This window comes from Leptodactylus fuscus, chromosome 9 (genome assembly GCF_031893055.1).
Source record: "Leptodactylus fuscus isolate aLepFus1 chromosome 9, aLepFus1.hap2, whole genome shotgun sequence".
NCBI classification, from domain to species: domain Eukaryota; kingdom Metazoa; phylum Chordata; class Amphibia; order Anura; family Leptodactylidae; genus Leptodactylus; species Leptodactylus fuscus.
In genome coordinates, this window is record NC_134273.1 from 23,520,568 (window position 1) to 23,592,656 (window position 72,089).

Genomic DNA, 72,089 nt, shown 5'->3' on the forward strand with positions numbered 1-72,089 from the left:
ACCCCATGGAGTGCAATGTGATCTGAGCTGCATTATAATCCTTCTACATTCTTTTAGTATTTGGCCACTTCTTGTGAAAAAAAAAAACATCTTTTGCATAATCATTAACTTACTCTTATCAAAAATGTCAACTTTACTTTAAACATTAACACTGAGCACACAATATGCCCATAGATTAAAAGGTATTTTAGAAAATCCATCATGCAAATTTCAAAAATGACAAAAACCTAATCTTTCCCTGAAAAAGTAATAAAATAATAAATCATTGACTCTAGAAATACCTAAAAACATACCTCTGAGCCACACTCCTAGTTGGCTGCCATCTCAACCAACACCTGACCTTGGAAAAATGAATCCCTAGATGGCCCTGCCTATCTAGGTCCCTTTGAAACAACATGTCCCTGGTCTCAATATGACACGTCTATAAATATATCCTGGCTTTCAAGTCCCCAGTTAAAACCAGAATATTGTTGTTGAAGAACCCTGGAGATTGTATACTCATCAGCTTCCTTATGTAATTACATGCTATGTACGTAATATAACCTTTATATAGTCATATCAATTTCCTTGTAACTCTATAACCTATATGGTTTAAGAATTAAGCACACATAGTTAATTTATAACTTTTTGATTTCAAAAAATTTCTTAAAATTTCACAATCAGAATCACTTATGATCTGAAATTTTATGGTGAGATATGTTGTTTCTCGGATTTCCATAATTTTTCTTTGGGTCATCAAATCCTTAAAAATACCTCAGGAAAGCTCAGTCATTCATAAGGAGAAGTCTTTTTTTAGAATTTCTAACTTCTGTTATTTTTTTAACTTCTCTTTTGTGTTTAGATTATTAGGATATAGCTTAAAGATGTGATATAACAAGTATGACGTTGTGCCATATTGTTGTACCATAACGTTTTACATGCTCTGTGAACCAAAGCATTGGTCGTTCTGTAAACTAGACTTCGTAAGCAAGAACTATGGTACCTGTCGTATTTGGAGTACCAAGTTTTTATATTGCACATATATTCCTATCCTGTTTGCTCTACTATTCTACTATTCTCAGATTTGTCTTCCTCTATTTTCGGCTATAAGTCCCATGGTACCTCAGCAAAGCATCGCATAAGCAGCTAGAGCTGGTACCACCTCTGCCTGCTGTTTGGTAATGTAGTTATCTTTTTCTTCATATTTCCCTTATACATTTAGGAGATCACAAATACATAGTCAGGGAGTCTCTCGCACTCTCATCGTCATTACACCTATGTGACAGGAGCATATGTAAAAATTGGCTGTAACTGTTTGAATTTGTGTCCAGCCTTCCAGTGTAGATCTATTGTGGAACAGTCCATTCAGTTTCATCATACAGGAAGTGAGATTGTGACACTTGTAGAGGACAGGAAGTTGTGTAAGATCCAGCAGGTCAGTACGAGATCACATGACCCAACTTAAAAGAATGATCTCACAAATTAAGATACAAAGGGATAACAAAAACAGTAATAAAAACACTGTATAAAAATTGTAGGAAGGTGTGAAAAAAGCTGCAAAGTAGGGATATTTTCAAAAAAGAAGTGTGAATAGTTTTTCCAGATCTGTACAATAGAAGTCTATAGAGAAGGGAGAGAGGGGAAGAGGAGAAACAGGAGCAGAGAGATATCTGCACTGTAGAAAGACCGTTTTCTTTCACAACACAACAGAGTTATCAGGAATAAAATCCAGCCTTCTCCTGAGGCCCAGTTTACATCTGCCTTCGGTAATCTGTTCAGGAAATCCACATGGAGACTCCCCTGAATGGACTACCAAATGCATTGCCAAGCGGTGAGCAGTTCAAGCACACTGACCCCATAGACTATAATGGGCTCTGTGTGCTTTCCGCGCGGTCTGAATGAGTCATGCGGAGAGGAAAGTAGATCGTGAAGTACTTTTCTGTCAGCGTGTTCCGTGTGGACACCATACAGAAAGCACACGGACCCCATTACAGTCTATCTGGTCTCTGTGCTTTCACTGCACACAGCTTGCCAATGCGTTCGGCATTCCATTTGGGGGGGTCCCCATGCGGACTCCTTGAATGGATTACTGAACGCAGATGTGAACCAGGCCTCACAGAAGTGATTCACTTAATGGTGTAGGTGGCCCCAAGTGTGAATCTAAAGGATCTGCAAGAGACAGACAGACAAACAGAGAGAATCCCCTTCCCTTCCTGACACTGCTTGTGTGCACAGTAGAGACTGAAATGACTCAAGTAGTAAGATAAGATTAGAAGTAAATGCAGAAGTAATAGTTACAGACACAGACACTTTTGTTTAGTGCAAAGTTTGTTCCCTTTCCTGCACTATTGATTTAGAAAAAAATAAAATTTTACTTTACATTTTAAGGGCTAGTTCACACGGAGACATGGAGGCGGATTTTGACAGCGGAATTCAAGTCATAATCCTCCTCCATATAATGCTAGTCTATGTAGAGGGCTAGCTCTTTTTTTTCGCTGGCGTTTTTTAACTTCAGGTGGAAGCCGTGGCGCGCTGAATATGGCTTAGTGGAACTTAACCATCCACCCCACAATCCAGACCTGGCTCCCATCCAGTACATTCTCTTTCGTAAGGGCTCGTTCACATCTGCGGCCCGGTCTCTGTACTTGGGTTTCCGTTTCCTGCCTAAAACACAGGCAGGATACGGAAACCTGCAGGAGACTTTCTCACCCATTCATTTGAATGGGTGAGAAAGCTGTCCGGCCGTGCGCGGCGGTGAGCGTTTTGCGCTCTCCGCTGCGAAACCGGGTTTTATAATCCGGACACAGAGTCGGACATGCACTACTCTGTGTCCGGATAAAAAAATCCGGTTTCGCGGCGGAGAGCCTAAAACGCTCACCGCCGCGCACGGCCGGACCCGGTCTATGGTTTCCGTCTTCTGGCATGCAGAAGACGGAAATCATAGAACGGAGACCCCAGACGCAGGTGTGAACCCAGCGTAACCTGAAAAAATTTCTGTTGGCAACGATTTCTTGATGCAGCTAAGGTGGCGATAATAGGGTTCTGGCAGGAGCAAGAAGTCTCCTTCTACTCTGAGGGCATCCAATCACTGGAGGCGAAGTGGAATAAGTACGCTGAAGTCAAGAGGGATTACATTGAAAAGTATAAAGTTCAATTTTCTCAGAAAATGATGGTTTCCTATTGAGCACCTCTCATATGTTTGTGTCTAGTAAAAAGCAGCACAATCATGAACATTTCTGGCTCAAAATGTTGCAACTATTTTTAGCCTATACGGTTTATATGGAAAAGGATCACGGCTTAGATTGAAATGTGATGTCTACAAAAACTTTTGCTGATAGCTTAGGCCCGGTTCCCATCAGCGTTCGGGTTTCCATTCGGGGAGTCCGCTTGGGGACCCCTGAACGGAAACCTATATGCATTAAAAAGCGGTTACCTAAGGAAACCACATGGACCCCATAGACTATAATGAGGACCCCATTATAGTCTATGGGGTGCGTGTGTTTCCCAGTAACCGCTTTTTAATGTGTATAGGTTTCCATTCCGAGGGATCCCCAAGCAGACTCCCCTAACGCTGATGTGAATGGGACCTTACTCTGTATCTCTGAAAACAAAAACATCAGGTAGTTGAAACCCAATTGTCCAGTCCTTATTTTCCCAACATCTACCTTCTGGGAAGAGTACGGACAGCCCAATAGACATTACCTTGGATTCAGCTGACTTACATCTAATGTGTATGGCCAGCTTTACTCCACATTTGTGAGTTTTTACATCACTTTTGAGGATCCCTACTTTGACATTTTCGTATTTTCATGCTAGACAGAGACAAAGATCCACTGTCACATATAATGCAAAAATTTTAACCAAATGACACCTTTCTACAAAGAAATATGCAAATTATAACAACATGTTAGATTTGTCATAGTCATATTATTCATGGAGTAAACTGAATTTATCAAGAGGCGCTGTGAATACAATGTGGCATATTGTGGAATACAGCACATAGAATAACAGTAAATGCAAAAGTCGGATACAATTCTAATCCATTCAAGCACCAGCATTAATATATGCCCCTGGGGGTTGTGGCCGTCTCGCAGAGCCTTATTATTTATGCATTTATATGCTTTGGCTACCTTCTGTATTTGTCTCTTACATGGGCTGTCATGTTTTCTTTCACGCTGATTTTGTTTGGTCATATTTTTCTGTGTTTGTTATAGGATTCAGGGCCAGTCAGCCGGATCCCAGTGTCTGCTGATATGTCCTAGGCTTTGTATTTGCTCCCATTACAATGTATTTCTGTCTCCTTTCCAAATGCCGGCATAATTCATCCTTAATCAAGGTAAATGGCAGTGAATGCGCAGTGTTTCATTATATTAGTAGAGTTTAATAGATGAGAGCTTTTGTTACTTACTGGTTCTTGAAGTGGTTACACAAGACAATTTTCAGCACGTCTTAACTATAAGACAAGCAATTAGTATCGCCTGACTGCTCCGGTGTCCTGTTATCCAACCAGAAGCCAGGACTGAAAATTGTCTCCGCAATGAATGGAAGCGCAACAGAAAAACAGATCAGTAAATACACGGCTCGGTTTGTGGAATTCAGGATCCTATTCATCAAATTTATATATAGGAACACCACTATAGGAGCATGAGGCATGGCATTCCTTTGGAACGTTCTTTCTATGCCAGATGGTTGAAAACACCAAAGAAATTGGATGTTGCTAACCAAAAGGATAAAACATTTGGATGTAGTGCATGGTGGGTAAAAAAATTACAGTTATGAGAAAAGCAAAGTCCATCTTCTGAATTCTATAATTTTACATATCCGGATATAATAAATATCTGGTCCTTCAAAGGTCTTAAAATAGGTAAATACCTTAGATAAATGACAACAGATTCCACCATTTCATTACTCAGTTGACAAAAGTGAAGCCAAAATGGAAATGCCATGTGTGAAAAAATAAGTACACCCCATGCATTGATAACTTACTGAACCATCTTTAGTAGCAATAACTTCAAATATTGGTTTTCTGTTTGACTTTGTCAGTCTCTCCCATCATTTTGGAGGAATTTTGGCCAATGTTGCTTGAATTCATTAAGCTTTGTGGGCTTTCATTTCTGCACGAGTCCCATCACAGCATTTCAATTGGTTTGTTGTCTGGGTCATTGCAACACCTTGATTCTGTTTCACAGATAATGAACCGTCACTCGGTGGTTATGTTGGTGCCTGGAAATGGCCTCTCACCGCCATATAAGTATAACAAAAGAAATTTCCGGCACTCAATGAGTATGCTTCCAAAAGTGAATATTTATTATGACAAAAACGTTTCGGTCTAGAAGACCTTCGTCAGTTTGTTGGTAGGAGATATGATTAACAGGAAGCCAAATGTGGATATGTGGGAAATCCACACCTTCATTCCTGGATTTCCCACATATCCACATTTGGCTTCCTGTTACTCATCTCCTACCGACAAACTGATGAAGGTCTTCTAGACCGAAACGTTTTTGTCATAATAAATATTCACTTTTGGAAGCATACTCATTGAGTGCCGGAAATTTCTTTTGATTCTGTTTCAACCATTCTGTTATAGGTTTGCTGGTGGGCCTGGGATCATTGTCCTGCTGCATGACCTATTTTTGGCCAAGCTTTAGGTGTTGGATACATGGTCTTCCATTTGACTCTAACATACAGAGAAGTTCATGGTCTACTACTCAATGACTGCAGGGTGGCCATGTCCTGATGCCCAAATCATTACCACAGTGCTTGAGAGTTGGTATGATGTGCCTATAGTTATATGATGTGTTCGGTTTGCGTCAAAAGTGATGCTTTAGATTATTCTTAATGTCTCCACATTGTCCAAAGCATCTTGTTCCAGACATCTTGTTCTAGAAGCTCCTGTAGTTTCTTCAGACGCAACTTTGCAAACCTAAGCTGTGCTGCTATGTTCTTTTAATAAAGAGGAGTTTTTTTGTCCTGGTAACCCTTCCAAGCAAGCCAGTCTTTTTCTAATTCAACAGCCATGCACCTGAACATTTAATATGCTAACTGAGGTCTGTAGCATCTGAGATATAGCTCCAGGATTTCCTTTGCACTCTTTTTTTTTTTTTTTTTTTAAACTCTTTTCTACTCCTGGGAAGCTTGTCAGCTGTCATGAATGTTTTACACTTGCGAATAATCTTTCTCACAATAGCATTATGAACTTATAAACTTGGACATGGCCTTATAACCCTTTAGAGACTGATGGACAGCAACAATTGCTTCTCTAAGATCATTGCTGATGTCTTTTCTCCTTGGCATTGTGTTGGAGGAGACAACAAGCGGGAGAATTTCTTAAAATGTTTGTTGCTTGTTCTTTGTTGTTTTTGGTTTACAATTCTTTCTCCAGGACTTCCTTTGTACTCTTCTTTTTTTTTTTTTTTTTTTTTTTTTTTTTTTACACTTTTCTACTTCTGGGAATTTTGACAGCTGTCATGAATGTTTTACACTTGCGAATAATCTTTCTCACAGTAGAATTATGAACTTATAAACTTGTACATGGTCTTATAACCCTTCAGAGACTGATGGACAGCAACAATTGCTTCTCTAAGATCATTGCTGATGTCTTTCCTCCTTGGCATTGTGTTGGAGGAGACAACAAGCGGGACAGTTTCTTAAAATTTTTGTTGCTTGTTCTTTGGTGTTTTTTTGGATTAAAATTCTTTCTCCCAAATTTCCATATATGAGAGTGTGCGTCAGTGTCTGGCATATTTTTGACGTTACTTTCTTAGCTAGTATGTGAGAGGTTGAACATTTTCAATAAAGGTAGGTGGATAAAGGCATTACACTTACAAATGAATGCTGACTATATGTTTCAGGTCTTTCTTTTATGTATACATGTCAATATTATTTTCATGTTGCTATAACAGCATTTGGTTGTAAAATGGAAAGTTAGACAAAGCTGTCCCTATAAAAACTAACCGTAAAGCGACTTCACGTAGACAAGCAGTTCATGGTCACTATGAACTTTTCTATCGTTATTACAAAAAAATGCATAATAAAAATGAAAAATATTTATGTAAAACAATTTGTGTATGAGACCCTTTAAACAGTACAATAATCCTTGGAAGCCGTACAACCCCATTAAATAAATCAGACGTAACATTTGTGGCTTCACAATTAACTCACTGGAACTGCTATTAATTTTAATGGTATTACAGAAGAACTAACTGGAAAGCCATTAACAAATAAAAGTCAGTAAATAAACACATAGAGAACGGCTACTTTTAATTTTCTAATTTAATTTTTTTTATCACCTCTTCTAATTTTATAATGAAGACAGAAAAAATTCATACTAATCCTAAAGCTGCTTATTTTTTTGCGATTTTACTAGAATGTGTGAAAAGGGCAGTGTTTTTCTTGCATCATAATGTATTTTGGATTATTAGGATAAATCTCTCTCATCTGTTGTAGGATGCAAGTGATGAATTTTAACAGCACCGTCTGTCTGTGTTCACTTTAATGTAAAGAAAAAAAAAATGAGCATGCAGAACCAACATGATGGAAGAAAGCTTTCATATATATTTTTTATATTACAGTGAATACAGACAGAAAATAAAAAAAAAGTTTCCAAAAATATTTAAAAAATTTAAAAAGGCTAAACATTTTAATCACCCCTGTCCCTAGATCACATATAAATATAAACATTAATACATTAGGCATCCCTAAGTCCAAAAGTTCCCAAACGATTAAAATATAAAAACATTTGTCGCATACGGTAAAAGCCTCAGCAGGAAAAAAAAAATCAAAATGGCTCGATTAGCAATTTTTCACCAATTTGTCTCCTAAAAAAAATGGGATCAAAACATCATACATTCATCAACATGGTGTCATTAAAAACTACGTATTGTTCTGCAAAAAAAACAGACATCTTCACAACTCCGTCCACTGAAATATATATTTAAAAAAAGTTACACGTGGTGGAATATGGTGATTCAAAGATTTTTTTTTCTTCAAAATTTAGAACATTTGAAAAGTTATTAAGGCTAAGGCCCCAAGCTGTGGAAACGCAGCTTGTTTTGTTACAGATTTTTTACCATTTTTTTTTTAGCCAAATCTAGGAGTGGCTACAAAAGGAATGGAAAATATATAGAAAGTTCTAATACTTCTACCTGTTGCTCAATCCACTCCTGGCTTTGGCTTTAAAAAAAAAACGCAGCAAAATCTGCAATAAAATAAGCAATGTTTCCGCAATGTGGGGCCTCAATCTAAAACATGAAAAAAAAGATATAACTTTGGTGTCACCGTTATCATACCGAACCAGAGAATAAAGCTAACATAGCGTTTTTAATACACAGTGAAAGCCATAAAAGCAAAAACCCATAAGAAAATAAAATTTAAAAAAAAAAAAAAAAAAAACCACAACCTCTCTCGTCAACTCATCTATGGTTCCTTTCTACCCTCCACTTTGCTAAATGTATTTTCTCTATTCTATTTGTTCTGACCCAAAACTTGTTCCTTCCCCTTCTCAACCCCCCTTTTTTTGAGATATCATTATCCTAACTTATCTTTTCCTGCACATTGTACAGAATAATAAATAGTACCATTTTAAGTACAACTTGTCTTGCAAAAATCAAGCCCTCATATGACTAAGTCACCTAAAACTTGAAAAACGTCACCTAAAACTTGAAAAAATTATGGCTTTTGGAATGAGGGAGTAAAAAAACGAAAACACAAAAATGAAAAATGTCTTTGTTACGTTTCGGTTACCGTTTGTTGTTTTCATCCTAAGCCTAGATTCACATGATGGAGTTCCACCGGATTTACCGGCCTCACCGTTATGTCGGGAGAGGGATTTATATTGCAAATGGCTTCAGTTTGCAGTGTGAGAAGTCTGCCATTAGTTTAGGTCCTGTTCTTCACCTCCCATGCACATGCATTGTTTATTGAGAAACGTGGTATTGCCTCCAATATGAACCCTTTCCTGCTATCATTCAAAGCCAGCTACAGCTGCAAAATTATGGCTCTATCTTTATCTACAAACACAACTATCCTGTATGTCGTATACATGCAGTCTGGAAGTACATGTGCCATCCAATCTATGCACAATGTGTTGGCATCACATTTGTGGATTAGGAGGAAATACAACAGTCCCCACACATGTGATGCTGCAGACAGTAATAACAGTAAGGTCAAGACAATGTGCCCTGCATGCCTAGGACCCACAGGATAGTTGTGGCTGCAGATGGAACCAGCATATCATAGCTGACTTTAAAAGGGGTTCAGGAAAGGACATTGTGCATTCCAAAGAGGAAGAGAGCGGCGCTTGTGACCATGAAAACAATGCCCCACTCCCATTTCTATTTCAATGTCAAGCAGTGGACAGCAAGTTGGATGGAAGGGCCATGTTATAAGCACCAGTTCATATAACAGTGACCATTTAATGCCATTTCAGGGTTCTTTTTGGTCCATATATGAGTTATTTTGCTCTGGGTTAGCAGTAAAAGCAAATGAAAGATAGACCTTTAACGATCACTTACCAATGATTGATAAATTATTCAACTTTTTGGAAACTGTAGTGAATGGATGTGACAGATCTGCCAGAGATGATCCTATCCTGTATATTATATGATTTAAGGACAGAGACCTTTCTCCTTTTCTTCTCATTGTTTGTCCCATTGTTTGATTATTTTCACGTTTCTACTTCCCCAGTTGTAAAACATTGCGGAATATATTGGCACGATATACATATAGATTATACTTTCTATTATTAATAGTGTTATATTGAGAGTTCTACACATTCCTCCTTCTAGCCTCTTACAAGTATGGACTATAAACCTTTCCAATATCCACAATTTCCTCTTGTAAGTCTTCATGTAAATATGTAAAGTCTTGAAAATAAAAAAAAACAAACGAACATAATACAATCATAACAATTAAAAGAGAGCGTCAAATAATAAGGATATTTGACAGGATTCACCACTAATTGATTTCCAAGTCAACTGCAGTTAATGCAAATTTCACTTTACGATACAGCAATATGAGAGTTCCATTAGATTAGGACTCTGGTGCCATCTGCTGTCACACCTATTGTATGGAACCGTTGTATTAGGACGCGTTTCACAAGTATTATGGGTAAGGAATACAAATAGGACCTCGTTGCAGAAAAAAAAAGGAATTTACTCTTAGTGCCACCCATTAGAAGGAAGTTCCCGATAGATTATACCTGGTTTTCAATAAAACCTAGGGGCATTCGATGAATGCGCTGTATCCTTTTTACTGTCAACAGCACATCTGACAGTAACCTGTTTTCATGGGTCTCGTATTATAAACTGAAATCTATTTAAGCATCTATGAAAACGACCCAAGAATTGCCATAATCTGCATGTTGTATTAAGGCTTCTATCGTGTGAATAGACCCATTAATGTCTATGGAGTCATGTGCAGCCCGTTAATACAATAACTAGCACATAGCCGGAGAAACCTGTTGTGGGAATGACCTGTGTGTATCCTCCCCTGAGTCTCCAATTATTATACTCTGGGGTCTGAAAAATACATGTTTGTGGAAGTGTATAATAGCACAAACAAAGGAGATTTCTGAGGACCTCAGAAGAAGACTTGTCGATGCTCATCAGGCTGGAAAGGGTTACAAAACTATCAAAAAAATTTTTTATTAATAATTGACCAGGTCTGATATTTTTTATTCGTCTTGTTTGATTTGTCTCTCCTTACGTTAGGACTTGACTGAAGATCAAACGTATGCGTAAATCTAGAAAACTCTGAGGATTCACAAACTTCAAGCACCACTGTATATCTCCATTATGTCATCAGTATCCTTCTGGCATCTCATAGACCACAAGGTTGTAGGTTAATCTGCATAAGGATAAAACCAAAAATCTCTCTAAAAAGAGATTATTGGGGGCAAAGATACATATGTTTGGAACGCTTAGGGCCCGTGCACACGGAGTTAACGCACATTTTAGCATAATACACGTGTATAGAATACACATGTAAAAATAACACTCCCATTGACTTCAATGAAATTTTTTACATGTGTAAAAAAACGCGTAAAAAAAAAAAAAAGAGGCGTGTTTGACACGTTTTTCACACGTAAAAAATTTCATTGAAGTCAATGGGAGTGTTATTTTTACATTTTTTATTCTATACACGTGTATTATGCTAAAATGTGCTCGCGTTAACTCCGTGTTCAAGGGCCCTAAGATACTTCCCTGCACAGCTTTGGTTTTACCTAAGTGGTGATTTGGGAGAATTCATTAAAGGATTTATATACACAATTTGTTTTTTGCCTAGGAATTGTAAAACTACTATTTTTGGCAACAAAAATTTATAAAAATGACCACAAAACAACCCATGTTATGCAGTGAGGAGAACAGGGGCTATTGGGATCACCATTCTAGTAGAAGTGCCAAAATCAAGTTGATATGTCCCTTAAAGACAAAGTCTACATTTTTTTTTAGATTTCTTAACTGCAATTCTTAATTTAATCTTTCTGCTGTTTTGTGTCTAAAGCTGCTATACAGGTACAGGTTGCTCCAGGGTAACAGAAAACCAAAACGTTTACAGGTGCAGCCAACTTTAACCTAAAACCTAAATAAATGTGTAGCTGTAGAGGGATCAATAATATAACTCAGATATGGCACCGGTTCCTTAATAGCGACCACTGATTGGATTCAGTGGTCACATGGGACAAACGACATCTGGCAAAGAGAAAATGACACAAGACCAAATGGACACCGGCAGCAAATAACAGAGCTCCGGGACACACGCTGGGTTACACCTTTCTCAGCCTCTACAGAGGTTTGGCCAGTTTTCCCAGTATGTGCCCTGGGGCTGGAGATATCGGTGCCGTTAGTTTCGATACCAATATCTCCTCACTGTCAGAAGGGCGTTCCTCCCAGCCAAGCATCATCCCTAGGCTATTAGGAACACCCCACCCCTCCACAATTTTTGTCCACAGACTTGTACTGGGGGGTGTTCCTCACAGCTTAGCGTCATTGCTGGGTGTTAAGGAACGCCCCCTCTGGCAGTACAGGGGGAGGGGGGGGAGCTCCTCACAGCTCAGCGATGAACCTAGGCTGGTAGGAATGCTTTTCTGACAGTGCAGACATATCGGTGCCAAAATTAATGGTACCGCTATTTCCAGTCCCAGGGAACATAACGGGAAAGCCGACAGTGCGCTGAATGCATGAGGACATGAGATACAAGATACAAAGATACAAGTTACAATAGATTCTTTGTGGTTTGCATGTATTGCTTTTCGTTGTCCAAATCATCAACTGTACAACAGTGATGGAACAGAGAAATCAGTGGAAACAGTTGCAGCTTTCTGTCCTGCTTGGAGCAGCTTTAAAAAAGCTAAGTATAAAGTGAGTGTGTGAGCTTGCGAGTGTGGTTTGTTCCTAAGTGTGGTTTGGTCTAAGTGTGACTTAAGATTAAGTGACTTTAGATTCGGGGACTTTACAAGGAAAACTCTATTTGAATTTACTTGTTTTGCTGTAATATTCCCTATCAGTTAAGATGAACTCCATATTTACCAATGCTGTCCAGTGTGCATCTTGCAACATGTATGCTCTGCTTGAACAGCCGCTTGAGGGGGCATACTGTTGTGAAAGATGCAAGCACATTGCATCATGGATCTAAATGGGCAAATTGAAACACTGAGATCCATTGATAACTTGGAAAGGAGTTTGTTGCTCACAGAGTAGCAACTCGCTGGGGCAAGTGCAGAGGAGGATGGTAGCATGGAGGTGCAGGAACTTGAGGCAACTAGCTGGGTGACAGTTAGAAAGCAGCGGGGTAGAGGAAAGAGTGCCAGGGAGGTTAGTCCTAGGCAGTGGAAGAGTAGGGAAGATAAATCTATGAAATGTATGTATACGAATGCCCAAAGCCTCACTAACAAGATGGAGGAACTAGAAGTGATGATGTTGGAAGAAAATTTCAACATGGTGGGGTTAAGTGAGACATGGCTGGACTCTAGCTATGACTGGGCTGTAAATATACAAGGTTACAGTTTAGAAAGGAGCGTACAAATAAAGGGGGTTTGCTTATACGTAAAATCAGGCCTTAAGCCAGTCCTGCGTGAGGACCTCTGGAAGGAAAATGAATATGTGGAGTCCTTATGGGTGGAAACTCAGACAACAAAAAATAAAAAAATAGTGATAGGGGTTTGTTATAAATCTCCAAATATAACGGAAGAAGCTGAAACTATACTAATAAAACAAATAGATGAGGCCGCAAAGCAGAATAAAGTCATTATTATGGGGGATTTCAACTACCCTGATATCAACTGGGAGGCAGAAACCTGCAGATCCAACAAAGGGAACAGGTTCTTGTCAGTAATAAAAGACAATTACCTATCGCAACTAGTGCAGGACCCAACAAGAGGCGAGGCACTTTTAGACCGAATTTTAACAAATTAACCTGATACACTGTCAAAAGTGGAGGTTGGGGAACATCTGGGTAATAGTGACCATAACATAATAAGTTTTCTTGTACACATTAAGATGTTCATTAGAGGAGGTACAAAAACACTAAACTTCAGGAAGGCCAATATTAACCAGCTGAGAAGGTCAGCAGCGTAAACTGGGAAATGTCCTCAACGTGATGGAAACACAAACTAAATGGGACGTCTTCAAAAATATACTAAATAAGAGCACTAGAAAACACATACCCTGTGGGAATAAGCGGGCCAGAAATTATACAAAACCAATATGGCTAACTAAAACAGTACAGAAAGCAATGAGGGATAAAAAGGAAGCAGTGCTAAAACAAGAAAGTAGTGACACAGCATTAAAAAACTATAAGGAGAAAAATAAATTGTGCAAAAGACAAATAAAAGAGGCGAAGATTGAGGCTGAGAGAAACATTGCCAAGGAAAGTAAAAGTAATCCAAAATTATTCTTCAATTACATAAATAATAAGAGAATAAAAACTGACAATGTGGGCACTCTCAAAAATAATCTGGGTGTAATGGTGGAGGAGGATAAGGAAAAAGCACAAGTATTAAATGCCTTCTTCTCTACACCTCCCACTGTTTAAAGTGATCCCTCCACCCCCATGTTCTCTTCATTACACACACAAGCCCAAAACCCAATACACAGTAACAATCAAAGGACAGATCTCAATAAAGAAGCAAGAGAAAGAATAAAGAAAACGTGTTAATAAAGTATATTACAAAATTTATTAATGGCACAAATACTGCCAGAAAAACAAAAGTTGTTTAAGATAGCTTTAAGCCACATTCCTAACCCATTGATGTTCCATTTGACTCTGCCTTTTACTGTGTACCCCAACACATTATAATGTCTCCTTACTGTCCCCCATACAGTATAATGCCTTATCAGCGGTCCCTACAATAAGAGGCCCTCTTAGTGGTTCCAACTAGGGATGAGCGAGTAGGTATTCAATCGAATAGTCAAATATTGAGGTCTACTCAAATCGAATTTTCGAATATTTCACTACTCGCTCATCTCTACTGTATACGTATTTTTTTTTTGAATGCCTACATTGTCCTAGTTCCTGTCCCACCTCCCCTGCATAGTTATTGGTGTAAAAAAAAGCGTCGGGGAAGGTGGGAGGGGAGTAGAATTTTTACTGCGTTTACCACGTGGTATTCGACTAAGTATGAGTATTTCAAATACCGTAGTATTTGATCGAATACCTACTCAACCGAATATTACTCGCTCATCTCTATTTCTAGCACAATATGAGGCCCATTTAATGGCCTCACACTGTATATTGTCCCCTTAATGATCCCAACACAAACACTTTTACGCCCTCTTGTGGCAAGACCCAGTGTTTAATCAGCAATCCAACATTTCCATCTGGGCGCATTATTTTTCTTGGCAATGAATGTGTTAATGTGCTGTTGTGCTAATAAGATTTGCCGTCTTGCTTGGTTTGTGATTGTCCTCTTTCTTGAAGGAAAATATCACAAGTAATGGCATCATCCCACCCGCACTACAAGATACTTTGGGATTTCCTACTCTACAGAGTGACATCAATGGGAGTCAGAGCTAGCTCATCTCACCAATGGCATGTGTTGATATGTCTTTATGATGTGTTAGAAGATGGAATAAAACCATATTGTCATGAGACAGCGCTGCTATAAGATAAAGGCCTTGTAGTGCTGCAGACCTGTGTTCAGATCCAGCCAAGGACAATATCTTCAAGGAGTTTGTATTGTTCCCCCATGTTTTAAGGTTTCCTTCAGGCACTCCAGTTTCCTCCCACAATCCAAAGCCATACTTGTGGAAAACTTAGATCCCTATATGGGATAGTGTTGACAATATCTGTAAAGCAGGATGATGGATCTATAAATAAATAAATATAGGAATTTATGTGATACCCATAAAAAGTTACAAATGAGGGTACTCCAGTGATGGGTGCTCTTCTAAAAAGGATATGTGATGGGGCACATCATGAGGTGAGAGCTGACAATCTACTTATACCTGTTATAGACATTGCAAGGCTAGCTTTCTCCTATGTATACAGCAGGGGGCGCTGTTGACTAAGCTAATTTTTCCTTTTTGCAGCAGCGCTTTATATGGATTGGGATATTTTTGATGTCAAGAATGAATCAGGTTTACTTTTTTTTTTTATAAAAAATCAAAACACTTGATCGTTTTCAGCAGTTGATACATTTCTGAAGGCTGCATATTTATGTACAAAAGGACACATATGGATAAAATTTCAGGAAGGGGGGGGGAGGGTTATGTGAATTCGTACGCATTCTAAGCTGCTGTCCGGTCTCTCCAACATACAGATTTTCAGTGGGACATTTGGTGCACATTATTAAATACACTACATTAGGAGTGTTACAGGTGAACATACCTTGGATTTGATATTCCCTATTAAGAGTTTGGTATCTCTATCCTGTCAGTGGTCAGTATGTGGGGGCAGGTTTTGCACCTTTTCTGACCGCATGGGAATGTTCCTGTGTTAGTTGGGGGTGGTAGTGAGCTGCTCACAACCATATTCCTGAGGTTTGGTGGCTGTCTGTAGCACAGAATAGGGGGATCTGGAAATATGGATGTTAGCCGGTTGTCTTTTTGCATTAGTGGATGTAATTTGCGTGTGATTCCTCTCAGCGTCTCCAGGTGGGGGTTATATGTGACAACCAGGGGCACCCGATTGTTTTTCTGTTTGTTATTGTATTTTAATAAGTCCGATCTTGGTATTCTGGTGGCCCTGGTGATTTGGTTATCAATTGTTCTTGGATGGTAACCCTGCCTCAAAAATGTGTTTTTGAGGCCTCCAAGGTGTTCGTCTCTATCTGCAGGGTTTGAACATATGCGATGGTATCTGATGGCCTGGCTGTATACAATAGAGTTCTTTATGTGTTTAGGGTGAAAGCTATCCCATCTTAGGTAGGTTGGTCGGTCAATCGGCTTCCGATACAGTGAGGTCTCAATTTTGTTGTCCTGTATCTTGATGACTGCGTCCAGGAAGTTTATTTCAGAGAAGGATTAATTGAGCGTCAGGTTGATGGTGGGATGGAACTGGTTGAATTGTTCATGGAAGGTTTTCAGCTGTTGTTCAGACCCAGTCCAAATGATTAGGATATCATCAATGAAGCGATAGTAGGCCAGAAGTCCTGGTGGTGCAGGTGGATAGAAAGTCACTCTCAAGCTTAGCCATGAAGAGATTAGCGTACTGTGGCGCCATTTACTCCCCATTGTGGTGCAGGTCTGCTGTAAATAGATGCAGTCACCAAAAGAGAAGTAATTGTGGGTGAGGATGAATTTTGTGAGTTTCACCACGGATTCAGCTTAGTGAAGGATACAGCCAGCTACCTTCAAGACACCACAGACATATTAAATAAACTATCCACTATAGGTCTCCTTTCAGATGGAACCATCCTGGCCACCATGGATGTAGAATCCTTGTATTCCAACATCCCACACCAGGACAGTGTAAACACCTGCCAGTTTTTTATGGAAAAGCGAGGTATGAACGCTGAATCGGCTTCCTTTTCTGGGGCGGTCCTCATGTGAGCCAGTATTTTTGTAGCACTTAATGGTTTTTGCAATTGCACTTGTAGACACTTTCAAAGTTTTCCCAATTTTTTTGGACTGACTGACCTTTATTTCTTAAAGTAATGATGGTCACTCGTTTTTCTTTACTTAGCTGCTTTTTTCTTGCCATAATACAAATTCTAACAGTCTATTCAGTAGGACTATCAGCTGTGTATCCACCTGACTTCTGCACAACACAACTGATGGTCCCAACCCCATTTATAAGGCAAGAAATCCCGCTTATTAAACCTGACAGGGCACACCTGTGAAGTGAAAACCATTTCCGGTGACTACCTCTTGGAGCTCATCAAGAGAATGCCAAGAGTGTGCAAAGCGGTAATCAAAGCAAAAGAACCTAGAATATAAGACATATTTTCAGTTGTTTCACACTTTTTTGTTAAGTATATAATTCCACACGTGTTACTTCATAGTTTTGATGCCTTCAGTGTGAATCTACAATTGTCATAGTCATGAAAATACAGAAAACTCTTTGAATGAGAAGGTGTGTCCAAACTTTTGTATTGTACTGTATATGTGTGTGTTTAATTTGTGAATACAACCCTGAAAGGAGGAGATTATGCTCCAGCCCCATCTCTACCTCAGCAGCTGACTCATCACACTCGGATTAACTTTCTGAGGAGTATTATTCGTTCTCCTCTGTAACTCTAACACTCACAGAAACACTCCAAGAAAACTGGAAGAAAATGCAGATTCCCCGGACTTATATTAGTGGAACCCTGGCTGTATCTATACTGTTTATAGTAGGATTTTGGTAAGTTATTTCTGCATTATAATTCCACATTTTATATATTTATTGTTATTCACGTATTTTTTAAATCTGATATGCTTATTTTATGCATTATTCTGAAATCATTGAGTTACATAACAAAAGACAGATATTTTTAATACATATAGTTTACGCAGGATACGAATGCACGTCCTGTGTGCGGGGCTTAGTCACATTGGGGTCAGCATTCTTGTCCTGTAAACAGGCAGGATCTGCAGTGGGATCCGGCAGTAGTATACAGCCCGACTCATGCTACAACAGCCAGAACCAGGCATAACACTGATCCTGCATGTTGAACCCCTACAATGTCATAGTCAATACTGACAGTGGCTTCTTAGCAACATTTTCAAGGGATGTTGGTGTTCTTATTGGGCAGTCCCGGGGTTTGATCAGTGATCCCGAGTCAACTCCACCTCTGCCTTTCTACATACCTTGTAGTGGCATCTGTATAAGCTCACAGACTCCAATATACTGCAATACATGTGTATACCTATTGAACCAGTGATCAGAAAATCCAATTTTCCCATATAATAAAAAACCTGTACATATTTGGCATCTCCACATCCATAAAATCCCCAATAATAAAACTTAAAAACTATTTAACCCACACAATGAACAAAGTAAAAAAAAAAATTAAGAAAGCCACAGGAAATAATGATTTTTCTTCATCTTGCCTTCCAAAGTGTACAAAAGAAGTGATCAAAAAGTTAGAAGACCCCCCAAAATGGTACCAATGAAAAGCAATATATTATATTATATTGTTCCTTATATTATTCCTTTTATTAAACGGGTTTCCCATCTCACTGTTTCAGTGGTCTGCCCGCTGTCTCTTCTTTTCACTTCCTATATCCCCCCCCCCCCCCTCGCTCTTGCTGAACTATGAGGTATCACAATATTTATGCAACTCAGATAATATTCACATGATTGTAGAGATTGGACTTAGTGTTATCTATGTGTTTACATAGAGAGATAACAGACACAGCTTTATCAGCAAACTGCAATTAACTGAACTGATTGTCCTGCTGTCACAGCAGTGAGTGAGTGACATCACTTGTCCGATATCACAGGTCTATGGTTATGGTAACACAGTGTAAAAAATGGGAGGAATAAGTTCACATAGCAGACAAACAAAGCAGCATTTCTAAAGTAATATATTTAGGAAAAGTCTTCAATTTACATAAACTACCAGTATAGCTAGGATCCTTGAGATGGGACAATATATATTCTTTATATTATAGTATTATATCATTCCATATAGTATATTATATATTCCTTAAAATAGTAATTATGTATAAACACAAATAGTAATTGGCCTTGTGCTCGGTAACCAGTGCTCAAATATCAAAAGAACCATCTTGCCAGGGCAAACATCTCAGGTTCAAGGGATAAGAGCTACATCTGTATCAAACCCTATCTTCCCATTCATAGCTCCTGTCCTGATAAGGACAGTCCCAATCTCTGACCCTGTGACTATCCCTGTAAGATAATTCTATTCAAAGATCTCAATTCCAATGCGTTTCATGTTCCCCCATTAACAGAGAGTATTCATTATGGGACCTGGATATGGGACAGAAAGTAAAACACACTAAGTCCATATTCATATATACAAACATTAGTGTAAATAACAAACCACAAAAACACCGATGTATCAGTTACTTACCTCCTAGTTCATGCCTCAGTGGAGGATTCTTAAATGACATTAGCATCTGAGGATGAGCGGCGTCAAAGCATATACCTAACCACCCTGCTGTGACCCAACCTGCCACAACCCATAACATGCCTACAACCCCACCCCCTCCCCAAGCTGAAACATCATTCCTTAAACAACGACAGACACAAGTGGGGTTGGATTAATTGGCCACAGCAGTCATTTTATTACATAAAATTAACAAACAGTATAAAACATGCCAAATTATATTAACGCTCCTTCTTTAAATAACTAAATAAATAGTTAATTAGCAAGATTAATTATCCTAATTAATCAGAACAATACCCAATGAGGGGGAGGTCCTTGGAGCTCCAAAAGTCTGGCCGCCAATCTGTCCACCACGCCAAATTACCCCTAACCGCAAGCACTGGCTCAGGAGCACCATACCACACAGAATGGCAGTTAACAAATATAAACCACTCCTCGGGATTCCAGCCCAGTTGGAGTCCAAACACCAGCCAGACTAAAACCGCAATTAAGCACAGGGGAACTCGACCACCAAGTCTTCCCCACCACCGTAAATTTCCACCAACTCCAAGGACCCCCACCTCGCCACACTGCTGCGATGAAGAAAAAGGGGGGGGGGGGGGAACCACAATCCTCATCTACAAGGAAAGAGGGGGAAGGCGGGACAACCTTCCTTCCTGTGGCGATACTGACCGCAGGGAGGAAGCACCGTGGGCTAAATAGCCTCCCTTAGCAACTTGCGCCCCTGGATACCGGCCTACTCCACCTCATGCCCAGTCATAGCAGCCTCTGTCTACCACTGCACACTGCTCTGGCCTTACTATCCCAGGGGATTTGCTCACGATCAGGCCTTAAAGGGGTTGTCAAGGCAAAAAATGTTTGTACTGATAGGTGCTGATAATGGGTTAATAAATGTAACCATATACTTTTTAGTGTGTTTTGAGTGATTTCTGGGTTTCTCAGGGAGCTCCTGGTTTCTCCTGCTTTTGTTTACGTTCTTCTGCTTCCTGTTATGTAATTTCCTTACTAACTCCTCTCACCTCTCCCCCCCCCCCTCCTTCCTCACTCTCCTCCTCCCATACACCCCCTCTCAGTCTCTAGGTATCCTGTCCTTCCCTACCTACTCAGCTCAACCCTGTTTTTGCTACTACAAGTGCTTTGACGCTATTATTTATCGGAGTATCTTATTAACCCCTTCCCGACATGCGCCGTAATAGTACGGCGCTGCCGGGAAGGGCTTCCCGCAAACCGCCGTACTATTACTGCGGCTGCATGGTGCGCACACAGAACCTGTGTGCGCACCATGCGCTGCGGGTGTCAGCCGTATGTTACGGCTGACAATGCCCCGAAACACCCGCGATCGGAACCGGGTCCGATCGCGGGTGTTAACCCCTGAGATACCGGCGGTCAACATGACCGCCGGCATCTCCGGGGTTACAGTGTAACATGGTGGCGATCGGCACCCCCCGCGCCGGTTCCGGGGGGTGCCGGTGTTCGTAGGGGGCAGCCCGGGGTCTGCTCAGTGACCCGGGGTCTGCCCCATCACTTACCCCCTCCTCGTACCTGGTTGATCCTGCCGTAAATGAAGCTGTCAGCCTGTGCGTCTACACAGGCTGACAGCTTCCTATACAATGCAATACACGTGTAACACGTGTATTGCAGCGTATATATATTGAAGCAGTGATCAGCCGATCACTGCTTCAATCCCCCATGGGGACAGAAAAAAAAAAGTAAAAAAAAAAGTAAAAATAAAAAAGTTTAAATAAGTGTAAAATAAATTAGAAATAAATAAAGCCCCAAAAATCCCTTTTTCCCCATATAAAATGTTTTATTATGTAAAATAAAGAAAAAGAGAAAAAAAAACATTACATATTTGGTATCACCGCGTCTGTAATAACCTGAACAATAAAATTAAAACATTATTTAACCTGAACGGTGAACGGCGTATAAATAAAAACGTAGAAAACCACGCAAAATAATGATTATTCACCACCTTTCCCTTACAAAATGTTCAATAAAAAGTAATCAAATAGTCAGATGAAAACCAAAATGGTACCAATAAAAAGAAGAGGTCTTCCTGCAAAAAATAAGCCCTCAACCAGCTCTGTCTAGCGAAAAATAAAAACGAAATGCCTTTCAGAAGATGGCGATGCAAAGATAATCGATTTTTTTCCCTGAATTGAATTTTATTCTGCACAAATAGCAACGCATTAAAAAATCATATAAATGAGGTATCGCCGTAACCGTACCGACCCGCAGAATAAAGGTAACATGTTACTTATGCTGTACTCTGCACGGGGAAAAAAAATAAATGCTAAAAAGCAATGCCAGAATTGATGTTTCCTTTTACATCCCACTCAGAAAGAGTTAATAAAATGTAGTCAATAAGTGACAGGCCCCAAAATGGTGGCATTGAGAAGTACATCTAATACCGCAAACAACAAGCCCTCATATGGCCACATTGCCAGAAAATAAAAATAAAAATCTGAATGTGAAGACAAAAACCCCAAAAGTCGCCAAATCATTAGGACATAAGTGGCTGCGACTAGAAGGAAATGTGTAAGCTGTGCGAGCGTTTTCAGGGGACACCCCATATTTAGAGCTTATGAGAGATAATACACCAGCGCTCATCCCCCAGAATGCCCCTCTTCCCCATCCGTGTCATAGGACCTAGTGGGAAAATAGAATGGGATTTGGTGTACCCAATTTACTCTGCACAGCTTACACATTCACTTCGGGGTTACTATTGCTCACTACATCACTTGAAAAATTCTTTGAGGGGTGCGGTTTTCAAAATGGGGTCACTTTCTAGAGGTTTCCACTGTTTTGACTCCTCAAGGGCTTTGTAAATGCGACATGGTTCCTGAAACTGATCTCAGCCAGATCTGCCCTCTAAAAGCTCCTTGGCGCGCCTTCCCTTCTGCGTCTCGCTGAGCATCCATATATTAGTTTACACCCACAAGTGGGGTACTATGGTAGTCGGGAGAACTTGCCTAACAAATTGTGGGATGCGGTTTCTCCTTTAACCCTTTGTGAATGTGCAAATTCTAGGGCTAAATGAAAATATTAGTAAAATAAAATCAAATTTGAAAATTTCACCTCCATTTTGTATTAATTCCTGTTAAGCACTTATAGGGTTAAATTACTAGGTATATGTTGTTTTGGCGTATTTAAGGGGGCAGTTTTGAAAATGGGGTGATTTATGGGGGGGGGTTAATACAAGGGTCTTTCAAAACCCCTTCATAACTGGATTAGTCCCTTAAAAAATGGATTTTGGAAATTTCTTGAAAATTTTGAATATTGTTGTTTCACTTGTAAACCTTTTAATGTCCGTAAAAAAATAAAAGGGTGACTAAAGTTTGATGCCGACATAAAGCAGAGATCTGGGACATGAGATTTAGGATATAATTTCGGTGGGATGACTATCTGTATGCAATGCACATCATTTCAAACTTTATAAAATGCATATTTTTCAAAATTTCCACCAACTTTCCGATTTTTTCATAATTAAACACAAAACATATCAACCAAAATTTACCACTAACATGAAGTATAATGTGTTATGAAAAAACAATCTTAAAATCACTTTGGTAAGTTAAAGCGTTCCAAAGTTATTGCCACATAAAGTGACACGTCAGTTTTGAAAAATCGAGCTTGGTCAGGAAGTCAAAAAGTGCCATCGGCAGGAAGGGGTTAAAAGTGAAGTTTTATCTTTTTTCATTTTTAGGCCTAGCCTTTCTATGAAAAGTCAATAAGAGGAATTACATAAGTATTTTGTTCCTCATACATCAATATAACAAAACAAACAATGTTGTGGGGTCCTCTGGTAGTCAGGAGAACAAATTGTGTGATGCGTTTTCTTGTTTAACCCATTGCTAATGTGTAAATTATAGAGCTGAATAAAAATCTTAATAAAAGAAATTGAAACGTGTAAATTTCACCTCCATTTTTATTTTAATTCCTGTTAAATGGTTCTAGGGTTAAGTTACTTGTGCATCATAACTAGAAATGGATGAAGATTTGTTTCCTTTTGGGTTTTGATGGTTCAGTCCAAAGATAGTCCAAAGAAACCAGAGTTTTTAAACTTAAAACATAGTGGGTGGAATTCATCATTCCCTCAATGTCCGTTTTCTGGTGAAGAGGGATGGTATTGGGCATACATTTGACAGAAGGCCCTTTCTTGCGTCAAAAATACGCACCCACCTCGTATGAATGTTGATGGAGAGAGTCAGCCAAGATAAGGACGCCAAGGCCCAAAACATTTATTATAACTCTGGGGTAAATTAGAACGGAAATCTACACCAGTTCCCCTTTCTAGTTCTCAAAGGCAAACGCAGCTGAAGAAATGCATGAGAAAATCCTACCACTTTCCTTTACACTTTTTAACATTTAAAATGCTCCAAAAATTTGCCTGTTTTGTGAGAAGTTGCTTTCTCCAGTCTTGTTTCATACTTACGTAGTGACTATATTGGAAAAGGCAATGGTTTTGCACAGAAAATAGCCCATTTTGTGGACTTGTGACAAATTATCCCTGTATGAGGGTATGAAGAGAACCTAGATTCCCTGTATGGGAGCAGGTGCCGCAACACAAAGCGTTGGTGAAGTGACAATTTACAGAATTTCAAGAAAAATTTGTGGTGCACTGTCAGTCCATGCCAGACAGCTGACAAAACTGGAATAGATTTTCTGATGAGAACAATACTTAGAAGCCAGAAGAAAACTTGGATTGTCCTGCCCAACATGTATTGCTGCCCTCAGCAAGATATTCTTGGCAGAGTGATGAGTGTACTTGGTCTGCTACCTAGAGAACCAGGTCTTTCCTGCCTGTTATCTCTTTATGGGTGGAAATGAGATAGTAAAATAATGGTGGAGTGAGAATTTAGAATTTTAAGAAAAACAAGTGTCAGTCTCCTCCCCGACTGTAAACTATCAAAGGACTCCACTCTGCATCCAAAGGAAGGTTTTCCTCACCTTGTCCAATATATGAATCCCAGGTACTCCACCATCATGACCCAGTCTCTGTTCTTGTTCAGATTTCCTGACAGTTCCTGGTAATGCGCAATCACCCACAATGTCATGCGTGCAGCCAATCAGCAGCCAGCCCGCCCTGTGATGTCACAGCCCTATAAATTCCCTCCGCCATCTTGGATTCAGTCATTTTCCCGTGTTGTTAGTGCAGGGAGAGACGTCAGCAGGCGCTAGGGATAGTGATAGAAAAGACTTGAAAACTGATATTTTGCTCAATCGAGTTCAGGGAAAGAGAATTAAAAGTGTAGAGAAAGTATAGGGAGGAATTTATACAGAATAGTGAAACAGAACAGGGTTTATTTGGGGTGTCTGTAGCCTGGGTAATAGGAACAATCCTACTACTCCTTGCTGCACTGACTGCCATTATACTGCTGCTCATTGCGGGTTTGCAATAGATCATAAATGTGTAACTCAAATTATTGGGTTCTTATCAGTCCTTGTACTGTGCAGTTATATGTTGTAAAGCCTTTTCTTGATGTTTATTAGTGGGGAAAAAATAAGTGGCTTATTAGCCATGGTGTGTTGAAAGGAGACAATTACAGCCCTTTTTTGCCCTGTGTTAATTTCCTTTTCAGTTACCTATTTGATCTAACAGTATTTTAGACAGAGAAGCAACAGGCCCTGTACTAGGGAGGGCCACAGTCCTAAATATTTCTGGTGCAGGCACAGGTCACAGCAGAGTAAGGGGGCGAGGAAGCAGGCGTCATTTCCAGAGGCCTGAGCTCCCAGTGTCAGCTAGCGGTTGTGTATTGACCAGCAACGCAGCGGTTCTAGAATGGTTGATTCGGTCATCCACTTCATCCCAAGTCACATCAGAAACCCCAGCCAAGAGTCGGTGGGTTCATCAGACACAACCCTTAATTGGCATGGCCCGGGAGCAGGCCCTGCGTACTCATCTGTTCTCCACCTGTCTCTGTCCTTTTCTGTTGCCTCAGCCAGAGAAGTAATCAATGCTGTTGTCTCAGATCCACTATACAGCAAGGACGAGCTACTAGAGGACAGTCAGCAGCTAGTGCCAAGATCTGGAGGAGAAATCTATTGCTTCCTTCGGTAGGCAGAGAAGTAGTGATGAGGAGAGTGGCGTGGGAGCTGGTGTTGCAAGCGGTCAGGCTCCTGGCTCAGAGACCAATAAGGAGGACGTCAATGACGTGCAGACAGTACTCAATTATGATGTAGCTGACGAAGGGGCTTCATCATCATCGGGAGAAGAGAGTGGCAGCTTGCGCATGAGACAGCGGCGGAGCCAACAAGTCAGCAGCATGGCCAGGAGTCATCTGGGTGGTAGCAGTGGGAAGTTGGGAACAAAACATTCCCGGGGTAGACCACCCACTTCGCAGGAGCCTACCTGTCCGGAAAGCAGTGGTGCAGGGGTTCACAAAGGCAGTGGTAGTATAAGTCAGTCAGTGTGGAGTGTTGGGGATAAAATCACCTACTTGGCAGTGTTCCAGTTTTTTGTTCCTCGCCAGGGGAGTTGAACATGGCCATATGTCAAAAATGGGGGCAGAAGGTAAAGCATGGCCAGGGTGACAATGTTGGCACCCGAGCCTTGCATCAACATATGCAGCATCACCATAAAGTGTCCTGGAAGAACTGTGGCTCCAGTGTGGTGGTCCAGCCTGCCGCAGCAACCGCTGCATCACCCAGTGGCACGCACCCCATTTCAGGCAGTCAAGGCTCCAGAAATTAGCTGTTTTAATACGATTCAATTCAGATCGAATTGTTTTGTAAAATGTGGCGAACCAGCCAAATCTAATTTTTTTTTAAATTCGCTCATCTCTAATTATCAGCAGTCTCAGAAAGTATTATCGTTAAGCTATAACCCATCCTCTCTAGTTTCGGCAGCAGTTTCACAGATTATCATGACTGAAATACAACTCGGCATTCCCAATTTTAGCAGCAGTCTCATAACATATCATCACTGAGGCCAAGTTCACATCAGTCCAGGGCTTCCCATTATTTGGGTCCACCTGTTACCCATGTCCACCGTTTTCATATTAAAAGTGGTGGAAGGAAAAGTCTTCCACACAGCCCTTTTCCTATATCTGATCTCTGCCAGTTTCTGCGATGAAGATACCGGCGCGGATGTGAATTTGGCCCGAGCTGTTATCCAGCTCCTTTATTCTCTGCAGCAGTCTCAAAGCTGCTTATATTAAGGCTAAGTTCACATGACGTTTTTTTGGTCACGGTTTTGGCATTGTCAAAACCGGACCGGAAAACGCATGAAGCGTTTCCTGAGGCGTTTTTTTTTTTTTGCCATTTGAAGCATTTCCTGAAGTATTTTTTGAGACGTTTTTCGTGGAGTTTCCTGATCCGTTTCCTTTTGGGATGTGGTGATGAATTATATTAAAAAAACGCCTGGCGTTTCCTGATCAGATTTTTGCCATTCCCGCTTCAGGTTCCACTTCAGGTTTCTGACCACAAAACCGCGATCAGGAAAAACCATCTCACATTGATTTGCTTTGAAGCCGCAAGCTGGAGAACGCTTGTGGCTTCAAAAAGAATTGACAACTCGTTTCTTTTTTGCCGCTAGCAGAAAAAAACACTAGCGGCAAAGACTCAGAAACGTTTCACATACTTTGAATGGTGAGGTGTTTTTTGGTTCAGGGTTTGGAGAAAGATTTCTGCCAAAACCCTGACCAAAAAAACTCAGTGTGAACTTAGCCTTATACTATAAGTTGGACAGCTTCAGGGAAAGGTGTGGCGCTCTGACTTACTCATAATGAAATGCTAGAAAAGAACAAGAGTTCTTTCCTGTTGTAGCCATCTAAGTACACACAAGTAAAGTGATAAAATATTCAAAACCATGCCAAGTTTCTGGCTGCATGTCAAGTCAATAGTAAATCCCCGCCTCTAATCTGGCGTGTCCGCTCCTGCCTGGAGTTTTGGCGATATGTTGCGATACAAGCTATACAAGTGTTGGTATGGACTCTTATATAAAAGAGATTGGTGAAGAACTAGGTCAGCCAAGGCATGTAGCATTTTTTTTTCCTAAGAACAACACATTGATGGACCCAATAACCACATTAGAGATCTATGGTATCCCACTTATGTCACATGTCTTCCAGTATAAATGGAGGAAAAAATTCAATTGTGAACAGAGCCTTATATGTGGCTTTAGTAAATGTGCGTTTGGATTTCAGTCCTTGCATTGTGATAGGTAAAAAAAAAAAGCAGGCAAAGCCAAAAAAAAGTTATTCAGCCGAAAGCCTTCATTTACTAACGTAATGATGTATTATATTTATAATCCAAGAGCCTCAAAAATATTTCCAATATCGCTAAACATAACTTAGCAGAACATGGTAATAATGGATAGTATTTCAAGCTTCTTGATATTCATAGGGTGAAAAGGCCAGCCCATAGAGGAAATGTCCAACTTTTCCTTATCAATCATGACGCCTTTTGGATACTCTACCTGGACACCCAATGGGCTTAATCTTTAATAAGTCTCTGGATATGTAGAAGTTTTACACAGTGGCATAAAGACCATGGTCATGGGGATGCGACTGTGACCACAGCCATATGGAAATGGCTGGGGGCCCGGAACACCATGAAAGCCTGGTTCCCCGACTGCTATACATATTGATAATAGAAAGGGGTCTAGCTATGACTGTGCAGGGGCACCTAACGTGGCGTTGTACTGTGCCAGGTCACTTAACTTGGAATTATATTGTGCAGGGGGCAATAATGTGGCATTATACTGTAAGGGGGCATTAAGGAAAATTATACTGTGGTAGAGGGCATTAACGAGCATTGTACTGTGAAGGGAGGGCATAAAGGAGCATTATACTGTTGGGGACACTAATGGGGCATTAGTGCTCCCACATAGTAAAATACCCCATTATTGTGCCTCCTCATTATGCTTCTGAGCAAGGCTGTTTTAACACATTGACGGGTTCAGTGCAAAGGTTTCATAAATGGCCCCCCCATTACCAACACTTAGGTATACCCAACTTGCAACTAACACAATATAATGCTTCACTAGTGGCTCCTTACAATATAATGTCCCCCTCCATCTATCCCCACAGTTTAATATCCCCATCCATATGTCCCCCAGTTTAAACCTTTCACTGTCAGTGGTTTTCAGATTTTTTTTCTCCGCTGGTTGCCAGGGCAATTTTCATAGTTTTGACATGAACAAATAAAATCTAAATTGCAACATTAAAAAATTATACTAAGCCCCCCCATGCCTATACCTATATATTTTCTTAAAGTAAACACCTTCAGCATTGTCAAAATGCCACTTGTATTGTATATGAACAGGCACCTTCATGCAATTTTGATTTTAAGTGTTTTTTATTAAAAAAAAATTCAAATTCCGTAATTATAGTTGCTAAAAGTGGAAACCAAACAAAAAGTTATATGCACCCAACCTCAATATGTGCACGGTTCATTTATAGCACTAAATGGCTACACCCGCATGCACATACTGTCATAAAATCGCCTAAACTGGAAGGAACAAAATCCTGCTTTGAAGCTGGAAATGTTAAAAAGTATAATCGTATAAAATGTTGGGATTACCCACTGTGAAAAGCAAGTGAACCCCTAAACCCTATATATTTCTTGAAAGCACAAACCTGAAGATTGCATGCACCTCAATTGGTTATCAATAGCCATGTCCACCATCTTGTAACTTTGTGACAAAAGCAATTTAAAAAAATGCACCAAAACATATATTGCACCTAAAACTTCTATTGCAAAACACATATAAAGTAATAGATCAAAGTCTACACAATTTATATATACCACAAATATCATCTACAAGAGCTTGTACTCTCAAAAACACTGATGCAGAAGATAAGCATGATTTTGCTGTCATTCACTGTTAAAAATCTTTACTGCACCTAGAAAATTGTGTCTGTGATTCCAAAACTAACTTTTTTTTAGATTATACAGTATACCGTGTATAAAAACACAATTTATTACTTCATATATACAACCACCTTCCTGCAACTTTGCAGCAAACTGAGAATACAAGCAAAAATTGCATAAAAATTCAAATTTAGCTATAAAGTGCCAGCTCAAGCAGACCCTATCTGCAAACAATATGTACTTTCTAAAAAACTACAAGATGTGAGGAATTCATACATACCACACATATACATTTACTGGTGTGGATGTTAGAGAAACGCCAAAAATCACAAAAATGCGAAAATCAATTTTGCGCATGAAAATTGAATAAGGGTTTGCATAAGAATATAATTTTCTATCCCCTGTAGGCAGGTGGAGGGCAAGGTTGTGGAGGGAAGATACCTGCCATTAAGATGGCTCCTCTCACTTGGTAATGGACTGGAATCCATATCCAAGTTTTGGGTCTGATTATAGACCCGGGCTCAAAGCTCTGGTCCTGGGTTTGGTCAGAGCCAAAGTTGGAGCCTTAAACACTGTCCAGATAGAAGGGCGTTTCTCTCTCTCCTTCCTGCTTCTAATGGTGGAACTTGACCCTTTCGTCACATCTGCATTTGGTAATCCATTTGGGGAGACCGCATGGACTCCCTGAATGGAATACCAAACACATTTGCAAATGCTGTGCAGTGAAAGCACATGGACATCATAGACTATAATAGGGTCTGTGTGTTTGCTGCGCACTGCCCGCGGACAGGAAAGTAGATTGTGAACTACTTTCCTGTCCGCATGTTGTGTGTGGAGATCTGGCTGCAAGCACACGGTCCCCATTCTAGTCTATGAGGATCCGTGTGCTTTTACTACACAGCGCTTGCAATTGCGTTTGGTTTTCTGTTCAGGTGGGTCCCCATGTGTACTCCCCCAAATTGAATGCCAACGCAGATGTGAACCAACCCTGAACTACAAACACTCTGACTGTATGGAGGATAAAAATGGAGACAAGCTGCTAACCTGGTGAGCCTGTGAGACTGTTTCTAATCACAAAGACTGTGTTATGTTGCTGGACTCTGCTGCTACTTGGCTGAATTAAGCCATTTTGTGTTGCCTTATGCTGCTGAAAGCCATTTGTGTTTGGACTTTGTGAACTCCTCCAAATAAAGCACCAGTGTGAATTTGCAGACAATCCTCAATGTGTCATACTTGCCTGATAACCATCTCCAAGTTCCCAAAGTTACACCCCATATATTTCATGAACAATTTCAATCCCTGTACTAATTAATGTGATAACTTGCTGGAGGGAAACTAATAGGTGTGCCATATATACGTGATCACACCCTTACTCAGCCCTGTCTTTTCATGTAATAAACTTTTACAAATATGCCCAACCTTGTTGATAAGAACAGACACTTATCTAAGCATGTTCAGGTTAAACTCTTGCACTTGCTTCAAGGTAGTAAAAATTGCACAGGCAATAGGCTAGCATGCCGCCTGGACACTGGGACACCATGCCTCATGACATTCCCCCCACGGTCTCCTCTCCTCTGACTGTGTTTCCTTGATCCATGAGAGAGAAATTGTGGTAGCTATATGGCCAGAAAATTGTAGAGAGACCTGTGTGCTGGGTAAATATTTGTACAATTCTCAATCACTAATCTTTTTGGCTGAAGCCAAGGCAGTGCCAGATTGGCAAGTAATAAATTATACAGATTGGTATCAAAGCAATAACACTTGAACGCCAACTTGTCTGTGCCTGCATAGTTAATAGAAACACATTTATACAAAACTAGCCTTTGCCCACGACTTTGTCTGTGGGTTGTTGGATTCGATGATCCACCTATATTCAGCAAATTGTTGCCATCGATGGTTTGCCTGCTCTGGCATTTCGGAAGCTCTCAAGCTGTCCTGCTGCTGAACTTATCCCTCACAATGAGGAATAAGTTCAGGAATAAGTTCAGCAGCAGGACAGCTTGAGAGCTTCCGAAATGCCAGAGCAGGCAAACCATCGATGGCAACAATTTGCTGAATATAGGTGGATCATCGACGCCAACAACCCGCAGACAAAGTCATGGGCAGAGGCTAGTTTTGTATAAATGTCTTTCTATTAACTATTTCTATTAACTATGCAGACAGTTATTCCTCACACTTATTCCTCACAGCGTGCCTGTGATTGTTCCGGCATGTAAGCAGCTCACTGGGATGCCATATAATGAGCGTGTTGTTGGTGTTGACGATCCGCCTGCTCCGGTGTTTCGACAGCTGTGAAGCTGGCCTGCCACTGAATACGTTCCTTGCGCTGTGCCCATGATTGTTTCGGGATCTCAGCAGCTTGTTGGGAAGCCATATGATGAGCGTGTTGTTGGCGTTGATGATCTGCATGCTCCGGCGTTTCGGCAGCTCTCAAGCTGGCCTGCCGCTGAACTTGTTTCTTGCACTGTGCCTGTGACTGTTCCAGAATCTCAGCACCTCGCTGGAGCATCATATAATGAACGTGTTATTGGTGTTGATGATCTGCCTGTTCCAGCGTTTCTGCAGCTGTCAAGCTGGCCTGCCGCTGAAATCGCTCCTCACGCTGTGCCCGTGATTGTTTCGGCATCTCAGCAGTTCACAGGGACGTCATATAAAGAGTGTGTTGTTGGCGTCGATGATCCCCCTCAGCTGTGCTTGAGGAGAACTGTGTGACTTCTGACTCTGTCATAGCTGTTGTTGTGTGCGACATTTTAGATTTTCTTTTTCCAGGCATGTTGAAAATTGGCAAACTGCTAATTTGGATTTAAGGTGTTTGCCCGTGTCAGTTTTTCAGCACTGACACTGAGCAGATCAGATAATATGCAAATGTTTATATATACTGAGGGTTAGCGTGTGTTTACACAGAGAGATAACAGCCCTGGATGAGATAAGGTGCTGCTAAGAGCTGTTTAATATAGTATGTGAACATAAATTCATAACAGTCAAGAAGCCATGTCATTTACTGGAGTAAAAAGTAGCCTATGTTTTAATAGAGGTTACAATCTATCTATGTGCTAAATTTCATTCAAATCCGTTCAGCCGTTTTTGCGTGATTGAGGAACAAACATACAAACTTTCACATTTTTAAGTATAGGAGTAAGATACGAGGAATAATGGTATGTCATATGGAAGAATTGTCAGGCTAAAAGCTACAGTCCTGGAAATGAAGGAAAGATTTGAACTGTACCTGAGGACATTTTTAATTTTCTGAGAGGCAAACATCTCCAAATTGAAATTCTTAAAGAGTCAACACATATGTAATATTTCTGTGAAGGAGCCATGGTGTAGGCTATTATCAGGAAGCTGTTGGGTAGGCACCCAGAACACATTCTTCTGGTGGGCGCTAGTATGCCACTGTGGTTATTATTTTATAGGCACTGATGTGCTGACCCCCAAGAAAGGTGAACAAATTACATACACTTATATTGTAGGTACAAGTACAAGGAAAAACAATAACAAAAAACGGATAACACCTTTTTTTCCAGCTGTCCCAATTTTGCTATTGTTCTAAATTTACTGAAACAAACCCAGTAAATTTTGCTTGTCCCAGCCTGACAATGCATTGGTTATGAACAGCTAACCCAAAGTGGAGAGTTCTGTGCAGCTTGGGTGTATTCCTGAGAGTGACTGGGCCACCAGCACTCACATGGTCGTGCCCAGGTCAGTGATGTCACAGAAGAGTGCTGGACATCACCAGGAGAGTGCTGGATGCTGCAAGGAAACCCAAAAGAGGTATCGGAAGGTGAGTATTGATTTTGTTTTATGCCTCCTGGGCTTCCACTTATTATACTTTGGGGTCTGAAGAAACCCCAGAATATAATGTGGCTGCCATTTTAGTTTTTCCAAGACAAATCTCCATTTGGTTTGTTAAAAAAAATGAACAATTTGAAATATTTAGGTTAAACTCTGCTTGGTACAAGCCATCTCTAATAGTTATTGAATAAATTACTGACAGCTTTATGGTTAATTTGTGTTCTGCATTCCAGAGCCCTGATCTCCTCTCGGGTTCCTGTGATGCACATAGCATTACCTGTATGACCAGGATGTCAAATTCAAAATGTAAATCTATTACAGCCTCAATGTGACTCTCGTAGAACTGCATAGTCAGTTTCACTTCCCGTTCATTCAGGAAACACTATAGTATGTCCATCATAGGAGCATGGATAAGGTCAGTGCTCGGGAGGCGAGCACATAACTTCACAAGTTTTCAGTATTATACTGAAATACTTTTTAAATGCCTTATTTTTCCCAACTAAAATATTGGTAACTATTAGAGATGAGCGAACACTAAAATGTTCGAGGTTCGAAATTCGATTCGAACAGCCGCTCACTGTTCGAGTGTTCGAATGGGTTTCGAACCCCATTATAGTCTATGGGGAACATAAACTCGTTAAGGGGGAAACCCAAATTCGTGTCTGGAGGGTCACCAAGTCCACTATGACACCCCAGGAAATGATACCAACACCCTGGAATGACACTGGGACAGCAGGGGAAGCATGTCTGGGGGCATAAAAGTCACTTTATTTCATGGAAATCCCTGTCAGTTTGCGATTTTCGCAAGCTAACTTTTCCCCATAGAAATGCATTGGCCAGTGCTGATTGGCCAGAGTACGGAACTCGACCAATCAGCGCTGGCTCTGCTGGAGGAGGCGGAGTCTAAGATAGCTCCACACCAGTCTCCATTCAGGTCCGACCTTAGACTCCGCCTCCTCCGGCAGAGCCAGCGCTGATTGGCCGAAGGCTGGCCAATGCATTCCTATGCGAATGCAGACTTAGCAGTGCTGAGTCAGTTTTGCTCAACTACACATCTGATGCACACTCGGCACTGCTACATCAGATGTAGCAATCTGATGTAGCAGAGCCGAGGGTGCACTAGAACCCCTGTGCAAACTCAGTTCACACTAATAGAATGCATTGGCCAGCGCTGATTGGCCAATGCATTCTATTAGCCCGATGAAGTAGAGCTGAATGTGTGTGCTAAGCACACACATTCAGCACTGCTTCATCAAGCCAATACAATGCATTAGCCAGTGCTGATTGGCCAGAGTACGGAATTCGGCCAATCAGCGCTGGCTCTGCTGGAGGAGGCGGAGTCTAAGGTCGGACCTGAATGGAGACTGGTGTGGAGCGATCTTAGACTCCGCCTCCTCCAGCAGAGCCAGCGCTGATTGGCCGAATTCCGTACTCTGGCCAATCAGCGCTGGCCAATGCATTCTATTAGCTTGATGAAGCAGAGTGTGCACAAGGGTTCAAGCGCACCCTCGGCTCTGATGTAGCAGAGCCGAGGCTGCACAAGGGTTCAAGCGCACCCTCGGCTCTGATGTAGGAGAGCCGAGGGTGCACTTGAACCCTTGTGCAGCCTCGGCTCTGCTACATCAGAGCCGAGGGTGCGCTCGAACCCTTGTGCACACTCTGCTTCATCAAGCTAATAGAATGCATTGGCCAGCGCTGATTGGCCAATGTATTCTATTAGCCTGATGAAGTAGAGCTGAATGTGTGTGCTAAGCACACACATTCAGCTCTACTTCATCGGGCTAATAGAATGCATTGGCCAGCGCTGATTGGCCAGAGTACGGAACTCGACCAATCAGCGCTGGCTCTGCTGGAGGAGGCGGAGTCTAAGATCGCTCCACACCAGTCTCCATTCAGGTCCGACCTTAGACTCCGCCTCCTCCAGCAGAGCCAGCGCTGATTGGCCGAATTCCGTACTCTGGCCAATCAGCACTGGCTAATGCATTGTATTGGCTTGATGAAGCAGTGCTGAATGTGTGTGCTTAGCACACACATTCAGCTCTACTTCATCGGGCTAATAGAATGCATTGGCCAATCAGCGCTGGCCAATGCATTCTATTAGTGTGAACTGAGTTTGCACAGGGGTTCTAGTGCACCCTCGGCTCTGCTACATCAGATTGCTACATCTGATGTAGCAGTGCCGAGTGTGCATCAGATGTGTAGTTGAGCAAAACTGACTCAGCACTGCTAAGTCTGCATTCGCATAGGAATGCATTGGCCAGCCTTCGGCCAATCAGCGATGGCTCTGCCGGAGGAGGCGGAGTCTAAGGTCGGACCTGAATGGAGACTGGTGTGGAGCGATCTTAGACTCCGCCTCCTCCAGCAGAGCCAGCGCTGATTGGTCGAGTTCCGTACTCTGGCCAATCAGCGCTGGCCAATGCATTCTATTAGCCCGATGAAGTAGAGCTGAATGTGTGTGCTTAGCACACACATTCAGCTCTACTTCATCAGGCTAATAGAATACATTGGCCAATCAGCGCTGGCCAATGCATTCTATTAGCTTGATGAAGCAGAGTGTGCACAAGGGTTCAAGCGCACCCTCGGCTCTGATGTAGCAGAGCTGAGGGTGCACAAGGGTTCAAGTGCACCCTCGGCTCTCCTACATCAGAGCCGAGGGTGCGCTTGAACCCTTGTGCAGCCTCGGCTCTGCTACATCAGAGCCGAGGGTGCGCTTGAACCCTTGTGCACACTCTGCTTCATCAAGCTAATAGAATGCATTGGCCAGCGCTGATTGGCCAGAGTACGGAATTCGGCCAATCAGCGCTGGCCAATGCATCCCTATGGGAAAAAGTTTATCTCACAAAAATCACAATTACACACCCGATAGAGCCCCAAAAAGTTATTTTTAATAACATTCCCCCCTAAATAAAGGTTATCCCTAGCTATCCCTGCCTGTACAGCTATCCCTGTCTCATAGTCACAAAGTTCACATTCTCATATGACCCGGATTTGAAATCCACTATTCGTCTAAAATGGAGGTCACCTGATTTCGGCAGCCAATGACTTTTTCCAATTTTTTTCAATGCCCCCAGTGTCGTAGTTCCTGTCCCACCTCCCCTGCGCTGTTATTGGTGCAAAAAAGGCGCCAGGGAAGGTGGGAGGGGAATCGAATTTTGGCGCACTTTACCACGTGGTGTTCGATTCGATTCGAACATGGCGAACACCCTGATATCCGATCGAACATGTGTTCGATAGAACACTGTTCGCTCATCTCTAGTAACTATGCAACACCACTCAAGTATATATGAATAAGGTAGATGATAGCATACATAAAAAATAACCATTTTTCTTTACTTTATCTCATTCACAGCTTACAAAAAGCAAATTTAATATTTCCATGCAAACAAGAACAGATAATTAATTACTCAGAGAAAACAGCAGCGCAAGAGATTGAGCTGGCGCACTACGAGAGGCTACGGCTCGTAAAAAGTAGAAATCTTAGGTAAGTTACAGACTGATATAGAAACTTTGTAATATATCTTATTAAAGGGATCCAATCATTGGAATCCCATTTTTTTCTCCCTAACACGTAGGAATAGCCTTAAGAAAGTAAGTTGGTGTAAGCGGCCACAAAAAAATGGCCACGGGCATGTGCAGTCGGCTCAGCCCGAGGCCTGATGGCAGGTCCGACTGCACATGCCTAGAAGTTTGAAACCCAGGACAGAACAACTATTCCTACATGTTAGGAAAAAAAACGGGATTAGAGATGAGCGAACACTAAAATGTTCGAGGTTCGAAATTCGATTCGAACAGCCGCTCAATGTTCGTGTGTTCGAACGGGTTTCGAACCCCATTATAGTCTATGGGGAACAGATACTCGTTAAGGGGGAAACCCAAATCCGTGTCTGGAGGGTCACCAAGTCCACTATGACACCCCAGGAAATGATGCCAACACCTCTGGAATGACACTGGGACAGCAGGGGAAGCATGTCTGGGGGCATCTAACACACCAAAGACCCTCTATTACCCCAACATCACAGCCTAACAACTACACACTTTACACACTCAATACCACCTCTCTGACAGTAGGAAAACACCTTGAAACATGTGTATTTGGCACTTGCAGTGAGGAGAGCTTGTCACCAGCAGTGAATTTGGCCCTTGTAGTAAGTTGAGGTTGGCACCAACATTTGTTTTGAAAATCAGGGTGGATTGAGCCTCTAACCAGCAGAGTTTGGGCAAATTCATGGTGGAGGGAGCCTCTAAAAACCCCAGTTTGGACCAATTCATGGTGGAGGGAGACTCTAAAAACCCCAGTTTGGACCAATTCATGGTGGAGGGAGCCTCTAAAAACCCCAGTTTGGACCAATTCATGGTGGAGGGAGCCTCTAACCAGCCCAGTTTGGGCAAATTCATGGTGGAGGGAGCCTCTAACCAGCCCAGTTTGGACCAATTAATGGTGGAGGGAGCCTCTAACCAGCCCAGTTTGGACCAATTAATGGTGGAGGGAGCCTCTAACCACCCCAGTTTGGACCAATTCATGGTGGAGGGAGCCTCTAACCAGCCCAGTTTGGACCAATTCATGGTGGAGGGAGCCTCTAAAAAACCCAGTTTGGACCAATTCATGGTGGAGGGAGCCTCTAAACAGCCCAGTTTGGGCAAATTCATGGTGGAGGGAGCCTCTAACCACCCCAGTTTGGACCAATTCATGGTGGAGGGAGCCTCTAAACAGCCAAGTTTGGACCAATTCATGGTGAAGGGAGCCTCTAAAAACCCGTTTGGACCAATTCATGGTGGAGGGAGCCTCTAACCAGCCCAGTTTGGGCAAATTCATGGTGGAGGGAGCCTCTAAACAGCCCAGTTTGGGCAAATTCATGGTGGAGGGAGCCTCTAACCAGCCCAGTTTGGACCAATTCATGGTGGAGGGAGCCTCTAACCAGCCCAGTTTGGGCAAATTCATGGTGGAGGGAGCCTCTAAACAGCCCAGTTTGGGCAAATTCATGGTGGAGGGAGCCTCTAACCAGCCCAGTTTGGACCAATTCATGGTGGAGGGAGCCTCTAACCAGCCCAGTTTGGACCAATTCATGGTGGAGGGAGCCTCTAAAAAACCCAGTTTGGACCAATTCATGGTGGAGGGAGCCTCTAAACAGCCCAGTTTGGGCAAATTCATGGTGGAGGGAGCCTCTAACCACCCCAGTTTGGACCAATTCATGGTGGAGGGAGCCTCTAAACAGCCAAGTTTGGACCAATTCATGGTGAAGGGAGCCTCTAAAAACCCGTTTGGACCAATTCATGGTGGAGGGAGCCTCTAACCAGCCCAGTTTGGGCAAATTCATGGTGGAGGGAGCCTCTAAACAGCCCAGTTTGGGCAAATTCATGGTGGAGGGAGCCTCTAACCAGCCCAGTTTGGACCAATTCATGGTGGAGGGAGCCTCTAACCAGCCCAGTTTGGGCAAATTCATGGTGGAGGGAGCCTCTAAACAGCCCAGTTTGGGCAAATTCATGGTGGAGGGAGCCTCTAACCAGCCCAGTTTGGACCAATTAATGGTGGAGGGAGCCTCTAAACAGCCAAGTTTTGGGAAATTCATGGTGGAGGGAGCCTCTAACCAGCCCAGTTTGGACCAATTAATGGTGGAGGGAGCCTCTAACCACCCCAGTTTGGACCAATTCATGGTGGAGGGAGCCTCTAAAAACCCCAGTTTGGACCAATTCATGGTGGAGGGAGCCTCTAACCAGCCCAGTTTGGGCAAATTCATGGTGGAGGGAGCCTCTAAACAGCCCAGTTTGGGCAAATTCATGGTGGAGGGAGCCTCTAACCAGCCCAGTTTGGACCAATTAATGGTGGAGGGAGCCTCTAAACAGCCAAGTTTTGGGAAATTCATGGTGGAGGGAGCCTCTAACCAGCCCAGTTTGGACCAATTCATGGTGGAGGGAGCCTCTAACCAGCCCAGTTTGGACCAATTCATGGTGGAGGGAGCCTCTAAACAGCCCAGTTTGGGCAAATTCATGGTGGAGGGAGCCTCTAAAAAACCCAGTTTGGACCAATTCATGGTGGAGGGAGCCTCTAATTAGCCCAGTTTGGACCAATTAATTGTGGAGGGAGCCTCTAACCAGCCCAGTTTGGACCAATTAATGGTGGAGGGAGCCTCTAACCACCCCAGTTTGGACCAATTCATGGTGGAGGGAGCCTCTAAACAGCCAAGTTTGGACCAATTCATGGTGGAGGGAGCCTCTAAAAACCCCAGTTTGGACCAATTCATGGTGGAGGGAGCCTCTAACCAGCCCAGTTTGGGCAAATTCATGGTGGAGGGAGCCTCTAAACAGCCCAGTTTGGGCAAATTCATGGTGGAGGGAGCCTCTAAACAGCCCAGTTTGGGCAAATTCATGGTGGAGGGAGCCTCTAACCAGCCCAGTTTGGACCAATTAATGGTGGAGGGAGCCTCTAAACAGCCAAGTTTTGGGAAATTCATGGTGGAGGGAGCCTCTAACCAGCCCAGTTTGGACCAATTAATGGTGGAGGGAGCCTCTAACCACCCCAGTTTGGACCAATTCATGGTGGAGGGAGCCTCTAAACAGCCAAGTTTGGACCAATTCATGGTGGAGGGAGCCTCTAAAAACCCCAGTTTGGACCAATTCATGGTGGAGGGAGCCTCTAACCAGCCCAGTTTGGGCAAATTCATGGTGGAGGGAGCCTCTAAACAGCCCAGTTTGGGCAAATTCATGGTGGAGGGAGCCTCTAACCAGCCCAGTTTGGACCAATTAATGGTGGAGGGAGCCTCTAAACAGCCAAGTTTTGGGAAATTCATGGTGGAGGGAGCCTCTAACCAGCCCAGTTTGGACCAATTCATGATGGAGGGAGCCTCTAACCAGCCCAGTTTGGACCAATTCATGGTGGAGGGAGCCTCTAAACAGCCCAGTTTGGGCAAATTCATGTTGGAGGGAGCCTCTAACCAGCCCAGTTTGGACCAATTAATGGTGGAGGGAGCCTCTAAACAGCCAAGTTTTGGGAAATTCATGGTGGAGGGAGCCTCTAACCAGCCCAGTTTGGACCAATTCATGGTGGAGGGAGCCTCTAACCAGCCCAGTTTGGACCAATTCATGGTGGAGGGAGCCTCTAAACAGCCCAGTTTGGGCAAATTCATGGTGGAGGGAGCCTCTAAAAAACCCAGTTTGGACCAATTCATGGTGGAGGGAGCCTCTAATTAGCCCAGTTTGGACCAATTAATTGTGGAGGGAGCCTCTAACCAGCCCAGTTTGGACCAATTAATGGTGGAGGGAGCCTCTAACCACCCCAGTTTGGGCAAATTCATGGTGGAGGGAGCCTCTAACCAGCCCAGTTTGGACCAATTCATGGTGGAGGGAGCCTCTAAACAGCCCAGTTTGGGCAAATTCATGGTGGAGGGAGCCTCTAAAAAACCCAGTTTGGACCAATTCATGGTGGAGGGAGCCTCTAATTAGCCCAGTTTGGACCAATTAATTGTGGAGGGAGCCTCTAACCAGCCCAGTTTGGACCAATTAATGGTGGAGGGAGCCTCTAACCACCCCAGTTTGGACCAATTCATGGTGGAGGGAGCCTCTAAACAGCCAAGTTTGGACCAATTCATGGTGGAGGGAGCCTCTAAAAACCCCAGTTTGGACCAATTCATGGTGGAGGGAGCCTCTAACCAGCCCAGTTTGGGCAAATTCATGGTGGAGGGAGCCTCTAAACAGCCCAGTTTGGGCAAATTCATGGTGGAGGGAGCCTCTAACCAGCCCAGTTTGGACCAATTAATGGTGGAGGGAGCCTCTAAACAGCCAAGTTTTGGGAAATTCATGGTGGAGGGAGCCTCTAACCAGCCCAGTTTGGACCAATTCATGGTGGAGGGAGCCTCTAACCAGCCCAGTTTGGACCAATTCATGGTGGAGGGAGCCTCTAAAAAACCCAGTTTGGACCAATTCATGGTGGAGGGAGCCTCTAACCAGCCCAGTTTGGACCAATTAATGGTGGAGGGAGCCTCTAACCAGCCCAGTTTGGACCAATTAATGGTGGAGGGAGCCTCTAACCTGCCCAGTTTGGACCAATTAATGGTGGAGGGAGCCTCTAACCACCCCAGTTTGGACCAATTCATGGTGGAGGGAGCCTCTAACCAGCCCAGTTTGGACCAATTCATGGTGGAGGGAGCCTCTAACCAGCCCAGTTTGGACCAATTCATGGTGGAGGGAGCCTCTAAAAAACCCAGTTTGGACCAATTCATGGTGGAGGGAGCCTCTAAACAGCCCAGTTTGGGCAAATTCATGGTGGAAGGAGCCTCTAACCAGCAGAGTTGTGGGAAAGCAGGGTGGAGGGAGCCTCTAACCAGCAGAGTTGGTGGAAATCAGGGTGGAGGGAGCCTCTAACCAGCAGAGTTGGGGGAAATCATGTTGGAGGGAGCCTAGTATTAGCAGAATTGTGCAACGCTTATGGTGGATGAGTATGAGGATGCGGAGGAATTGGAGAGGTTGAGTACAGACATGGAGTTTCATGTTGGGGTGCTTTACACAGGTGGGCACAAAAATGAAGGCTCTATCCAGTGGTGGTTCATTTTTATCAAAGTGAGCCGGTCGGCACTCTCAGCTGACAGACGGGTGCGCTTGTCAGTGATGATGCCACCGGCTGCACTGAACACCCTCTCAGATAGGACGCTGGCGGCAGGACAGGACAGCACCTCCAAGGCATATAGGGCAAGTTCAAGCCACAGGTCCAACTTCGACACCCAATACGTGTAGGGCGCAGAGGGGTCGGAGAGGACAGGGCTGTGGTCGGAAAGGTATTCCCGCAACATGCGCCTATACTTCTCACGCCTGGTGACACTAGGACCCTCCGTGGTGGCACTTTGGCGAGGGGGTGCCATCAAGGTGTCCCAGACCTTAGACAGTGTGCCCCTCGTTTGTGTGGACCGGTGAGAACTTGGTTGCCTACTGGAGGAACTGCCCTCCCTGCCGCCAACGTCACATGCTGGAAACATCTCCATCATATTCTGCACCAATTGCCTGTGGCAAGCATTGATGCGATTGGCCCTCCCCTCTACCGGAATAAAAGACGAGATGTTGTTTTTATACCGGGGGTCAAGGATAGCAAAGATCCAGTACTGGTTGTCCTCCATGATTTTGACAATACGCTTGTCGGTTGTAAAGCACCCCAACATGAACTCAGCCATGTCTGCCACAGTGTTAGTTGGCATGACTCCTCTGGCCCCACCGGAAAGTTCAATCTCCATTTCCTCCTCATCCTCCATGTCTACCCATCCGCGCTGCAACAATGGGACGATTCGAAGTTGCCCGGAAGCCTCCTGTATCACCATCACATCATCGGACAACTCTTCTTCCTCCTCCTCCTCCTCCTCCTCCTCCATTAAACGCAGTGAAGCGGACAGATGTGTGGACCTACTCTCCAGCTGTGACGGATCGGATGCTATCCCTAACTCCTCTGTGTGATCTGAGTTATCCCTGATGTCAATCAGGGATTCTCTCAGAACACACAAGAGCGGGATTGTAAGGCTCACCATCGCATCCTCAGAGCTCACCCTCCTTGTGGACTCCTCAAAGACCCGTAGGATGTCACAAAGGTCTCTCATCCATGGCCACTCATGGATGTGAAACTGAGGCAGCTGACTTTGTGGCACCCTAGGGTTTTGTAGCTGGTATTCCATCAAAGGTCTCTGCTGCTCAACCACTCTATTCAACATCTGAAACGTTGAGTTCCAGCGTGTGGGGACGTCGCACAAAAGCCGGTGTTGTGGCACATGCAGGCGTTGCTGGAGAGATTTTAAGCTAGCAGCGGCTACTGTCGACTTGCGAAAGTGGGCGCACATGCGCCGCACTTTCACCAGTAGCTCTGGAACATTGGGGTAGCTCTTTAGGAAACGTTGCACCACTAGGTTGAAGACGTGGGCCAGGCATGGAACATGTTGGAGTCCGGCAAGCTCCAGAGCTGCTACCAGGTTCCGGCCGTTATCACAAACGACCATGCCTGGGCCCAGGTGCAGCGGCTCAAACCATATTGCCGTCTCATCGAGGAGGGCATCCCTCACCTCGGAGGCAGTGTGCTGTCTGTCCCCCAAGCTGATCAGCTTCAGCACAGCCTGCTGACGTCTACCAACGCCAGTGCTGCAACGTTTCCAACTCGTAGCTGGGGTCAATCTAACAGCGGAGGAGGAGGCGGTGGCGGAGGAGGAGGCGGTGGCGGAGGAGGAGGCGGTAGAGGAGGAGGAGGAGGGGGGTGTTCTTCTCGTGTCCCTGCCAGGAATGTTAGGCGGGGAGACGAGGTACACCGGGCCAGTTTGGGAAGCAGTCCCAGCCTCAACTACATTCACCCAGTGTGCCGTCAGTGAAATGTAGCGTCCCTGTCCGCATGCACTTGTCCACGCGTCGGTGGTCAAGTGGACCTTTGTGCAAAGCGCGGAACTAAGGGCCCGCCTGATGTTGAGTGACACGTGCTGGTGCAAGGCGGGGACGGCACACCGGGAGAAGTAGTGACGGCTAGGGACGGCATAGCGAGGTGCCGCAGTTGCCATCAGGTCCAGGAAGGCGGGAGTTTCAACAAGCCGGAACGCCAACATCTCCTGGGCCAGCAGTTTAGCGATGTTGGCGTTCAAGGCTTGCGCGTGTGGGTGGTTAGCAGTGTATTTCTGCCGCCGCTCCAATGTCTGAGAGATGGTGGGTTGTTGTAAAGAAACGCCTGATGGTGCCTTTGATGGTGCAGGAGAAGGAGATAAGACAGGACCAGGGGAGGATGAGGTAGAAGTCAACAAAGTGGCGGAGGCAGATGAAGTGGTGTCCTGGCTCGTCCTCTGGAGTGCATCGCCAGCACAGTCAGCAGTGGCAGTGGCAGAGGCAGAGGCAGAGGCAGTGGCAGTGGCGTGAACGGCAGGCGGCCTTTGTCCTGCCGTTGCTGCCTGCCACTGATTCCAGTGCTTGGATTCCAAATGACGGCGCATTGAAGTGGTGGACAGGTTGCTCTTCTCAGAGCCCCTAATCAATTTCGAGAGGCAAATTGTGCAGACAACACTATATCTGTCCTCGGCGCATTCCTTGAAAAAACTCCACACCTTCGAGAAACGTGCCCTCGAGGTGGGAGTTTTTCGGGGCTGGGTACGAACTGGAACATCTTGGGAGATTCCGGGTGTGGCCTGGCTTCGCCTAAGCTGCTGACCTCTGCCTCTGCCTCTAGCTACCCTTTTTGGTGCTGCACCTGCCTCAACATCCACACTACTTTCCCCGCTTGACATCCCCCCTGTCCAGGTCGGGTCAGTGTCCTCATCATCCACCACTTCCTCTTCCAACTCCTGTCTCATCTCCTCCTCCCGCACAATGCGCCGGTCAACTGGATGCCCTGACGGCAACTGCGTCACATCATCGTCGATGAGGGTGGGTTGCTGGTCATCCACCACCAAATCGAACGGAGATGGAGGAGACTCTAGTGTTTGAGCATCTGGACACAGATGCTCCTCTGTTAGGTTCGTGGAATCGTGACGTGGAGAGGCAGGTTGAGGGACAATGAAAGGAGCGGAGAACAGCTCTGGGGAGCAGGGACAGTTTGGGTTATTGTTCTGTAAAGCTTCGGAATTTTGGGAGGAAGGAAGACAAGACTGTTGGGTAATAGGAGGAGAGGAGGCAGAGTCTGACTGGCTGCTGGACAATGTGCTGTAAGCGTTCTCTGACAGCCATTGCAAGACCTGTTCCTGGTTCTCGGGCCTACTAAGGTTTGTACCCTGCAGTTTAGTTAATGTGGCAAGCAACCCTGGCACTGTGGAGTGGCGCAATGCTTGCTGCCCCACAGGAGTAGGCACGGGACGCCCTGTGGCTTCACTGCTACCTTGCTCCCCAGAACCATTCCCCCGACCTCGCCCACGGCCTCGTCCACGTCCCTTTCCGGGAGCCTTGCGCATTTTGAATTCCTAGTTAGAAATTGGCACTGTATACCAGTAGTAAAAATTGTGGGTGCACGTAACCCCAATATATTCTTTGAATTCCCAGTCAGAAACTGGCACTATATGGCAGTAGCAAGAAATGAGGGTATTTGTATTCCCAATATACTCTTTGAATTCCCAGTCAGACAATGGCACTGTATACCAGTAGTAAAAATTGTGGGTGCACGTAACCCCAATATATTCTTTGAATTACCAGTCAGAAACTGGCACTATATGGCAGTAGCAAGAAATGAGGGTATTTATAACCCCAATATATTCTTTGAATTCCCAGTCAGACAATGGCACTGTATACCAGTAGTAAAAATTGTGGGTGCACGTAACCCCAATATATTCTTTGAATTCCCAGTCAGAAACTGGCACTATATGGCAGTAGCAAGAAATGAGGGTATTTGTATTCCCAATATACTCTTTGAATTCCCAGTCAGACAATGGCACTGTATACCAGTAGTAAAAATTGTGGGTGCACGTAACCCCAATATATTCTTTGAATTACCAGTCAGAAACTGGCACTATATGGCAGTAGCAAGAAATGAGGGTATTTATAACCCCAATATATTCTTTGAATTCCCAGTCAGACAATGGCACTGTATACCAGTAGTAAAAATTGTGGGTGCACGTAACCCCAATATATTCTTTGAATTCCCAGTCAGAAACTGGCACTATATGGCAGTAGCAAGAAATGAGGGTATTTGTATTCCCAATATACTCTTTGAATTCCCAGTCAGACAATGGCACTGTATACCAGTAGTAAAAATTGTGGGTGCACGTAACCCCAATATATTCTTTGAATTACCAGTCAGAAACTGGCACTATATGGCAGTAGCAAGAAATGAGGGTATTTATAACCCCAATATATTCTTTGAATTCCCAGTCAGACAATGGCACTGTATACCAGTAGTAAAAATTGTGGGTGCACGTAACCCCAATATATTCTTTGAATTCCCAGTCAGAAACTGGCACTATATGGCAGTAGCAAGAAATGAGGGTATTTGTATTCCCAATATACTCTTTGAATTCCCAGTCAGACAATGGCACTGTATACCAGTAGTAAAAATTGTGGGTGCACGTAACCCCAATATATTCTTTGAATTACCAGTCAGAAACTGGCACTATATGGCAGTAGCAAGAAATGAGGGTATTTATAACCCCAATATATTCTTTGAATTCCCAGTCAGACAATGGCACTGTATACCAGTAGTAAAAATTGTGGGTGCACGTAACCCCAGTATATTCTTTGAATTCCCAGTCAGAAACTGGCACTATATGGCAGTAGCAAGAAATGAGGGTATTTGTATTCCCAATATACTCTTTGAATTCCCAGTCAGACAATGGCACTGTATACCAGTAGTAAAAATTGTGGGTGCACGTAACCCCAATATATTCTTTGAATTACCAGTCAGAAACTGGCACTATATGGCAGTAGCAAGAAATGAGGGTATTTATAACCCCAATATATTCTTTGAATTCCCAGTCAGACAATGGCACTGTATACCAGTAGTAAAAATTGTGGGTGCACGTAACCCCAATATATTCTTTGAATTCCCAGTCAGAAACTGGCACTATATGGCAGTAGCAAGAAATGAGGGTATTTGTATTCCCAATATACTCTTTGAATTCCCAGTCAGACAATGGCACTGTATACCAGTAGTAAAAATTGTGGGTGCACGTAACCCCAATATATTCTTTGAATTACCAGTCAGAAACTGGCACTATATGGCAGTAGCAAGAAATGAGGGTATTTATAACCCCAATATATTCTTTGAATTCCCAGTCAGACAATGGCACTGTATACCAGTAGTAAAAATTGTGGGTGCACGTAACCCCAATATATTCTTTGAATTCCCAGTCAGAAACTGGCACTATATGGCAGTAGCAAGAAATGAGGGTATTTGTATTCCCAATATACTCTTTGAATTCCCAGTCAGACAATGGCACTGTATACCAGTAGTAAAAATTGTGGGTGCACGTAACCCCAATATATTCTTTGAATTACCAGTCAGAAACTGGCACTATATGGCAGTAGCAAGAAATGAGGGTATTTATAACCCCAATATATTCTTTGAATTCCCAGTCAGACAATGGCACTGTATACCAGTAGTAAAAATTGTGGGTGCACGTAACCCCAATATATTCTTTGAATTCCCAGTCAGAAACTGGCACTATATGGCAGTAGCAAGAAATGAGGGTATTTGTATTCCCAATATACTCTTTGAATTCCCAGTCAGACAATGGCACTGTATACCAGTAGTAAAAATTGTGGGTGCACGTAACCCCAATATATTCTTTGAATTACCAGTCAGAAACTGGCACTATATGGCAGTAGCAAGAAATGAGGGTATTTATAACCCCAATATATTCTTTGAATTCCCAGTCAGACAATGGCACTGTATACCAGTAGTAAAAATTGTGGGTGCACGTAACCCCAATATATTCTTTGAATTCCCAGTCAGAAACTGGCACTATATGGCAGTAGCAAGAAATGAGGGTATTTGTATTCCCAATATACTCTTTGAATTCCCAGTCAGACAATGGCACTGTATACCAGTAGTAAAAATTGTGGGTGCACGTAACCCCAATATATTCTTTGAATTACCAGTCAGAAACTGGCACTATATGGCAGTAGCAAGAAATGAGGGTATTTATAACCCCAATATATTCTTTGAATTCCCAGTCAGACAATGGCACTGTATACCAGTAGTAAAAATTGTGGGTGCACGTAACCCCAATATATTCTTTGAATTACCAGTCAGAAACTGGCACTATATGGCAGTAGCAAGAAATGAGGGTATTTGTATTCCCAATATATTCTTTCAATTCCCAGTCAGACAATGGCACTGTATACCAGTAGTAAAAATTGTGGGTGTATATAGCCCCAATTCTATTGCTAGGGGACTTGCAGGGTATTTCTGGGGTGAAGGTGGGGGGGCACACCGTTGGAACGGGTATCGGGGTATATATCGGGTATACGGGAATACACTGACAGTGTATTCCATTCAGGATCCTGGGAAAGCTGGGTTGCGGCGATTGAGCCCGTCAGTGCCACGTTACACTGACAAGCTTCTCCCTGGAATTTAGCTCTTATAAGAGCTGTTGGTTGTCTTCTCCTTCCTATCCTAGCCTGTCCCTGCCTACCCAGAATCTAAGCCCTAGCTAGCTGGACGGAAACCTCCGTCCTCGGTGAATTGCAAGCTCAGAATGACGCGAAGCTGGGCGGCGCTGTTCTTTTAAATTAGAGGTCACATGTTTTCGGCAGCCAATGGGTTTTGCCTACTTTTTTCAACGTCACCGGTGTCGTAGTTCCTGTCCCACCTACCCTGCGCTGTTATTGGAGCAAAAAAGGCGCCAGGGAAGGTGGGAGGGGAATCGAGTAATGGCGCACTTTACCACGCGGTGTTCGATTCGATTCGAACATGCCGAACAGCCTAATATCCGATCGAACATGAGTTCGATAGAACACTGTTCGCTCATCTCTAAACGGGATCCCTAATGATTGGATCCCTTTAAAGGGGCTCTATCAGCAAAATCATGCTGATAGAGCCCCACATATGCATGAATAGCCTTTAAAAAGGCTATTCAGGCACCGTAAAACTACCCCCCCCCCCCCCCCCGTTTTAAAATAGAACCCTAAAAAAGAATATGATCTACTTACGCATCGTGCACGCTGAGCGGGCATTCAGGGTGTGTCTTCTTCTTCATCCACGTCTCCTCTTCCTCCGGTCCCGTCCTCCTCCGGCGCTCGCGAACTGACACGGATAAAAAAAAAATGGCTTGGGCACCTGCGCAGTAGCCGTAGTAGAAGCCGCATGCTACTGTGCATGCGCCCAGGCCATTTTTTTATATCAGTGTCAGTTCGCGAGCGCCGGAGGAGGATGGGACCCGAAGACATCGGAGGAAGAAGAGGCGTGGATGGAGAAGAAGACACACCCTGAATGCCCGCCCAAAGGCTATTAAAGGCTATTCACGCATATGTGGGGCTCTATCAGCATGATTTTGCTGATAGAGCCCCTTTAAGGAGATCTGTTTCCTTCCCCACTTATTCAGCTGTTCTCCTGCTCCTTATCTTTAATTTCACTGCTTGTTTACCTTATATCTCCATATTATAATGTATCTGCATACTACATTATAAAATAAAAATACTGCTATTTTATAATGCATTGGTGATCAGAACCCCTGGGGTTCAAAAAAGCTAAAAAATTACAATATAAAAAATAAAATAAAAGTATTAAAATGAAATAACTCTCTAAGGGTATAACACCTCTAAAAGCACACATACCAAGCTGCTTATGTTAACAGTCTTCATCGGTCCCGTAGTGTGTTTGCAACCCAAATACAAAATCAATAGGAGTAGCCTGAGCTATATGGGTTCACTGTCCAACTACTGTGTATTTAGTTTAGTGTTTGCAACTGTGATATTTTTTCTGGCTTATTTCTGAGCTTCTGTGGGCAGGTAGTCTCTTCCCTTTAGCCCTGTTGGTGGCAAAAGGCCAGTATCTTCAGGGTGGGGGTTGATACACCTGTCTTTTTTGTCTTTGTAAACTCATAGTATGTTAGATAATCCAGCATAACAACATGTTGTGGTTGAGGGAGTTGAGTTAGTTTAATGGCACAGGGAAAGATTTGTATTAATCTAATTCCCCTAAAGATCTTCTCCTACTCTACTCCTATTGATTTTGTATTTGGGTTGCAAACACTCTACTATATGGGACCAATGGTTACTGCTAACATAAACAGTTTGGTGTGTGTGTGTGCTTTTAGAGGCTGATATAGAAGTTTTTTTGTGACACGTTGTACTTGGTGTTTGCTGTACATTTGGGTCAACAAGTTTTGTTTTTATTTATGAAAAAAATAGGACATTTGGTGAAAATTTTGAAAAATATCCAATTTTCAAGTTTTGAAATTATCCTCTTTTCATATAGAGTCACTCCACTCAAATTAAGATAAAATAAGATAATCCTTTAATAGTCCTACAATGGGGAAATTTCAGTATGTTACAGCAGCATAGTAATACAGATACAGGATAATACACAGTAATACAGTATATTATGGAAGTAGACACGCACAAGCTGAGAAGAGAAGTTATACTAGGAATCCATAGCAGCTAAGGAACAGAAGAAGAAAGAAGGAAGACTTCATAATCATAATCATTAGTTTTATGTACGGAGTGATCTTCACTTGTTCTTATGTAGATTATTCAGCCTGATCTCAGTTGGAAGGAAAGACTTCCGATCGATAGCGCTCCTTCTCACACTTGGGGTGAAGCAGACGGTCACTTACAGTGCTGCTAAGTGCCATTAAGGTCTCATACATGGGCTGGGATTTATTCTCCCCATGGAGCTCACCAAGGACAGTGTCCTTCTGTCACCCACCACCTGTACTGGGTCCAGGGGGCTCCTCAGGACAGAGCTGGCCCTTCTGATCAGCCTGTCAAGTCTATTCCTGTCTCTGGTTGATATAATGCTCCCCCAGCAGGCCACACCGAAAAGGATGGCTGAAGCAACCACAGAGTTGTAAAGGCCCTAAGAAGTGGCCCCTGGACTCCGAAGGCCCTCAGCCTCCTGAGCAGGTAGAGCCTACTGTGACCCTTTCTATGCAGTGCCTCCAGGTGATCAGCCCAGTCTAGCTTATTATTGAGGAGCACAACCAAATACTTATAGGTCCTGACTATCTCAATGCATGTCCCTTGGATCTCCACGGGGGTCGGAGCACATCTCCGCTTACTAAAGTTCACCACCATCTCCTTGGTCTTCCCAGTATTAATCCTGAGGTGGTTCCACTGGCACCATTCAACAAAGTCCCGGTTTAAGTCTCTGTATTCCCTATCGTCGCCATCAGTGATAAGGCCGGCTATAGCAAAGTCATCGGAGTACTTCTGTAAGTAACAGCTGGATGAGTTGTGCCTAAAGTCAGCAGTGTACAGTGTGAAGAGAAATGGGGCAAGAACTGTACCTTGTGGTGCCCCCGTACTACAGATCACAGTGTCAGACACACAGTCCTGGGCTCTCACATACTGAGGGCGGTTTGTCAGGTAGTCTAGTATCCAGTTGGACAGGTCCTGGTCCACATCTCCAAGGTTCAGCTTCTCCCTCAATAGCCCTGGCTGAATGGTGTTGATCGCACTGGAGAAATCAAAGAACATTATTCTCACAGTGTTTCTGGGTTTCTCCAGGTGAGAGAGAGCTCTATGAAGAAGGTGGATGATGGCGTCATCTACCCCAATGCCCGGTCAATAGGCAAACTGGAGGGGGTCCAGAGCGGGGCATACTAGAGGGCGTAGGTGTGTCAGGACCAGTCTCTCTAGGACCTTCATCAGGTGGGAAATTAGTTAATAAACACAATTTACCAGATCTCTGCTTTATGTTGACATCAAACTTTAAATGTTCATGTAAATTTTTGGACTTTATGAGGCTTGCAGTCTAACAGAAACTTTCAAGAGAATTTCCGGAAAAAATTTTTTAAGGTACTAATTCAGTTCCAAATGGGCTTTTAAGGGTCTTTGTATTAGAAACCCCATAAATTGCCCCGTTTTCAAAACTTCACCACCAAAACAATTTAAGACAGCATTGGAGAAGTTTATTAACCCTTTAAGCTCTTCACAGAAATTTAAACAAAACAAAGGTATAAAATATACATTTCAATTTTTTTGAATACTATATTAATCTAACCCTAAAATTTGCACATTCACAAGGGGTTAAAGGAGAAAATGCATCCCATAGTGTGTTGTACAATTTCTCTCAAGCATAAAAATACCCCATGTGTTGATGTATCCTGCGCTGTGGGCTCATGACAAGACGCAGAAAGGGAAGGAGCGACATTGAACTTTAAGAGGGCAGATTTTACTTGAATCATTTTCAGGGTCCATGATGCATTTGTAGAGCAAATAAAGTACCAGAACAGTAAAACCCCCATTAAATTGTCCCATTTCAGAAAATACACCCCTCAATTAATTTATTAAAGGGTTCAATGAGCACTTAGCATTTTGACCGTACAGATAGTATTTACTACCATTGGGACATTAAAAGAAAAAAATTACTCTTGCCTGTTAAATGTTTTTTTAGCCCCAAATTTCTCATTTTCATAAGAGAGAAAAAGCACCCCACAGTATTACACAATTTCTCCTGTATGTAGCAATGCCCCATATGTGGTCATACACTGCTGTAAGGGTACATGGCAGAGATTGGAACAGAGGGAGCGCTATTTGTCTGTTGGAGGGCAGCATTTACTGTGATCAGTTTCAGGCACCATGTTGCAAATGCAGAGCTCCTGAGATACCAGAGCAGTAGAAACCCTGGAAATTTAACGCCATTTCGGAAACTAGACCCCTCAAGAAATGTATCAAGGGGTATAGTGAGTATTTTGAACCTATAGATGTTTCAATTGGGCCGTGAAAATAGAAGATGAATTTTTTTTTCCGTTAAAGTGTTTTAACTCCAAACTACTGGAAGTCCGGATGTTTCGTTTGTACTGTGGGTTCTTTAAAAAAAAAAAAAAAAAAAACATATGAAAACAGGGATTTTATATTGTGACCATACAAGAGTGAAAATGTGTTATTTGACTGGCGGCATCTTTCTGCCTGTCACAGGTGTTTCATGCGATCATCTCTAGTAATAATTAGAGATGAGCGAACACTGTTCGATCGAATAGATATTCGATCGAATATCAGGCCGTTCGAGGTATTCAATTCCAATTGAATACCACGAGGCAAACACACTAAAAATTTGTATCCCCTCCCACCTTCCCTGGAGCTTTTTTTGCACCAATAACTGTGCAGGGGAGGTGGGACAGGAACTACGACAACAGAGGCATCGAAAAAAAATCGGAAAAAGTAATTGGCTGGCTAAATCAGGTGACCTCCAATTTATACAAATGGTGGATTTAACATTCGGTTTATTTGAGACTGTGAACTATGTGACTGTGAGACAGGGTTAGATGTACAGGCAGGGTTAGCTAGGGATTACCTTTATTTAGGTGGGAATGTTACTCACCCAGATCTTTGGGGCTCTATCTGGTCGGGATCTTGCACTAGCTGACTTTTTCCCATAGGAATGCATTGACCAGCGTTGATTGGCCGAATGCCATACAGAGTACAGCATTCAGCCAATCAACGCTGGTTCTGCCGGAGACTCGTCTGTGAGGAGGCAGAGTCTAAGATCAGACCAGAATGGAGACTGCTGTGGATCGATCTTAGACTCCACCTCCACCGGCAGAACCAGCGTTGATTGGCCGAATGCTGTACTCTCTATGGCATTCGGCCACTACTGTGACTGAAATATCCAGTGGAATAAATCCACAGTAATTATTGTTTTCACTACATTAGAGTGCTGTCATTTTGGGGTTTTTTTAGATAGATATTGTCATTCTAATTTTGGCTCTCTCTGTTTTTTCAATAGACAAATGGCTCTCTTTGTTCTCACTCCCTGGCTTGCCCCAATCGTCTGGAATGGAACTTTTGACTTGAGCGTTTTGGATAAACAACACAATAATACAAGAATTGGACTCTTTGTATTTGCTGTCAAAAAGTAAGTAATCTAGAATGGAGCTGCTTGAGATGCCTTTCATAGTTTTCTTTTGAGACAAGTTTTTAGAGTGATAAGTGCACATCACATAATAAGCAAACCCTGAAAGGAGGAACATGGAGATGGTAAAAAACACATGAATAACGTTCCTCTATCCCGTCCCATCCCGTCAGTTCTTCTTTAAAGCTAAGGCTACAAGAAGCAAATCACAGTTAAAAAAAAAATAAAAAAATTTCGTAGTAGACTAAAAAAAATTTTAAGGCTACGGTCCCACATATCAAGACGTAGCATACGTAAGTTTTATGTGGCTGACAGTGTTATGTCGCGTGGGGGGGGGAGGGGGTAATATACTCAGCCAAGTGGGATTAATCTTAGATATGGATTCCATTTGTGGCTGATTGATACATACCCTTGATTGTCTGCAATCACATACACAGCCCTTCTTTGCATACAAGTGTGAAACTCGTTAACTCAACATGGGAGACCCTAAATGGATGTGTATGTGAACCTTTCTATCAGAGTATGGCTCCACCAAATCATCAAAAGGCATGTGGTATTATGATGATACTTTATAAGGGGAGCATCTACAGTCGCACCGATAAATTCCTTGCGTTTGCAAGACTGGGGTGGACACATCCAGGCAATACACAGTATTTTGGAAGCAGTGAAAAGGTCCAGACACTGAACTCCCTACCCAAGGGGATCTGTTGGGTCATTCCTGGTGTCTACACGATGGGAACATCGCCACGAACCCCGTCATTCTACTCGTCTGATACTAGTTATCCGGCGAGGAATTATGTTCCTAGGATGTAGGGTGCAGCCTCTTCTCCTGGTGACATCACACAGGGAGGAAACTAGGACAGATATAGGTTCTCAGACCAAGGAGAGAGACTAGACCTTTTTATCCTGTGAGAGATGTGAGGACACATGTCGTTTTTGCCCCTGGGACTAGCAGTAGAAGCCTCAGCAAACCAAACTGCAGATTAGTTTGGTATCCTTTTTCGCTTTTAATCCCATTTTATTTTTCTGTACTGTATTCCTTGTTTTTACCTGTATTTGCTTGACCATCCGCCAATGTGTATTTAGTACACGTTAGTGGGTAATACTGACCCACTCGAGTTAATAAATATATAAAATTTATAAAGCTCATTTCATGTTATCCTATGAACCCAGGCACTCACAGGTTTGAGTAAGAGGTGTAAGAGGGGCGATGGGAGAGAGGCCAAGCGGCTTGGCAAAGCGGTATCCTTCACAGATCCCACAATGTGGATGTTTATTTTTTATATTGTGCCCCCCATAAGGTCATAATAGGACTTTGGGATGCATTTTAACATTTTTGAGGGAGCTTATTTCCCCTGTAACTGTGGATAATACTCTTAGTCCTAAGTTCAGGATGAATACAGCCTCCTGATCATAACTGCAGGGCTGATCTGGGTTCTCTAGGACGCAGTATTACAGTTTCTGGTCTCCAATGGATCGCATAACTGCCAGGTAAGAGGGGAGCCACATCATGGCGGCTCTCATATCTATATACACAGCACTCATTGAGTGCTATGAACAGAGCAGTCAGGAAAGCAGGAATGGTAATAGAGAGAAGTATCAAGACATATAGTGACATTTGAATGGAATCTGAGGACTTTTATATCTCAGGTCCCATAATTTAGGACCTACAGGCAAGGCAATCCTGGGTAAGGAGAGAGAGGGAGAGAGGAAAGACTGGTACATAGAATACACCTAATCACCAGTTTCTGGAAAAAAAACACATTAGCAGACTCACCCTACATTGTGTGGAAGCTGTTGATTTGCATTTGCATCTTTTTCCAGTAAAGTTAAAAACACTTGGACCTGCAACCATGTATCTGCTGGATCTTTACCTGCAACTACCAGCAAGGGCCCTTCCAAATTCTAACTGGCTCAGGAAGCTTGAAGATCATTAAGAAATACCAATGTGGGAAAACTACCAACACTATTAGGTACCCTGAAGGCCTCCTCAGCTCTGCACTAGCCCAGGAGGTGAACTGAAGGAGTTTGAGCTTGCTCACAATCGTCGCAAATGCTTCTTCAACTACCCCATCCTGTGAGTTCCTTTCAACAAGTTGCTGCAGACGTCATAACTATGACCCTCCAGTTGGTCCAGCTTGTAACACAAGAAAGACCCCAGAGAAGACAACACAATTTGAAGACTATTAGATTGTATTTCCTAGGGGTTGATGGAGGCTGAACTTCAAGAATCATTTTATCTGGTAGGCCCAAGGAACTTCAATCCAACCTTGTTAGTACTGTTTGAGTAGACAAAGCATAGACTGATTCCAGGAGGCAGGCTATGAAGTCACAATAGATGTCACAAACTTCAAAGCTACTGGCCTTCTATATATAGGATGTAGACTGTATATAGGGCATAGACTACAGAGCAACTATACACAAGTTATAGACCAACTGCATGCAGGGAACTCATTGTGGAACTATAACAGGTTACATTCACATTGCATTTTACAGTTTCTCTTTGAGGTGTATGACAAAGATTTCTCGGTATATACCTCCACCTTATGGCTCCAATATGTGCCACTATATAGATAAACAGTCTAATCTATCACGCATAGGCTCTTATTGTAATGAGAACTTTCTAAGATTCACCCTTCCATCTTTTCACAATACCCATATCAAAACTGTCCCCAGGAGTGCAGATGACTGCCCAAAGTGGATCATAAGAAGTATTATATTCAATTTTTGATCCTGTAATGTTTCTGTAAGCTAAAACATAAAATGTTGAAAACAGGTTACAGTCTATTATAGTAATAATGGTGTAAATGTTCTCCTTTCAGGTATATTCGCTTTCTTCAGCTATTCCTAGAGACTGCAGAGCGTTACTTCATGGTTGGCCACAAAGTTACTTACTATGTGTTCACTGACAAAGTCGATGAAGTAGTTAAACCCAAAATGGCTGATGGTCGCATCCTACAAATTCACAATGTAGTTGCTGATAAACGCTGGCAGGACGTGTCCATGAGAAGAATGGAAGTCCTCACAGTCTACACCAAGAAGCATATGCCAAATGAGATAGACTATCTGGTGTGCGCCGATGTAGATATGGTATTCACTGATCACGTAGGAGTCGAAATACTCGGAGACCTGGTAGCTGCGATACACCCAGGATTTTTCCTTTCTGACCGAGAGTCTTTTACTTATGAGGACAGACCAATATCTGCAGCATATATACCCCAAGGGGAAGGAGACTTCTATTATGCAGGTGCTTTGTATGGTGGAAAACTGGACGAAATTTACAAACTCAGTACAACATGCCAGAATGGTATTATAGAGGACAAGAAAAAGAATATTGAAGCTTTGTGGCAAGAAGAATCTCATCTCAATAGATATCTAGTGTACAATAAACCTACCAAGCTCCTTTCTCCTGAATATATCTGGGACACGAACTTGCCTTATGAAGAATTCATCAAGAAGAAGCGGTTCGTAATAGTGAACAAAAACAAACGAAAAATCACGCGCTAAAATACTGTGATATGACATAGCGTGAAGGAAATAAGTATTTGAACCCTTGCCGATTTTGTACATTTGCCCAGTGACAAAGGCATGAACAGTCTATAATTTTAAGGGTAAGTTAATTTTAACAGTGAGAGATAGAATATCAAAAATAAAATCCAGAAAATCAAATTGAATAAACTTTTAAATTTGCATTTTGCATAGAGAAATAAGTATTTGATCCTCTACCAACCATTAAGGGGATATTCACACAGCGGAAACCTTTTCCGCCATGAGAACTCTCTGAGCGGCTACCTGCGATGGGATGCCAATGCACTGCATTGGCATCCCACTCCTGATTAGGCCCGAATGAATGGGCAGCTGGTGGGTGACAGAAGGATACTGACCATGGTGAGTTCCATGTTGGAGAATCACTCCCATCCCATACATGAGACCATGATAGCACTGAGCAGTACAGTCACCGACTACTTCACCCCAAACGTGAGAAGGAGCACTATCGGAAGTCTTTTCTCCCCGCTGTGGTTAGGCTGTACAACCAACACCAAGCTAAGCATAGATCATTCCATATAGAGAACTGAAAGATATTTTTTACCTCTACCTTTTTACCTGTACCTAGTGTCACTGTAATGCCTCTACCGTGGAGCTTTTGTATCTGTATTTTGTATTATTATTGTATTATCCATGCTGCTGTAACACACTGAATTTCCCATGGAGAGATTAAAGGATTATATTATCTTACCTTACCTGCCAAAATGCCTTTTTTTTTTTTTTTTTTTTTTTTGCCTGGAGAACCCCTTTATGATATAGACCATATCAAATTGTATTCTCCTGCGTACATATGGTATTATCCTAGGGAACATTGTTCATTGTGGATAGAAAGGCATTTTCCTCTGGAATACCCAACTCGGCGATATTTGGCTCTGTGATTTCCTTCCCCCACCTTATTTAAATTGTAGGCCAAACCCACATTTGCAAATCATAAAAATCCCTTATTTGGCCCACACCCTTAGTATAATACCCCCTTTACTGATCCCCTCACAGTATAATATCCCCTTTACTGTCCCCCACAGTATTAGTCCCCACACAGAACATCCCGCTTGCTGACTCTCACACAATATATTGCCCATTTTACTGGTCCCCACACAGTATGTTGCCCCCTTTTCTGGCTCTCAAACAGTATATTGTCCCTTTTTAGGCCTCCACACATATTATTGCCCTCTTCTTTTTACCCTCATACAGTATATTGTTTCTTTTTAGGCTCTCACACATATATTGGCCTCTTCTTTTTGCCCCCCGCATAGTTTGCTGTCCCCTTTTTGGGCCTCACACAGCGATATATTAGCCTTAGATTCGATCCAAATTGTCCAAAAGTTTCAGCCTCGGACATGAAGTCCTATTATACTCAGGGGTCTGTACAGATCCTAGGGTATAATAAGGGGAAACCAATGAGAGGTAAGAAAACATAACAAGCAGTTGGACACCTTGCTTCACCACTCCTTGATGCATTCATGGTGTCTGGGAGTAACCTATCCTACTCCGTCTGACGTCAAACGCAGCAGTGGTCACCGATGGGGCCTATGATTTCATCTCAGTAGTCATGTGGCGAGTGTCATGACATCACTACTTGTTTGATTACTACAACAGGTAGCCACCATTGTCTTATTCCGGGATCCTCGCTCCTCGCCCCTGTCATATCTGGCCTCTGCTTCTACCTCCAGGGAGCCAAGACGCTAAACAAGTCTGCAGTTCCCTTTGGAGGAGGATGCAGAGACAGCACTGAATTGGTGATAAAAATATCCACCACTGCAAGCTGGAATAAACCAATAGGTAGTAGTTGATTAAAAAATGCTGCCCATCAGTTTATGCCAAAAGGCACTGTCTAAAGCTGTCACTTCAGGTCATATCATGGCAGGTGCAGCACTGCCTCCTTTTTTATCCCCTCTCCCCTCCACTTCCTGATTTGTGACACGTTGGTAGGCACTTGGTAGTAGTAGTTGGTGTGATACTCCTGAGACCTGTTCTAAACTGCACTGCTCCCTCTGGATTTACATAGAGATAACAGAAGTAATGACCAAGAACTGTTGTAGGCTTTATCAGGGCTCAGCAGCTAAATGCACAATGAAGAACTGACAGTGACTGCATTAGTAGTCAGGGAGCTCAGCCACCGCAGCTATATAGATGAGGTGGTCTGAAACCTAGGCAATGACCTGTAAACAATAAAGATATATAATGAACAGTATCTGGTGAATGGAATAATATAGATAAAGCAATGTACTGGATCAAACACTTCAGTTAACTTAAAGGGGTGTTCTGACTTTTTTATAACTTAATATTGATGTTCAGGACTAATGAACCTAAAAAAAACATTACTCACCTTGCCCTGGGCCTTCCTTTATAGCGGCTGCTCCAGTCTTTTATATGCAGGTACCCTGGCTGATGTTAATAGCGCCATCCCATGTGAGCCAAAGGGCCACTGCAGCAAATCATAGACCTTAATGAAATTTTCACAAATGTCAAGTCACTGCATTTGCCGTATTCCAGTGGCGATGGACCATTATTATGCTGAAATAATGTCATTATGTTGTGTATGAAATGTACATAGTTTATGCTATTGTTATGTAATTATTCCTTGTATTTGTACTATTCTACTGGGGTTAGAGTATTACACCTCTATAGTGGAAAACATATTGGAAAATTTGCTATTTCCTTGAATTTTATCTATGGTAAAGTTACAACCTGTTGTTCACCTAAAACCTATGTCTCCTGAATCTATTCCTGCATTCACTAGCATGGACTCTTCCAGTTACCACTGGGTTTAGTGAGCAGAAGACTACCAGAGAACCATCAAGTTCCCTGCAGGCCCCCTCAGCTCTGCACAAACTGTGGAGCTGAATTGGAGAAGTTGGTTAAGTCTTCTGGTTACTGCTGTCAACTACTACTACTCCCACAGTCAGTGGCGTAACTAGGAATGGTGGGGCCCCGTGGTGAACTTTTGACATGCCCCCCCCCCCCCCCCCCCGACCGACACCGAAGACCTCGACCGACCCCCTCCTACACATTCCTGCACGTTCTATTATGCCCCATAGTGGCCCCTGCACACAGTATTATCCCCCATAGTGGCCCCTCCACACAGTATTATCCATCATAGTGGCCCCTGCAAACAGTATTATCCCCAATAGTGGCCCCTGCACACAGTATTATTCCCCTATAGTGGCCCCTGCACACAGTATTATGCCCCACTGTGGACACCCATAAACAATTATTATACTCTGGGGTCTTTTCAGACCCCAGGGTATGATAATCGGAGACCCGGGGGAATAAAAACATAAAAAACTACTGTTACTTATCTGTCCCCTGGCTCCTACGCGGTCGGCCTCCGCTGCAGTCCTTGTTCAATGACGTCGGACGTCACATGACCCAGGACACAGGCCGGGTTCATGTGACGTCAGAGACGTCAGAAAGCAGGCCTGGCAGGATCGTGGAGAGGTAAGTAACAGTGTTTTTTATGTTTCTTACCTCTCCGGGTCCACCAATCATTATACTCGGGGGTCCGAAAAGACCCCTGAGTATAATGATAGCAGCGGTAGTGGCTGTCACCGGGCCCCTAATGTCCCGGGCCCTGTGGCAGCTGCCTCTGCTGCTATGGCGGTAGTTACGCCACTGCCCACAGTCCAGGCCCCTCGAATGGGTTGCTAAAGTGTCACATACTGTTTATAAAGAGGTGACTGCTGAAGCCTGTGATTGTCTATAGGGGTCTCCTGGCACAAATAGCCAAGGGGCTTGTAAACCCCCAGAGACCAGAGCTGCCGCCACTGCAGGTGGTATATGTAGTAGAGGCTTAGTGCACACATGCTTGATAAAAAAAAATGTTCATGTACGCAATCGCAGTAGAAATGTTTATGTACTGAGTTACTGATAAGAAATTTTGAAGAACTTGCAGTATTATAATAAACATCAGAGCATTGTATACGTAACCTTAGTGCTGTGTGAGGTCTTTCTTTGCTAGTGAACTAAATGATCAATGCCTGTGCAAGACTAAAATTGAATTCAGGCACTCTGCCAGTTCTGTTCTCTGCAGAGATAGACATGTTATATATTGCTTGATGCATACAAAGAAGCATTGATCTCGCTGCTATATTATGCAGTGTAGTTAAAAAATCCTGAGCTTGAAGAAAAGAAATTCCAAATTTCACTGAAAATTGTCCTTAAAATATACCTTCTACAACTGGAGACTCTGCTGAAGATTCCAGCTAAAATCATCGTAGAAAAAAGTCCTGCAAGGAGGAAATTGGTCGGTTAGTCTGTGTGGTTTGTGTGTTTCTACAGGTAACCGCTTTTTAAGTGGGCAGGGTCTCAGTCTTTTGGGTCTCCATGTGGTCCCAAAAGATGGAGACCTGAAATTGAATTTCTTTGTCAAAATTATTTCCATGAAGGCGTAACATTCCATCTCATAAAATGATAGCACATTACTAGGATATACCATGTATTTACTGTATGATCAGTGGCCATCTGTCCTCTGGGACCCCGACTGCTGATAATGAAGGGGTCACAGTGCTGCATCCTGTCCTGGCACTAAACAATGAATCTTAAATGCTCTTGCTGAGTTTTTTGCACATAATAATGACCCAGATACAGATCCAGCTATTAACTGGGCTGTCCATAAGGCCACGGATAGAGGTGCCCTTATAGCCGAGGTCTCTCTAAACTGCTAGACTCTAAACATAGAGCTCCTCAAAAACTAAATATGGTAGATCAAATATGAGAGTCAGGTGGCAGACTTACTTTAAACTCTAGCTCTATTTCTGCTGGATTTCACTTTTTTTTGTCTTGTTGGTCCTAAATTGGACAAAGGAAAAATGCCAGACTCCTGAATCACTGCAGTAGACTACTTCTTTAATATCCTTTGAACTAAACTAGAATAAGGACAAAGGTCAGAGTCTAAAGCAGACACAGGGCAAAATCCAGAGTCCTGAGTCTTTGGAGTACACTACCTTTTTAATATTCTTGGACCAAAACAGCCAAAGGAAAAAACAGACTGCTGACCCTCTGCAGTATGCTACTTCTTTAATCTTCTTGAACCTTAACCAGACAAAGAACAGTGGTGTTTCATTATCTATAGTTCTATACTAATGGTTGACATTAAACTTTGTATACAAAGAAGTCATTGTCTAAGGATTATCAAATGTTCAACCAATGACTAAAATGTTCTCACAGTATGATATAGTATTTCATTGCCCAAGGATAAATATGCCATCAGTAAACATGGAACGGACAAAAATTCTGATGATATTTAAATCTATAGTTTGAAGACAAACGTTTGCAGCTCCAGCTTGACTTCCCCTTTCTTTGAATGCCCACTCATTGTTATTGTGTCCATTAGAATGGGCCTCCCTGTGATGGTGATGTAGGTTATACTGTACTATGACTTGAAGGTCTAGTGGAATGGTGATTTTCCTGAACCTAGACCTGACCTGGGCTCTGTGCATTAGCACCCCATGGGCTAACTGTATTTAGGTTAGTGAGAAAAGTCAATAAAAGGTGAGGTAATTGTATACAGCAATATAAAATGTATTTGCATGGGTTTTTTCCAGATATTTCAATTTCATCCTACACTTCAAAAAAATATAGCAACAGGTTGCAAATATGAACTCTTTGTACTTCTAAAACTTGCAAAACATGGTCATAGTAGATAAGCCGAAATTTAATGGGTCCAAACTACATTAAGTCTACCTGACTCTGATAACCGTGACCCTACGTTGATATCTATATATAAGATGCAAAAAAGCTGGTGTGATTACTATGAGAACTGAACCATACATCCTACCTATGAAGATAGTATGCATTTTGATCAGACAATTTTATGGTATTCCTATTTATCTGCACTAATGTGGCATGAAAATGCATTCATGCTCCATCTAAGTGAGGCGCAGTTCCAGCTGGAAGCCGGCTCCAAGTCAAAAGTTAAAGGAAGGTCTTGGTGGCAGTGAGTATCATCATCACTTTGTACAGACAGATGGCATGGCCAAAAAAATTTCCAATGTATTTCAGAGTATCCATCCTCCCTAATCACGGATAGAATAGTCTACCATCTTTATCTCATATAGTATCTGCCCATTGGTAGAATATGGTAAGTACAGGAAGATTTTCTTTTTCCCATCTGTCACGTTTTTACGCATGTAGGAAAGGCAATGGATGTATCTTTAGAAATATGGTATCTTTGACCATACTAAATATTGCATTTCCAATACTATTGATTTCTAATTATATTGGGGGGATTATTAGGCTCTCTCCCCAAACTCCGCAACTACTATACATTGCATTTATCTTGGTTAAGCTCTGGCTTTAGAGTATAATTTTATTTTTATTGAAAATTGCAGTTTAGATTGTGAGCCCTACTGGGGACAAGCACTAAAGTACATGATGACTCTCTAAAGTACTCTAGAATGTGATGACTGTTTATAAACAAATGAGATGAATATTTAATGGTTGGTTTGTTCGCAAGTCAACATGGATTGGACATCAATTGTATTTGGCTCGCAATGTGATTACAATTGCAAGTGTGGTAGAGATTGTGATTTGTCAAATAAAACTCAGTTGGGATTCCTTGTGTCTGAGCTCTCTGTGGACCACGATGATGCTAATACAACACTTGTATAATGTCTGCCACCAGAATCCATTAAGAACAGTTTCAGTTCTAGTTTTTCTAGTCTCCATAAAATAACGTCCTGATAAAGAAAGATTGGGAATTACAAACTCAATAAAAATCATACACATTGTTTAATACTTTAGCTAAATTATGAAATTTTACTTCAAGATTCATAAGATTGAATAATAGCAATATCTTATTATAAACGCTTATTATAGTGATAGAATTGCTGCTACTATGTAACAATTACAGCTAATCCTCTTTATGGAGATTACTTGGAAAAAAAATGATATACTAACCTCCTGTTCTCATCCGCTCCCATTCTCCATGTAATTGCAGCTTGGCTACCATCTACTCTGAACAGTGTGTACTGTCTGTCTCTAGACTCATATAAGCTATTGCTAAATCTCCCAACTTAGTAATTCTTCCATAACTTGCCATGTATGCCTTTCAGGGTCCTGGATAACATGACATTCTGATCTGTAATACAGACAGCTGAATAAAAAAAAAATCTACCTAAATAATTTTCCTTCCAGATTTCCCTTTCAGGGTCCTAGGAAGGCTAGATAAATACACAAATAGGTGCCCCCCAAAAGAAAAAGATAAAAAATAACCTTTATTAAATATATTTTAAAATTTAAAACACTTAAATAAGCTGACAGCTGTTAGCCTCCAATGAAGCCTAATCACTGGAAGTAATCCACCCAATGTTAATACACTGAATAGCCCCTAGTCAATAGTGTGCTGACATACAGAGCGTACCACAGATATGATGTTTTAAAAGGCAACAATGTAACCACGATTGTTACCTACTGTGTGTGAGGCATACAAGTATGTATCCAATTCAATAAAGTTGGTATTCCTCCCTATTGATTGCACAAGCATCAATTGTCAGTTAGTTTCGATTCGGCTATGCCTAGAGCAGTAAAGTCAATGACCGTCTATTAAAGACCCCAATAGCCGCCCAAAATACTATATATGGTGGTCCCTGGCATGGATAGCGCCAACTTCAGATGTGAATTGCGCTATCTGAATGGCAGATCTAATGGGGGGATTCCCAACACACTAGGGGGCTGGTGGCTAAGATATAAATCACAGCGATAGTAACATACAAAGAAGAGTGAGTCTGGTATTGCTACACTTCTGGCAGTCCTAATGTCTCAACGCGTTTCATTACCCTAATGTAACTCATCAGGAGACTCTCTTTAATCCCTGCCTGGACTAGAAATATAGTTTCTATGCACCCTGATAACGGTGTGCGGTCAAAACCGCATTTCCCGGGACCCAGAAGGTAGGTCCCAGTACTCAAATGGAGGCCGAAGCTGCGCTCAGCACACTCCGTTCCTTTATGGACTCGGAGTGTAAAGAAACCCCACCCCTTCACCACACAGCCCAATCAGCTTGCGTCAGAGTCACTGACGTAACACAGCATCGTAGGAGAGGGCGTGTGAGTAATGGGGATAATCAAAGCGCTGCTCAAATAGCCAACGTGTGATCCCCACAGAAGGAAAAGTAAGTACATAATAATTTAAAGAACCTGTAGGTGTTTATGGCTAGAGGTTATCAGAGTGGCAAAAGCCTATACTATCAGGAATAATTTTACAGCCGTCACATCATAACATCGCTCCATGATCGCTCAATTAACCCTTGCGTTACCGCAGAGACAAAGACACACCGTCTGAACGCAATTAACCCCTAAGAGGGTGAATTAGCATGAAAGTGGTCCCAGAGCCCACAGCATGTTAAGGGGCACGATCTATACAAAAGGTATTGAGACGGTCTGTCAACATACTAGCCGGAACCCACATTATATGATAATAGTTCCAACTCCCTCTAGTAGGACAAACCCGCGAATATATGTAATAAAGTGACATGTAATGTTTATAATAGCATCCTGTGCTTATGTGTATTATTTATCAAAAAAGAGATACCACTCAGAAACAAACCTCATAGAAATACACCAGAAATGATTTTATTTCAAATGAACGGTAAATATGAAATTCCATCGTTCAGACCTCTAGGTTTAACTGATGCGAATTTAAATATCCAAAAGGCCTCACGGCGTAGAATCTGCGCATCCCAGTCTCCTCCCCTCACTGACTTAGGTACCCTTTCAATAACCTGGAATTTGAGGGCAAATGGATCCCCCCCATGACATTCCCAGATGTGCTTGGCTACAGGCGTATCGGTCTGTCTAATTACATCGCCGACATGGTCCAACACTCTACGTCTCAGCTGCCTCCGAGTTTTGCCCACATAGTTTTGTGGGCAGGGGCAAGTGATCACATAAACAATCCCTTCGGTTTTGCAGTTGGCAAAATCTCTGATACAGAAAGTGTGGCCAGTGGCACACGCCCGGACCTCAGTGCCTCGCTGTATATAGGCACATGCCCGACAGGACCCGCATTTAAAAGTTCCAACGGTCTGGGATCTGTTCAGCCAAGTTCTCTCACTCTGTGGGGGTGACAAGTGGCTATGAGTTATATCAGCCAAATTCTTCCCTCTCCGGAAAGTGACGGACGGATTATCAGGGATGACAGAACGTAGGTCCAGGTCCTGTTTGAGTATACTCCAATGCGTCCTTATAAGGTTAGTAACCTCTTTGGCGCAATCATCAAATGGCCCGATCATACGGATCAACCTTTCGTCATCCCTCCTACTCCTCGGGACCAAAAGTGATTCTCTCTGGGTTCTCCTTGCTGATTCCCTAGCTGCCTTCAGTAGTGCCCTAGGATACCCACGAGAGGCAAAACGTTCTGTAAGGGCCCTACTCTCGATGTCGTAATCCTCAATATTGGAACAGTTCCTCCGCAAGCGCAAAAACTGTCCCTTGGGGATACCCCGTTTCAGGGGTAGCGGATGGTGGCTGCCCCACTCTAGGAAGGCTAGATAACATGCAAAATAATTCTGTAATAGGGAGTACTAAATATACCTAACTAAATTCGCCACAACTTGACATATACACCTTTCTGGGTTCCGCAAAAAATTGGGCAACACCTACCTATATAAATCATTTTCTTTATGCCACAGAAATCTAGTTTTGCCTTTCAGGACTTTGAGAAAGCTTGGTGAATTGCACAAAGTAAATTAAAACTGTAAACGTAATCCTAACCTCTACCTTGTGTAACTTATGCTCAGGGGCGGTTCTGTTCCCTTCATAGCCATTGGGACTCCATTGATGTCAATAGTCTGTGGTGTCAAGCCAAAGATGGAGGCTGCAGGGGGGCAGGTATGTCTACATGATTTCTGAACTGCTTAAAGCTGCTATAGATAATACTACACAAATGTCTATAGATTAACTATATGATTCATGGATTAAATTCCTTAAGGAATTAGTATTCTTTTAATCCTGGAAAGGATCTATATATCAGGGGCAAACTGACCAGGGACAGATTTATCAATACCATGTTTTATACCACACGATTTGCTATTTTTCTAAAAGGTAGCATGATGAGTGCACGGGCAGGAAGAAATTTTTTTTTTTACTGAAATAAAAGATGCCTGAAATCTACAGCATGTATAAATTGGCATAGATGTCAATACAGACACACAGCCCTGTAAGAGGAAGATCAGAGGCATGCTTCTTATTATAAATGAGGTCCATTCTTCCCCAGAAACCTCCACAAAAAGACTGGCATTCAATATGAGAGTCTTCATAGGTCAACCCTAATACACACAATACTTATGCAGATCAGATAATATGCAGATGCTTGTAGAGAATGGACTCAGTGTTATCTGTGTGTTCACATAGTGGTAACAGACAAGGCTTTATCAGCAAACTGCAATTAGTTGAACTAATTGCCTGCTGACAAGAGCACTAAGTAAGTGACTTCAGTTGTCCTATAGGTCCATGGTTATAGCAATGCTGTGTAAACAATGGGAGGAATAAGGTCACATAGCAGGCAAACAAAGCAGCATTTCTAAAGTAATACCGTATTTTTCGGACTATAAGACGCACTTTTTTTCCCCAAAATTTCGGAGGAAAATGAGGGTGCGTCTTATAGTCTGAATGTGGGTGGAGGAGTGGGTTTGCAGCATGGCTGCGCTACTGCCACCGCTGGTTTTCTTCAGCAGCAGTAGCGCGGCAATCTGCAGGCCCCGGCAGCTAAGACACTCCCCGGCATCTGCTGTAATAGACCGGCAGATCCCGGGGAGTGTCTTAGCTGCCGGGGCCTGCAGATTGCCACGCTACTGCCACCGCTGGTTTTCTTCAGCGGCAGGAGAGTGACAATCTGCAGGCCTCGGCAGCTAAGACAGTCCCCGGCATCCGCCGGTCTATTACAGCAGATGCCGGGGAGTGTCTTAGCTGCCGGGGCCTGCAGATTGCCGCGCTACTGCCGCTGAAGAAAACCAGCGGTGGCAGTAGCGCGGCCATGCTGCAAACCCACTCCTCCTCCACAGGTCCCGGCAGTCAGTTAGCCCCGGGGCCGGTCCCCACCGGCCCTATACCTTTAGTGATGCAGGCCGGCTCCTGCACGGCGAGGCCGCAGGAGCCGACCTGTTCCGATGACAGCCGGGAGCCTAATGAAGGCTCCGAGGCTTGTCATAGATATATATTACTATCGCGGCTGGTCTATGACCCTCCGCGATAGTAATGTATAGAATCTCCCATAGACGGCAATACACTTGTATTGCCGTCTATGGGACTTGCAATCAAATGATTGCAGGTTCAAGCCCCCTAGGCGGGGGATAATAAAATAGTAAAGAAAAAGAAAAAAAAAAAAACTTAAAAAAAAATATAATAAAAAATAAAATAAATAAAAGTTCACCTCCTTTCCCTAGAATACATATAAAAGTATAACATTACTGTGAAACATACACATTAGGTATCCCTGTGTCTGAAAATGCCCGGTCTACTAATATTTTTATGTACAGTGAACGTCAAAATCAAAAGTGCTAAACCGCCGGGTTTTTCTCTCTGTTTTGCCTCTGAATTAAATAAAAGGTGATCTAAGCAATAAACATTTCCCAAAATGGTATATCTAAAAAGTACACCTGGCCCCACAAAAAAAAACGCCCTATACATCCCCGTACAGCTGCAGGGTCACCTGTCAATGTGGCCTTGCAGCTGTTCCAAAACTACAACTCCCATATATTAAATATTTTACCATTTTTTGCCTGAAAATTTTTTTTCCCTATTTTTCTCCTCTAAAACCTGGGTGCGTCTTATAGTCCGAAAAATACGGTATATTTAGGAAAGTCTTCAATTTACATAAACTACCAGTATAGAGAGGATCCTTGAGATGGGACAACCCCTTTAATGGTCCTAACACAGAAACACTTTTACGCCCTCTTGTGGCAAGACAAAGCGTTTAATATGACATAACTGCAGTAATACAACATTTCCATCTGGGCACATTATTTTTCTTGTCAATGAATGTGTTTGCTGTTGTGTTACTATGACTTGACGTCTTGCTTGGCTTGTGATTGTCCTCTTTCTTGAAGGAAAATGTCACAAGTAATGACATCATCCCACCCACACTGCAAGATATTTCTGGATTTCCTGCTCTGCAGAGGGACATCAATGGGAGTCAGAGCTAACCTAACTGATCCCACCAATGGCATATGATGATAGGTCTGTATGATCTTTTAGAAGATGGAATAAAACCATGTTGTCATGAGAAAGCACTGCTTTAAGATAAAATCTTATGTTCTCCCCATGTTTTGGGGTTTCTCCAGCTACTCCAGTTTCCCACAATCCAAAGACAGAGTGGTAGTAAACTTAGATTGTAACCCCTATATGGGATAGTGTTGACAATATCTGTGAAGCATAATATGATGGAGCTATAAATCTATAAAAAAAAATTATGTGATACTCAGAGAGAGTTATAAATGAGGGTAATCCAGTGATGGGTACTCTTCTGAAAAGATATGTAATGGGGCACATCATGAGGTTAGATTTGACACTTTACCTGCACCTGTTTTACACATTGCCAGGCTAGCTTTTTCCTGTTTATACAGCAGGGGGCGCTGTTGACTAAGCTATTTTTTCTTTTTGCAGCAGCGCTTTATATGGATTGGGATATTTTTGATATCAAGAATGAATCAGAGTCACTTTTTCCTTTTTAGAAAACAACCTATATAGCATGACTAGAAATATGGAAACACACGTTACTTATAGATGAATAGGAAATTATGAAATTGTCATGTACAGTATTTCCCAGTATCCTATACCCACATATTCTGCAAAAGTCATCTGTGGTTAAAGGGGTTTCCAGGCATATAAAAATGGTATCAATACGATGCACTGAGTTAAAAATCCAAAGAGTTCCTACTCACCTTGTCAGTCCCCCACTGCTGCCATTTGGATTGTCCAGGTTCCTGCTGCACTCAGGACTGCACTGCTAATGAAGCGAGGCAAGGCGGCCGCCCCAGGCGGCACTTTCAGTGGGGTGGCAAATTTGACTATTTTATTTAAATTTTTTTTTTTTCCCCTAAACTAGCCCAAGACAGGCCGCCCTGAAAACAAAACTGAGCGGCCCTATCCTGGGCTGGCTTAGACCTCTGCGTAGGCGGCATCATCACTGAGAGAGAGACGTCTTATTGCCGAGTGAAGGAAAAGGCGGCAGCAAGGGATCACAAGGTGGGTAAGTATCCCCAGCAGGTAGCGGCCTATTTACCTATCTCTCTGGGCCTGCTTATGGCCTGAAAAGACCCCAAAGCATAATAATAGTTCATGGGTGGGCCACTATGAGGCATAATAGAGGTTGCAGGGTCCACTGTGGCCCCTAAAACCACTATTATGCCCCACAGTGACTCCTGAAACCTCTTTTATGCCCCACAGTTGCCCCTGAAATCTCTATTATGCCCCACAGTGGCCCCTGAAATCTCTATTATGCCCCACAGATGCCTCTGCAAACTCTATTATGCCCCACATTTGTCCACCCAACCTCTATTGTGCCCACAGTGGCCCACCCAAACTCTATTATGCCCCACAGTCTATTGTGCCACTGTGGGGCATAATAGAGATTGCAGGGGCTATTTTTGGGCATAATAGAGGCTGCAGAGGACACTGTGAGGCATAATAGAGGCTGCAGGCGCCGCTGTGAGGCATAATTCCATGCAAGGGACATGTATAAAACCATAGGGGACTTTATGAATAAAAGGGGCAATATATATATATAAATTATATATTGATGACCTTTTCCCATTCTTACCAAAAAAAATGTTGATGAGAGCTCATGAAGTTCTATGTAATCCAAGCGGTTCCCACAAAAAAAAATATAGCGCTTATATAGGAATATTGACCAAAAAAAACCCCTCTGACTCTCTGAAAGTAGTGATATAGGACAACAAGGAGAAGGGGGCACCACTGCTGGAGGAACCAGGGAGCATTTCAGTCGCTCAGAACAAGTGCTAATAGTTACTGAGAAAAATTCTAAGACTATAAAGTTTGTGTATGTGAGTGTGTATACAGTCCTATGAAAAAGTTTGGGCACCCCTATTAATCTTAATCATTTTTAGTTCTAAATATTTTGGTGTTTATAACAGCCATTTCAGTTTGATATATCTAATAACTGATGGACACAGTAATATTTCAGGATTGAAATGAGGTTTATTGTACTAACAGAAAATGTGCAATATGCATTAAACCAAAATTTGACCGGTGCAAAAGTATGGGCACCTCAACAGAAAAGTGACATTAATATTTAGTAGATCCTCCTTTTGCAAAGATAACAGCCTCTAGTCGCTTCCTGTAGCTTTTAATCAGTTCCTGGATCCTGGATGAAGGGATTTTGGACAAACAATTCAAGTTCAGTTAAGTTAGATGGTCGCCGAGCATGGACAGCCCGCTTCAAATCATCCCACAGATGTTCAATGATATTCAGGTCTGGGGACTGTGATGGCCATTCCAGAACATTGTAATTGTTCCTCTGCATGAATGCCTGAGGATTTGGAGCTGTGTTTTGGATCATTGTCTTGCTGAAATATCCATCCCCGGCGTAACTTCAACTTCGTCACTGATTCTTGAACATTATTCTCAAGAATCTGCTGATACTGAGTGGAATCCATGCGACTCTCAACTTTAACAAGATTCCCGATGCCGGCATTGGCCACACAGCCCCAAAGCATGATGGAACCTCCACCAAATTTTACAGTGGGTAGCATGTGTTTTTCTTGGAATGCTGTTTCTTTTTGGACGCCATGCATAACACCTTTTTTTTATAACCAAACAACTCAATTTTTGTTTCCAAAATGAAGCTGCCTTGTCCAAATGTGCTTTTTCATACCTCAGGCAACTCTATTTGTAGCGTACGTGCAGAAACGGCTTCTTTCTCATCACTCTCCCATACAGCTTCTATTTGTGCAAAGTGCGCTGTATAGTTGACCGATGCACAGTGACACCATCTGCAGCAAGATGATGCTGCAGCTCTTTGGAGGTGGTCTGTGGATTGTCCTTGACTCTTCTCACCATTCTTCTTCTC

At 42.8% G+C, this 72,089-nt stretch overlaps 1 protein-coding gene across 1 annotated transcript; it reads left to right on the top strand.

Moving 5' to 3' along the window:
- The first annotated feature begins 917 nt into the window (after window positions 1-917).
- Window positions 918-57,026, top strand: LOC142217829 (histo-blood group ABO system transferase 2-like). Its single transcript, XM_075286149.1, has 7 exons — window positions 918-978; window positions 1,311-1,414; window positions 14,896-14,980; window positions 17,667-17,760; window positions 36,429-36,560; window positions 53,394-53,522; window positions 56,342-57,026. The coding sequence occupies exons 1-7, from the start codon at window positions 918-920 to the stop codon at window positions 57,024-57,026; spliced, it is 1,290 nt and encodes a 429-aa protein (XP_075142250.1).
- The last annotated feature ends 15,063 nt before the right edge of the window (window positions 57,027-72,089 follow it).

Bases quoted from the DNA above. Each gene is read 5' to 3' on its own strand.
- LOC142217829 (XM_075286149.1), top strand. From the start codon at position 918: ATGCTCTGTGAACCAAAGCATTGGTCGTTCTGTAAACTAGACTTCGTA. The intron at 979-1,310 runs GTACCTGTCGTA...ATTTGTGTCCAG, and splicing joins CTTCGTAAGCAAGAACTATG to CCTTCCAGTGTAGATCTATT. The intron at 14,981-17,666 runs GTCAGAGCTAGC...TAACACTCACAG, and splicing joins ACAGAGTGACATCAATGGGA to AAACACTCCAAGAAAACTGG.